Source organism: Papaver somniferum, chromosome 3 (assembly GCF_003573695.1).
Source record: "Papaver somniferum cultivar HN1 chromosome 3, ASM357369v1, whole genome shotgun sequence".
Classification (NCBI taxonomy): Eukaryota; Viridiplantae; Streptophyta; class Magnoliopsida; order Ranunculales; family Papaveraceae; genus Papaver; species Papaver somniferum.
Window position 1 is genome coordinate 42,012,671 of NC_039360.1, and position 72,089 is coordinate 42,084,759.

Consider the following 72,089-nt stretch of genomic DNA (forward strand, 5'->3'; position numbering starts at 1 on the left):
CATGTACGTTCTTAAGAATTTCTCTGCGAGTTGGTCGTATGAGTGGATGGAGTTTGGTGGCAGATTATCGAACCATGATAATGCCGATCCCTTCAGGCTTGACGGGAAGTATCTGCAGAGTACGGCGTCGTTCTGACCCCATATAGCTAATACACGGTTGTAGTACCGAATATGTGCAGCAGGGTCACTGGATCCATCATAGCATTCGAACGTTGGGACAGGGCACTTCAGTGGAATAGGGGTGTTGGCCAAGCGATGAGTTAAGGGCGTAGAGTTAGCTTCTCTCATGACCTCTTCTAACCTCCCCCCGCCTTGTCTATTTTTTAATTGCCTGATCTCGGCCATCATCTCATCTCGTAGCTCTTCCATCGCGCGGTGGTGCCCTAAATTCTTCTGTTCGTTACCGTCTGACTCTCCGTCGTCATAATCCGGGTCGGATAAGCTACTTCCCCTAGTCGCGTCTCCATTAGCCGCTATGACGACTCTACAGTCTCGGTTTGGCTCTGGTGCTTTGGAATTTGCTTCATCAAGTTGTTGGCTGGTCTTCGTGCTTAGAGCAATCCGCTCCTTTAAATCTTGATTTTCTCTGGCCAACAGGGCTACAGCATCTGCGTAAACCTGCTGGCTCTTCTTCAGTTCCTCAAGCTCAGCCATCAGTCGATGTGATTGGTTGGACCCCTGATTGAGAGTCCCAGCGCGTGCCACTACGGCCATGGTGCCGCCTTCCTCTACGGTCTGCACTAAAGGTGGCAGAGGTTCAGCTTCGGTTGCTGGCATTTCTAAATAGGGGTGAGTGCCCCTCTGCGGTGCTAGAGCCTTCGGGACTACCGCAGCCGCACCGTACTTTGTCGTCGCTGCTCTGAGAGCCGCTGCTGCAACTGAATTAGCGTTCATAAGTGAAGTGATTTCCGCAGTATCTTGCCTTTGACTGGTCATTTTAGCTTTGTCTCCTTTCTGCTTGCTTCGGGTGATGACCGGGGTTGTCCTGGGTGTTTCTTTTGACAAAGCTTTGGATTTTCCTGCTTCCTGCGTCTTTTCCATCACGGGTCCTTTTGTCGACAATGAAATCTCGTAGAAAATCGCCTTCTTTACTCACAATACGTTCTTTCTGCACAAGGAATTTCAAACAAAAAACGGGAATATCCGCGTGAATCGGGTTAGTTGGCGAAATATCTTCTTCCAGGAGAGGATTAATACACACGAGTTACAATACACGGGTTAAAGTTTTATTAAAGGAGATCCTTTTAAAAATGCAAGTATAAAAACTACGAAAACCCCCCAGAGAGACGGTTTCGCACGAGATCTAAAGAAAATCGTAAATCCACGGATTAAAACAATAAATTTTATCGAAGATAATAGGTGGGTTTTTGAATACAATACAGTTAACAAATGATCTATACGGTCCGAGCTGATAAATCAGAGCAATCATATGCCAATTTAAAATGAAATCACAGGACAAGATAAATCTTTTACCGGGACGAAGTCCCTGTTTCTAGCGCCAAATTGTGAACACACAAATCACGAAGGCATCCGAATGCTCACAACCAATCATCGTAATCTAGAGAGATATGTGATGATGATATCCTAGTGTTGATTCCTTGGCTCAAAACCTTCGGGTTTATCATAGCCTCATCTAACAACTCCATGCGAGGCGTTTGCGCACGGGATATAGGTAAAAACAAAGAAAGAACAACGTATAAGTAAAGATCCATGGGGTTAGACAAATATAAAGTGCTGAAATGTAAACAAGACCGAGGTTTACGTGGTTCAGCACTAAGGCCTACGTCCACGGGGTTTGTTGTTTTACTATATTCTTCACGGTTACACGAGTAGTCGAATGACTTTTGGGTTTACATGTTTCTCTCTTCTAAAGGATTAACTTACACTTGCAATCTCTCTCTCTCCTTCCCTTCCTGATTTTTCCGATCCCCCTTTCCTCTTGGTGGAGAAGGGGTATTTATAAGGTTAGAATGTGGGACCCATCTCTGAAGGCCGTTGAAACCTTATCTTCTTGTGTTCTTGCGTCTATCACGCAGAGGTCTGCGTTTGCCCCTTGATCCCGTAGATATATCCTCGCTCGTTCCACAGGTTGATCGACACGTACACTGCTCAGAGTGTTTAATGCGGGTAGTTTAGAGGTCTGCTCGTGTTAGACAAGTGTCTTCTGCCCCTGTCACGTCCGTGTCAGCTAACTTTCTCTCCACCGTTGATCTTAGCTTCTTTTGGGGATGAGATAAAGTAACTCCTCGGGGTTTATTCGGTGTTTCGCAGCGCATCATGTTTTGATGTCTTGGCCTGCATGCTTTCCACGTATCTTTTTATATACACGTGTCTGATAGTGAGATATATGTGTGCACAGTACTTTTGGAGACATAAGACAAGACCCTTTAAAATAGGCGATTGACCCACAATTTAGCAAAAGAGATGCGTTTGCGATTTTAATATTCGGATGCACATTCCAAAAGCCGGGTAGGTTCGGTAGCTTCATATCATAGTATACAGGAAATGTTCCGATCTTTAAAGGTGTTGGAATTTTTGAATAGAAATATGAGTAGGTGTGTCAACTCACTTGAGTTTTTTTTCAAGGGATGTGACCGTCCACTAAGGGTTGTGACTTTTCATGAAAGGACCTCTCCAAGAGTTACCACTAACCTATATAAACTCCATTCATTCTCCATTACAAGCATGTTTTTAGAATCATAAAACTAGTACTAGAAATTTAAGAGTTTGCATGTGTCTTCAAGAGTTAAAGAAGAGTTTGTACTACATCCATTCGCGTTCGTTGTTCGGTGTTATCGAAGTGCTGCGAAAAACATCGAGGTATTGTTGAATATTGGAGACATATGCCGCTGAATCTGTAACAACATTATATACAGGGCATCAAATGTGTTAAGCAAAGAGATTACTCGCCTCAATACACCCAAGTAAGTCTATTTAAGTTTGTGATTGATCATTTGTTCTATCCTTTCTTTCTTGTTTCGTTGTTGGTACTACGAAACGTGATACATAGATGAAAACCGTGTTACAAAGAGTTGTTACGAGCCGGTGAATAATACACGAGTTGTATTATTGGAGAATCGGTAATGAAGATAAATACCCAACAATCTTAAGACATTTGACTTGATTTGTCATCGTTACTGATTTATTAGTAGAACGGTTTGTACAAGACATGCACGTCTGATCGGCGAATTTTCTCTAACTATGAGGATTGAGAACGACCATCATTGATGATGGAAAACACCACATGCAATGGATACTGGAAGCGTCGTTTCATGGTGATCGTGAGTGATCATTGCACAGATGATAAGTTTGGATCCCACTCGCTCATTTTGTAGTCATCAGACTTATAAACGGATGGAATAACATTTTTTGGTTGTTAATCCACTAATGTTAATTAGCATGTTGCTAGTTAAATAAAATGAAAAGGATTCAATCTTATTAGTGCAAGTTTTGTGCACATGCAGAGTTTTTTCACTTACCTATGGCTTAACGATGAGTTTCTCATGAATGAGAAATGTCAGCAAGAAACATCTTTGGCGGTTATAACCGTTGTGTTATATCTTGTTAATGGAAAGGACACTAATTTCAAATGAAATTAATTTCCAACGCATATGTCTCTCTCTGAAAAGATATGTCTTACGAACGATTTGTGGTCTGGACACAAATTTAGATTTTGAAATTTTTAAGAGGCTGCGTGGTTGATGTCTGAATACGACAACTCATGGAGAAAACTTAAGCATGCAATTCAGATGAATGATGTCTTATAGAGATAGGCTTCATCAAGATTACTCTCTGCATTGAAGGATTATGCATCGACCAAATTAGGGTGCAATTTTTGTTTGACAAAATTTGAAACCAGCGGTCAATTTGGGTAATCTCACTTGAACCTTTTTGAAGCTAAAATCAGATTAAGAAGTCCGATATACACTATGACAGTTCAACATTCTCGTTAATTTTGAACCGTGCATAGGCACCCATTGTTGGTACTAGTTGTTGATTTCTAGTTTCTACGGTACTATTAGTATGATTAAAGTAACCATGTTGGTGATGATACTTGTAATCATATCATGAGTACTACGTGAGAAGTCCTGATTAGATTCATATTTGATGCTCTATCACTGTACCTTGGATAGCATCTAATGAATCAATTGAATATGAAATCATCAACGGTGAACCACACATTACTACTTGGCTCTGTCGTACCATGAAGATGAATTTGTACAGACTGTACAGAAGTTGGTTTCACATAACCATTTCTGTCTAATTATGATATTCAAAACGGTAGCCATGAAGTATCACGGAAACATTTAATATCATTATCTGGGAGATTTCCTGTGTCAAGTGTGTGGCTTTTTCATGATACAAACTGGCAGATTTGGTTATTTATGAAATTCAAATTAATTGGGTTTTTACGACGCGGCATGGCCGTACATGAACATTGAGCGATTCTAGTATGAACTTGTTGTTGTGCCAAAGCCTTCGGAAGCGTTTAGGTTTGCACTACTACGAGGTATCTCAATATCGCCAAGAACACAATCACACACAAGAAAAACAAGTATTTAACGAGATTGAATCCTCGAGAAGGAATAGCAATTTTATATATCACCGTATAGGTTGGAATATACAAAGCTCAAGCAGAGAAGAAGAGAACTCTTTCTAGTTCTGGTGTGTTTTTTCTAGTTCTCTCTATGGCTATTTATACACATCAATAGGAGTGGACACATTCTTTAACAAGGATTACTTTCCTACAAGTATATGGTTTCCTAAATTAGCTCTAAGAGACGAACCTCTTAAGCTTCTATACTTAGGACACAAGTACTTGGTTTCCTCAACCAACTAGATTTCCTAATCTAGTCCTTGACCGACCTACCAACAATTCTCCACCTCGGATCATGCATTCATGCATGAGACGATCAATAGATAAAATCATCCCATCTTCCAACGTCGATTGAACCATCACTGGATGCCTACGTATCCTCAATAGGAATCAAACCCGACCGTAGTTCTCTCAAATGGCCTTGCTAGAAGACCTCCACCAGGTTCCTAAGAACCTCTACCCAAAAAGGGCCTTTCACCAAACCGAAAGGATGTGGATAAATTTTGAACAATGTCGAAATTTGATCCCAGATACTACTTTAGTCAACATATCAGCTGGATTGTCTTTGGTATCGATCTTCACAAGTGCAATGTCTTCTTCTTCAAGAATTTCTCTCACAAAGTGAAACCGTACGTCTATATGTTTGGTTATAGCATGATGCACTTGATTCTTATCCAAATAAATTGCACTTAGACTATCACAATGCACAGGCAGTTGGTCTTGTACAAATTCTAAGTCATTTAGTAAAATTTGTAACCATATAGCCTCCTTAAATGCCTCGGTCACTGCCATATAATCCGCCTCCGTAGTTGAAAGCGCCACAGTAGACTGCAAGATTGATCTCCAACTTACTGGTGCCCTGCTACGTTAAATACGTACCCTGTAGTTGAACGTCTCTTGTCCAAATCACCAGCATAGTCAGAATCCACATACAACACACAACTGATTGTTACTTTTATCCTTCACAAACTCCAATCTAACATCAACCGTACCATAAAGATACCTCAAAATCCATTTCACAGCTTGCCAATATCCCTTACCAGGACAATGCATATAACGGCTGATCATACTAACTGCATGTGAAATGTCCGGCCTTGTACATACCATCGTATACATCAAGATACCAACAGCCTCAGCATATGGGACTTGGGCCATATACTTTCGCTCTTCTTCAGTAGTGGGAGACATACGAACATTCAACTTAAAATGAGCAGCAAGGGGAGTACTTACAGATTTAGTTCCTTCGTAGACACCAAACTTCTGTAACACTTTCTTCAAATATGCGTTATGAGACAAACAAACCTTACCCTTCTCTCTGTCACGTTGAATCTCCATACTAAGAATCTTCTTAGCCTCTTCCAGATCTTTCATCTCAAACTCAGATGACAACTTGCACTTCAAATTATCGATCTCTTTCTTGTTATTCGATGCAATCAGCATATCATCGACATACAAGAGAAAATATATGAAAGATCCATCACGTAGCTTCTTGAAGTATACACAATGGTCATAGTGACTTATTTTGTATGTTTGGCCAATCATAAACTGATCAAATCGCTTGTACCACGGTCTTGGAGACTGCTTCAGCCCACACAACGATTTTTTCAGCTTGCATACACAATCTTCTTTTCCAGTAACCTTGAACCCACTTGGCTGAGTCGTATAGATCTCCTCTTCTAGATCACCATGTAAGAACACCGTCTTAACATATAGCTGAACTAGGTATAAATCATATTGTGCTACCAGGGCCAACAAAATACGGATTGATGAGTGTTTTACCACCGGAGAGAACACCTCATTGTAGTCAACCCCTTCTCTTTGGGCATAACCTTTTGCAACTAACCTTTCCTTGTAGCGTACTTGATTCACCGAAGATCCTTCTTTCTTAGCATATACCCACTTGCACCCTATGGCCTTCTTACCGTTCGGAGGCTTCATAAGAATCCATGTGCCATTCTTGTAAAGAGACCCCATCTCATCCTGCGTTGCACCTATCCATTCTTTACACTTTGCACTACGTACAACTTCTAAATAGGAAGTAGGAGTACCATCTTCAACAACTGGTAATGCATAAGTAATGTAATCATTCATCCAACCAGGCTTCCTGGTTGATCTTCTCGGCTTGCTGGTTGATATGGTCTCCGTGACCGTAGCTTCTGTATCTTCTACTGACTCTTGTTCCTCTTCCTCAACAGTGTCACTATCATTTGGAACTTCAGTAGCTACTTCTCTTGCAGACCCACTGTCTTTAGATGTATTCTGAACATATACATACTTAACTTGAAGTGGTGGAGGTGCATCAATCTCCACCTGATGCAAAGGCTCATTAGTACTGGTGCTTCTGTTCTCCACCTACCGAGAACCCCAAGACTTTACCATAGACATCTCATCAAATGTGACATCTCTACTCATGACTATCTTCTTCTCAACTGGATTCCAAATCTTGAACCCTTTTACTCCACTCTTCATACCCACAAAGATTCCTTTTACGGCACGGCTATCAAGCTTGTTTTCACTAACATGATACCATGCAGGACAACCAAAGATATGAATTTAGTCATAATCATAAACTGGTTTACCAAACCACTTCTCCATAGGAGTTTTACCTTCTAATGCAGCTGATGGAAACCTATTAATGAGGAAGCACGCATACGTAACTTCCTCAGCCCAAAAAGCCTTACCTAATCCAGCATTAGATAACATACATCGTACCTTCTCCAGCAAAGTACGATTCATGCGTTCAGCTACCCCATTCTGTTGCGGTGTCTTCTTAACTGTGAAGTGCCTCTTTATCCCCTCATCCTGACATACTTGTAAGAAAGGATCACTCTTGTACTCTCCACCATTGTCCGAACGTAGTACTTTGATCTTTCTGCCAGTTTGAGTCTCAGTTGCCTTTTTCCACCTCACAAAGACTTCTAGGACTTCATCCTTATGCCTCATGGTGTACACCCATACGCGCCTAGAATAGTAATCAATGAACGACACAAACCAATGTTTCCCTCCCAATGATGCATTCTTGGAAAGACCCCAAGCATCTGAGTGAACATAGTCAAGAACTCCACTAGTATTGTGGATAGCTGTGCCAAAGCTTGTTCTTGTTTTCTTTCCCTTAACACAATGTTCACAAAATGCTAACTTGCAGGCAATAGCACCTTTCAACAAGTATTGTTGAATCAACCTATGCAATGACTTCTCACCTGGATGTGCAAGTCTCATGTGCCATAGCTTCGTCTTCTCGGTAGCTGCTCTCTCGATGTGTTCATAAATAGACACATCTCCTGTTGTTGTACTCCCAATCAAGTAATACAAGTTATGATGACGTGTGCCCTTCATGATTACCATAGATCCAGATATTACCTTTAGAACACCATTTTCAGCGACTATCTTATAGCCTTTAGCTTCCAAAATTCCGAGTGAAATCAGATTATTCTTTATGGCAGGTACAAATCTTACCTCCTTCATCTCTCTACCATACCATCATGCATCTTGATACGAACACTACCAATCCCAATCACCCTGTAGGTATGATTGTTTCCCATACATACTTCTCCATCAAGATCTTCAAAACTTGAGAACCAGTCTCGATACGGACATATATGATATGTTGCTCCAGTATCTAATACCCATGTACCATCTGTAATAGAACAAGTTGATGGTGTTATAGTTAGCGAGAAATCAAAAGCATCATCTGATTCTTCATTACCTTTAGCAATGTTCACCTCGGTATTACCGTTATCTCCTTCTCCCGCCTTACTCTTGGTACAATCCTTAGCCTAATGACCAAAGTCATGGCACCAAGCACACTCATCTTTCCGCAGTTGCGTTCTACTCTTAGAATGTCCTCTACCTTTACCATAACCACCAGTCTTCCTTACCATGTCTGTTGAACTACCTCTTGCAAGAAGCGCATCATTATTAGCTTCACTGGCAAGGTCTTCACGGTCCATCTTCCTGAACTCCTCACCATGCAATGTTGTAGTGACCTCAGCGTAATTGTCTTATCCTATCAGCATTAATGCTTTAATCACGGGTTCATACTTTTCAGGAAGAGAGTTTATCAGACACAAAGCTTGTTCCTCGTCGTCGATTATCTCATCGTAGTTAACCAACTCAGCAAGAAGTTTATTATATGAATCTAGGTGCTCGGTTAGGGTTGCACCTCTCTTCATGTTATAGTGATACAAATTCCTTTTAAGATGTAACCTATTGGCCACGTTCTTCACAAGGTATTCCTTCTCTAGCTTTTCCCAGAGATCCTTAGCTGAAGTCTCGTGCTGATAATTAACTCTTACTGTAGTTGCTAAACACCCTCGTATCGAAGCAAGACATAATTTATTCATCTTGTTCCACTGCTTTTCAGACATCTCTACTGGTTGACCTTCTAGAGCTTCTTCTAGGTCAAGATGAACAAGAGTATCCATTACGTCTGTTCTCCATAAACCAAAGTTATTGGTTCCTGTAAACTTTTCTACCTTGAGTTGTGATCTATGTGAATGAAGTATTTCTTCTTTTGTTTCTTTATTTTAATTTGTGGACTCTGAATGTTCTCCTAAAGGATTTTTCGGATCTTTGTCCCCGTCAACCATTGTTCACAAACAACCAAATATAGATAAAAAACAGAACCTTTGAGATTTTTATTACCTCAAGCAATCTTCAGGAAAGAAAATACCTTCACTTCAACTGCAATTCGAGTACCCGTATCCAAGAGCGTCTCCTTGCTCTAATACCAGTTGTTGCGCCAAAGCCTGCGGAAGCGTTTAGGTTTGCACTACTACGAGGTACCTCAATATCGCGAAGAACACAATCACACACACAAGAAGAACAAGTATTTAACGAGGTTGAATCCTCGGGAAGGAATAGCAATTTTATATATCATCGTATAGGTTGGAATATACAAAGATCAAGCAGAGAAGAAGAGAACTCTTTCTAGTTTTGGTGTGTTTTCTCTAGTTCTCTCTATGGCTATTTATACACATCAATAGGAGTGGACACATTCCTTAACAGGGATTACTTTCCTACAAGTATATGGTTTCCTAACTTAGCTCTAAGAGACAAAACTTCTTAAGCTTCTATACTTAGGACACAAGTACTTGGTTTCCTCAACCAACTAGATTTCCTAATCTAGTCCTTGACCAACCTACCAACACTTTTCTCTCACGGGACGGTGAAGGTTTGGTACGGCCAAATCCTAGAAGTTCATATTTTCAGTTTCCTTAACGTTCAAGGATGACAGAAAATGTGGGGGGAGATGTTTTAAATTTTCTCCATATATTTGTTCCGGCAAAGGAAATGCTTGGTAAAGGACAAATGGTGCAACATGTTGGACATACAGAAACAGAGTACGTATGGCTGTAACCATATATCAGTATCCAGCCGAAGAATCCATAAATCTCACAGCGGAGAATTGTCTTTGGTATTTTGGATTTCATGGTTGTACTTGTCGCTGGGTTTGTTTTTGGCTTGGCTTATGTCTCGTTTAAATTAAGTAATTTAATTTTGTTTTGAAAAATTTTGGTTTTCCAAAACTTGAAATGACATGAATTTCTACTGGCAGCCGTTGGTAAGATTACCATCATACTGTGATGAGGTTTAATGAAATCTCAAAATGCTTCCTGACTCTAGTATGGGAAGAAATTTGTTAACGAACAACAAGTGAACGTTTTCAAAATATGGGGGGTGCTAGTATGGAAATTGAATTTACCAGACCGGACATGGTTGGTTGTTATAAAAAGATATTTTTATGATGAATTCGTAAAAATCTCGGGGGTAACTCATGAAATAGATAGCACGGTAAACGCTATTGATGTCAAACAGACTTTAAGAAAAGTAGTCTTGAAACATAGCAACCGTGGGGTTCTATGTGTGACAAATGATGATACCAAGTCATCAGTGAGGAAACTATGTGTTTGTGTTTGGAGAAACACTCTATCATGGAAATCATCCGAATGATTGTTGATGACAAGATCACATACGGAACTGGAGCATTGGACGCAAAGTCGGATGAGAATTTTGAGTAAATTTCGGATTTTCCTTGAATATATACTTATGGCCGAAGTATACGCATATGGAATAGCACATAGTTTGGGTAATATGGTACGTCTCGATTAACATGTCGGCGACATAGAACCATAAAGCAATTGCTCTCAATTGCGCGCATTTAAAAAAAATAGTGTATGTAAATTTTATCAAGCCGGCAAATGATACGAATTCTAGAGAGCATATAATTGCGTCATCGAGGGAAATGGGATAGTCTATATAAAGTAGTATTTATAGCGGAAACCCAACCTAGCGATTGGAGATCCCATGATTATCTAGGTTCAAAAGGGACAACCAAATTATAAATTTATACTCACCGGAAACACTGTGAGAGTTTACTCTCATTCCCATTTCTACGATGAAACAGTGTTATCAATCAAGTGAGAGGTTGAGAATTTCTCTTAATGATTCATATGGATTAGTTTCACTAAGAAAGTATGGCATGATACTTTTAAAATAGGAGATCACCTGTATGAGTGTGAAGTGGGGCCGCTTCTATGATAACTATAAGGCTAAGTTAATCTAGAGAACTCATGAAAACCAACATCGTTCAGGGCCGAAATAAACACAACCGAGAACCGGATATGTAAGGAAATAAACTGTGTGATATCTATTGCATCGGTTTACATCATAAAGTTGGGCAGCTCAAGACATCGCGTTCAATGAACAACTAGTAAACCCGGTAGGTATTCACTACGGAAGATTCAAAGCCAAAAGCTATCTATCCCGATGCAGCGATGTTCCGCGCACAAACTCTTTCTAGTGTCTGCATTAAACTTGCATGAATTTATATTCAATGTGGGGGATTGTTGGACTCACTTGAGTCTTTTCAACATTAGTATCTTTTCCCAAGGGATGTGACTGTCCACTAAGGGTTGTGACTCTTCATGAAAGGACCTCTCCAAGAGTCACCTCTAACCTATATAAACCCCATTCATTCTCCATTGCAAGCATGTTTTTAGAATCATAAAACTAGTACTAGAAATTTAAGAGTTTGCATGTGTCTTCAAGAGTTAAAGAAGAGTTTGTGCTACATCCATTCGCGTTCGCTATTCGGTGATCGAAGTGCTGCGAAAAACATCGAGGTATTGTTGAATGTTGGAGACATATGCCGCTAAATCTGTAACAACATTATATAAATGGCATCAAATTTCTTAAGCAAAGAGATTACTCGCCTCAATACACCCAAGTAAGTCTGTTTAAGTTTGTGATTGATCATCTTTTCTATCCTTCCTTTCTTGTTTCGTTGTTGGTATTACGAAACGTGATACATAGATGAAAAATGTGTTACAAAGAGTTGTAACGAATCGGTGGATAATACACGAGTTGTATTATTGGAGAATCTGTAACGACGATAAATACCCAACAAAAAGTCACAGGCACAGTAAGTGAGTACGTAGGACAGCAATGGGAAATTCTGTAAAAAAGAACCGGTCCAGTTGAAACAGTTAAACTCCTCGAGACAACCCCATATCCATATATTTTGGTTTGGGGATATTCGAGGCAAACCAAAGGGGCATTTTGGTCCTTTTTCTACCCAAACGTAAAGTCCTCTTTCTTCGTTGTTTGTTTAAAATTCAAACATACTCCTCCTTTCCCGATTCTACTGCCATTGTTTCAAAAACCATAAATTCATCTCGAGCAGACAAGAAATTTCTGGTTTTAATATGAAAATTTGAGCACAACCCACCGTCCAAATTCGACTGAAAGTTTATCTTCTGAAGGGATTGGTACCTAGCCTCGCCTAGCGCCTAACTTAACAAGGCATTCAAGCACACCACATCTTCAAATCTAACTAGATAACTTTTAAAGCAACTAGTTAGATGCTGCAGAAACTAACTCCATAATTGATACATCGGTTTCCAAGCTTAAAGAAAAATGTATTACTGATTTTAGTTTCATCTGGAATACAACGGAGAAATGGAGAACACTTAAAGGTAAAGTTGATCCAATCCTCAGAAAATAATTTGAGACAATTTTATTTCAAATGATTACTATTTTTCCAAGGCTTGGTATGAACTTTAAGGGTGCAAAAGAAGACATGAACGATGATATGATTGATGCTATCCAAATTCATCTTTTAAACTTTGATATGGAAAATATGGAGACCTCCTAAGTGAGTAAGAGATGTATGTGTTCTTTTAGAGTTATAAGTTTTAATGTGTTCAAAAATCGTTTGTTGGAATATCATAGGTCTTAACGATCTTAATAGAAGAGATGTAGTTAAACATAAAATTAGATATTGGAAGCCGTGCATTGGTCTTCTTCAAGAAACCAAAATTCAGCAGTGTACTGATCTTCTGGTGTGGCAATGTTGGGGAAAGAAATCAGTGAAATGGTTGGATTCTCCTTCTCAAGGTACTTCAGGTGGAATATTATGTCTTTGGGATTCAGATCAAATTCAAGTTTTGGATTCTCTTATTGGGTCTTATTCAATCACAATTCATTTCAAATATACTTCTAATTCTTTGGAATGGATGTTTACTGGTGTGTATGCACCCAGTGCTTCCAATACATATGAAGTCAAACTGTTTTGGAGAGAGATATAGGAGGTTAGATGCTTTTGGAATTACCCATGGGTAATTGGTGGTGACTTTAATGAAATTAGATATTCCCATGAAAGATATTCTGGGAGTGAACTTACTGAAGGCATGAGGAAATTCAATAACTTCATTTCTTGGCATAAACTTATTGATCTCCCCCTTCTTGGTGCTTCCTTAACTTGGACAAACAATCAAGTTCAATCTATCAGAAGCAGAATTGACAGATTACTCATTTCAGTGTCTTGGGAGTGTATGTTTCCTAATGTTATTCAGCAATCCCTTGCTAGACCTTGCTCAGATCATAATCCAATTGCTCTGTGTTGTGAAGGTGTCAAGCATGGTCCTCCACCTTTCCACTGTGAGTATTACTGGATTTCTCATCCCAATTTTGTTTCAATTGTTAGAGATTTGTGGTCTTCTTTCACTGTTTCTGGAAGTGTAGGTTTTGTTTTCTGCAAGAAATTACAAATTCTTAAGATTAAGCTTAAAGAATGGATCAAAACTGAATTTGGTGATATTGATAGAAGATTGGAGGAGCTGGAAGCTGTTTTTATGGATTTGGATGTTGAAGAAAATGAAAATAATGGTCTCTCTGAGGAGCAATGGGAAGAAAGGTTTAAAGCAAGACAAGAATATTGTAAGCTTACTATCAATAAAGCTGAAAAGTTGAGAAGCAGATCAAGAGTGACTCACATAAAAGATTTTGTGAACAACACCAAATACTTTCACATGATATCTAATGATAAAAGGAGGAGAAGCTATATTGGTTCCATCAAGGTAAATGGCACTCTTACTTCTGATGAGTCTGAGATTAAGAATGGCATTGTCTTTTTTTTTCAAAATATTTTTCAATCTCAAAATTCTAGAAATGTTACTATGGAGGGTATGAATTTTTCTTCTATTTTTGAAGAAAAAAGAGATTGGTTAGAAAGAGATATTAAGGAGTAGGAATGTGTTGCTGCTACGAAGATGCTTGGCCAAAATAATGCACCTGGCCTAGATGGATTTCCTATAACTTTTTATTGTCTTTGTTGGGATTTGCTCAGGGATGATTTCATGAATGTTATTAAAGAACTCCAGCACATAAATTTCTTGGATTGGATGCTAAAAAATGTAAAAATACTTTCATAGATCTAAATCTTAAGAAAGATACTTTGGAGGAAATTAAAGATCTAAGACCAATAAGCTTAGTTCATGGTGCATACAAGATCGTCTCCAAAATTCTGGCTGAGAGATTTAAAAAATGTCTACCTGATATTATCTCTTCAAACCAAACAACTTTCGTTAGTAGACAAATTCTAGATGATGTTTTAATTGCCAATGAGTTGATTAATTCTAGAATTAGAAGTGGGAAACCTGGAATTCTGTGTAAGATTGACTTTGAGAAAGCCTTTGATCATGTAAATTGGGACTTTCTTGATGAAATTTTCAGTTTAATGGGTTTTGGTGCTAAATGGAGGGGTTGGATTAGGATATGTATATAATTTGCAAGATTTTCTGTTCTAGTCAATGGAAGTGTTGGTGGTTACTTCAAAAGTAAGAAACTTATAAGGCAAGGAGATCCAATTTCTCCATTTCTGTTTCTTCTTGTTGGGGAGGCTTTGAATTTCATGATTAAAAAGGCGCAAGATCAAGGAATTATTTCTGGTTTTTAGGTTGAGTCAGATGGTGTGTTAGTGAGTCACTTATAGTTTGATGATGGTACATTGATCTTTCTAGATGCAGATGTGGAGCAAGTTAAAAATCTTAGACTAGTTTTGCTTTCCTTTGAATTACTCACATGCTTGAAGATTAATTTTGCTAAAATCCAACTTTATGGTGTTTCTTTTGATGGAGATTTATCTGTTTTTTCTTCAATTATTGGTTGTTACAATGGTGTTCTTCCTACAACCTATCTGGGTCTTCCTTTGGGAGATAGAAGTGGTGGTATTGAAAGATTTATTTCAAAGCTAGCTAGATGGAAAAAAGTTTTACTTTCTAAAGCAGGGAAAATCACTCTTGTTAACAGTGTTCTTTCTCGTCTGCCTGTGTACTTCATGTCATTATTTGAGATGCCTTCTTCTGTTGTTAAGAAGCTTGATAAGATTATGAGGAACTTTCTTTGGCATGATAATAAAGATAAAAGGAAGATTCATCCAGTAAAGTGGGTTGTTTTAAGCAGGAGAAAAAAATGTGGTGGTCTGGGAATTAAAAATTTGCAGAAATTTAATCAGGCTCTTCTTTCTAAATGGTCTTGGAGGTATGCAGTGGAAGAAAATGCTCTTTGGAAATCCATTACTACCGAGAAATATGGTGTTGGGGAAGTTTTTTGGGTCACAAAGATGCCTAAATGCTCATATGGTACTTCTGTCTGGAAATCTATCATGAAATGCAACTCAATTTTTACCAGGTATGTGAAGTTCAAAGTTAATAATGGTTCTAGAACCAGATTTTGGATTGACAATTGGCTGTATGACCATCCTATTAAAACTTGCTATCCAAACTTGTTTGCTATAACAAGAGGCAAAGGTTTAACTGTTGCAGAAATGAGTGTTGTCTCTGGTAATATTATCTCTTGGAACTTTAAATTACCTAACATAATCAATGCTGCAGCAAGAGTGGAGTTAAACTTGTTTACTACTGATCTTGCTTCCTTCAACTTTGAGCAAAACATTGAGGATGAATTGTGATGGTTTTTTACTAAGGATAAGCAGTTTTTTGTCAAGTCTCTGTATGATGTTCTTTCTCTGAATAATGCAGATGGAAATATTAATCCCATTTTTAATCACATATGGAAACTGAGATGCCCTCCAAAAATCAGTTTTTTTTCCTGTGGTTAATTTCTCATGACAGGTTATCCACACGAGATTTTCTTATTAAAAGGAAAGTTGATGTGCCAACTACTTGTCTATTTTGTGATGAGAATGAATCCATTGCTCGTTTATTCCTGCACTGCTCTTTTGTTAAAACAGTTTGGTCAGAAATTTCAAATAAGTTGCACTGGTTTTTCTCCATGCCTGCTGATACTTCTGCTGTTTTACAAGCCTAGAACCTTCTGCAGCACAATAAGGCCAGTAATGTTGTTTGGAATATGATTCCTGCAGCCATCCTTTGGAACATTTGGAAGGAGCACAATGGTAGAGTGTTCCCCGATACAAGCCATAATGCTAGAGCAGTGGCCAAAAAAGTTGTTTACTGCCTTTTCACTTGGGCTTTAACTTTTAAGAAATTCGAATCTGTCAATGCCTCATATGTCATGAAAGATTGGTGCAACATTTATTTTCACTCTAACTTAGTGTGGTAGCATGTTATCCACTTAGTCTTGTTTCTTTTTCTTTTCTTGCTTTGTATTTTGTTTAGGACGGTATAACTTTTATACCCTCTTTTTTTTTTTGATCAATCTATGTTTTCTTTATCGATCAAAAAAAAAAATGTATAAACCAGTGCCCTTTGGTATCACCATGGTTAATTAAGATAATATTTAATTTTTAATTACATTATGATTACCAATAATTAGTTCAATAAGCCTCAAATTCTGAATCATGTGTCATGGCCCACATGTTAAATTAACCATAGCTGGTAGTATCGGTTCATCAAGTGAGAGGTAAAGGTCCTCGCCGAGGACACCCAGATCCTCGACTATAACCGTAACTGGATTAGTTTTGAAGCAACTAGGCATCTGGAAGTCTTTGATTAGCTCTTCTGCTATATCGAAAGAAACTATAACCTTTGTGCTTTCTTTGGATCCATCATATTCACACCCTTCTTGCTACCCAATGAAGAGCTCCATTTGAAGGCTTTGTAGAAACCGTAGCAGCAAATACATTGTAAGGAATGTTTTCATTTTTTTTCCAAGAATTTGTGCCTAATGTGTAAACTAGAACTTCGGAATCAGTATCGAATCGACTATAAGAAACGACTCGTATTAACTTGTAGTCATCAATCTTCTGATCGTAACCAAACCCATAAACAAATTCGTCCAAACGCCCATCTCGAACCGGTGGTTTAGGTATCTTCTTATATTCTCGAGTAGACGGGTTCCAGAAAATAATTCCATCCCCATATATAGATGTGTGGTCAAGATCAACACATAGTAAGCCATTACAAGAACCAATGAATAGGCTATTACGGTTTTTATCCTCCCATGCAATATCAATTTCTATGGCCGTAATATAATTGCACAACGACAATGGATCAAGATCTAAGCGATAGTGTGGTGCTGGTCGTCTCTCACCATGTGATTTGAGAAGGAGATTAAACTTGTTCTTCTCAACAGCGTGGTTAAGATGGTAAAATCAGAGTTTCTAAATAGTTCCAACCAGGTTTGCATACGCACCTGAACCGTGAGATCCATTTGACTGGTAACATCGAGAGTATAACCATGATTATATCTTCAGAAAGGCTCGGCATTGTTTTTGTTTTCTTCATCATCATAGTTTACTTTTCGTAACGAGAGATGGATTTTTTTTTATTTTTTTTTCACTCCTTCCGACTAATGAGAGCACGATCAATGTGACTATTGCGTGATTTTGCTTTTATAGGCACCCAAGGTCCAAATACAGAAATTTGCAAATATATGCCAGGCCGGGTAGCGCCAAATGAAAGGTCGTAGCTTTATTTACCGCCCATAAGCCTGTAGACTTGACTGATGATAGATGTTTTTTTTTTTTTTTGCAAATATATGCCAGGCCGGGTAAGCTGCTCCCTACTTCACTGAAACAGGCAAATTCTTTTGATTTAATTTTTTGTACAAACGAGTATGGTCATGTCTGGTTTGTTTTTGCATCCATCTGTTGGATGCATGCTACTCTTGCACTTAAGCATCCGGAGTACGTAAGAAATGTATAATTGTGGTTGAGGTTAATACGATCTTATGTTCACTTTTAGTCGTCCACACACACACACACGAAAATCTTGATGATATTACAAAAGTCTTTACAAAATTAAATTTAGACTACCCCAATGTGTATCTGCGTCATTTGTTGGAAAATTAAGGCATGAGCATGACCGTTCAAAAATTCTCAATCACTGAATTGTTGGATTACTGATTTACTGGCTTATCAAATTTATCATCCGAAAAAAAAAAAAGAAGATTCTCATCATCGCTGTTGCTGTCTTCCATTCCAACTAAGCTTAAGCTAATAAGAAAATGCATGAACCTCATCGCTGCTAGCTGGGAAATAGTCCCACTCTGACAAACCTTATTAAGATGCTAATATCAACTACTCGCCTAATTGATTCTCTCTTTCACTACTCAAGTAGAATATTTTCTCTATAAATACCCGAGCTTATAATCCAATCTTCTCTTCACTCCAATATAATTTTCTCCATTCCGGTAAATTTCTGAAGTGCAAAATTAATATCTCAGTTGATCCTGAAACATATTAGTTCTTGATGGCCGGGAATGATTCATCCGGCAATAAATCAGCAGGTACGTTCTTTTTTATTACTGTCATAATATTTTTCATTCCTTGTTTGTTGTTCTGGGTACCAGCTTAACATTTCGCAAGCATACTAGTTTGTGCTTCATTACTATTTGACTAATTTAACTTAAGTGTTTTTTCTTGTATCTCCTCTCATGTAAATATGTAATTACTGTACCGATTCTCACTACTCACTTGGTATTTCTCTATTGGTGGAAAAACGGTGGAAACCATCTTGGTGTTAAAACTATCCCTGGTCCTCTCTGGTCTTCCAATCTTTGCAGTTTGTCTTTCAAACCATTCGGCTTAAAATATAAATTATATTTTCGACTTTTTCAAGCTTCACCTTTTCTATAATGCATGCATTGGGTTTTACTTTCAGCGATATTGCGAAAAATGATCTTTAGAGGAACTGATACCACCAGCTATGGTTAACATGTGGGCAATGACTCATAATTTTCCTATTTTTTACTATACAAATATCAAGTGAACATCCGAACTTGGATGCCAGTGAGGTAATCGTTATTTTTTGATTATATCCAAGTTTGTATTGAAAATCTTTCTACGTCTATATGAAAACTTTGTTATTCTGCACTCGTGTTCCACGTAGAGGACTAGTCAAACCTACTTAAAGCAGATTTTCATGTGTCATTGTAATATTCTGTTCATTCCATGTATTGGCTCAGGTTAAGCTACAAGTTTTTTGACTTTCTAAGGGTACTATCTACTTAACAATGAGTGAAATGCTGGTATGATCACAATGTTGAGAAATGCTCAATTTTTGTTTATCAAGTCCTTCAAAATTTACAACAATTACGGTATGAGTTCTGGTAACTGGAAATTCATTATGAGCTGCAAGAATGTGGGGTTGAATCTGATTCTACTTCAACTCTTTTAGCTACTAATCAGAAGGTATGCGACAGCTATCAAGGAAAGATTTGCTCTAAGTTATGATAGTAGTAGTATTCGAGCTAATTCTGGCACTTACCAGAACTTTTCTATCCTTTTCAAGTTGAAACTTCTAGTTGTATCCCAATGTGGCACTGTGAAGAATATTAACTCTTGGATAATGGTGAAACTCCCATGAGAGCTTTCCCCTTTTCGTCATTCGTTATTATATGTCAAAAGAATGTTAATGAGTATCTCACAGTAATTGAGAATACTTCACGATAATTGAGAATAATGCTAAGAAAGGAAATAAGATAATATCTAATCTATTACACCCCCTTAATCGGAGCGGGAGAAGAGCAGACGCTCAGAGTAGCACGAAAACGAGTAAATAGTTGTCGTGGAAGGCCCTTGGTAAAAATATCAGCATATTGATTTTCCGAGGGGATGTGTAGTACATGAATATCACCAATACGAACGCGATCACGAACAAAATGTATATCAATCTCCACATGTTTGGTGTGTTGATGTTGCACAGGATCACCAGAAATATAGACGGCACTGACATTGTCACAGTATACAATGGTGGCACGTCGTAGAGGTAGATGAAGCTCAAGAAGTAAGTTGCGAAGCCAAGTAGTCTCTGCAATAGCATTGGCCACTCCCCGATATTCAGCTTCAGCACTTGAGCGAGAGACAGTTTCCTGACGCTTAGAAGACCAGGAAACTAGGTTGTCACCTAGAAAGATGCAGTATCCGGAAGTGGATCGACGGGAATCCGGACACCCAGCCCAAACAGCGTCAGAATAAGCAGTTAATCCAGTGAGTGTAGTAGCAGACAGGAACAAGCCATGATCAAGTGTACCCTGAAGATAAAGAAGGATCCGCTTAAGGGCCTGCATGTGAGGCTCCCGAGGGTCATGCATAAACAAAAATACCTGCTGAACTGCATAAGAAATGTCCGGTCTAGTGAAGGTGAGGTACTGAAGAGCCCCATCCAGGCTTCGATATAAAGTAGGATCCTCGATCACAGGACCGGATGTTGCACTTAGTTTCGAATTGGTATCAACTGGTGTGACCACAGGATTACAGTTTGTCATAGATGCACGAGCAATGATGTCCTTCGCGTAAACTGACTGAGACAAGTAGAGGCCTGAAGATGAGCGGTTAACAGAAATACCCAAAAAATGATGCGGCGGGCCAAGATCAGACATGGAAAACTCTCGTTTCATCAATGTAATAAATTTTCCAAGAAGATAATCAGTATTTGCTGTCAAAATGATGTCATCAACATATAAAAGTAAGTATGCCATCTCGGATCCGGATTGGTAGACGAAGAGAGAGGGATCACATACACTACCCCGAAAACCACAATTGGTAATGAACTTGGCAAATCGCTGAAACCATGCACGAGGAGCCTGCTTTAGACCATAAAGTGAACGACGAAGTCGACATACATAATCAGGGTGTTCAGGATCAACAAACCCTGGAGGCTGATGCATATAAACTGTCTCAGTCAAATCCCCATGGAGAAACGCATTCTTGACATCCAGTTGATGTATAGGCCAAGAACGTGATTTGGCAATAGTAAGCACTGTACGAATAGTCGCTGGTTTGACAACCGGACTAAATGTTTAAAAACAATCAACTCCAATTTGTTGGGACTTACCATTGGCCACTAGGCGTGCCTTGTGACGCTGCAAGGAACCGTCGGCATGAAATTTGTGGCGAAAAAGCCACATAGAACGAATAACATGTGCATCTCGTGGCCGAGGAACAAGTTCCCAAGTATTAGTTTTCAACATGGCAATGTATTCATCTAGCATGGCTGCATTCCAGTTAGGGTCCCTAAGAGCATAAAGGTGGTAACGAGGCAACAGAGAAATCTTATATTTTGACTGAACATGAAGATTGAGTTTGTGATTGGGGCAAAAAATGCCTCGGGAGGCCCGAGTGACCGGACGAGAGGGAGGAGGGATGGGTGGAGCCGTAACAGTGGGAGGATGTACAAGAGTGGGAACTGGGGAAACTGAACTAGGGGAGGCAGATGGAATGGAGATTGTAGGTTGTTCAGTTGAAGTAGTAGGAGCTGGACTAGTAGATGTGGTAGCGGAAGAAGTGGGAGGCACTGTAGGTCTTCGCCTGTGAGGAGGAATATATGGAACAGGGGAACTGAGGACATCAGACGAAGGGGATGAGGGAGGTGCTGACGGATAGGCAAGGGTGTCAGCAAAAGAGTGGTGGATAGGTGAGGCAGAGGGTTATGAGTCTGTATGACCGGTGGGAGTAGGTGTTGCGAAAGGGAAGAGAGTTTCGTCAAAGGTTACATGACGAGAGATAATGATTTTATGTGTGGTAAGATCGAGACAACGATAACCACGATGATTGACAGGAAAACCAAGAAAGACACATTTGGTCGAGCGAGGAGCAAGTTTGTGAGGTGTGGTGGAGGAAAGGTTAGGATAGCAAAGACATCCAAAAATACGAAGATGATCATATGTAGGTTGTCGACCATAGAGAGCAAAGACAGGAGATCGAAAATGGAGAATTTTGGTAGGAAGAATGTTATGAAGATAGACGGCCATGTTAAGAGAGTCGGCCCAATATTTGGAGGGAATTGAGGCGTGAGACATAAGAGTACGAGTAATGTCGTTAACTCGACGAATCATACGCTCAGCCTTGCCATTCTGGGAGGAGGTTTGAGGACAAGAGAAACGGAAGACAAATCCATTTGTATGAGCAAAATTATGAAAAGAAGAGTTATCAAACTCACGACCTAAATCACATTGAAAACTTTTGATGTCACGCTCAAATTGAGTTTTAACGAAAGAGTGAAATTCCAAGAATTTGGTATAAACTTGAGGTTTGAATTTTAAAGGATAAACCCATAGATAATTAGTGAAATCATCCAATAAAATAAGATAATATCGAATACCTGTTTCAACATGTGATGGACAAGTCCATAAGTCACTATGAATAATATCAAAGGGAGCAAAAGTATTGGAATTGGACTCAAAAATGGCAATCTAACATGTTTGCTAACTTGACAAGAATGACACAGTTGAGAACACGAATTTTTATTACACGAAATAAAACTTTTGGTGCGTAAGACATCTAATATAGCTTTTCCAGGATGACCAAGCCGGTTATGCCAAACATCTGACGAACAAACGGCAAGAGAGATAGGTTGAGGCAAGAGCGGAGTAGGAGGAGATACGATGGACTTGGTGATAGGATAGAGCTCTCCAGAACTGTCACATCGTAGAATAGTCTTCTTCGAAATCAGATCCTTCACAGAGAAACCAGATGGGTCAAAATCAACAGACACATAATTATCAGTAGTAAACTTGCGGACAGACACTAAGTTTTTGATAATGTCAGGGACAACAAGGGTATCTTTTAGATGAAGAAGACGAGAAATAAGATGTATGAACTTGGTACCACTATCCGTAACTGGTATACTACTGCCATTTCCAACTAGAATAGAGCGAACATTGCTAGAGTTGAAAACGTTATGCAGCGTACCTGGATTTGAAGTAAGATGTGAGGTAGCGCCGGTGTCCATATAGAAATCTTCATCAGGAGGTTGAAGACTCATGGAGCTATATGCCTCTGCAATATCATCCGGTTGGAGAACTTCAGTGGTTGGAGTGAAGTAAGCTTGGCCACGACCTAATCCAGGTGACCGTGCGCGTTGGGAGCGTTGTTGGTGTTGTTGTGGAGGGCGTGGTTGCCAAGAAGGGGCTGTAGGATACGGGCAGGGAGGCACAGACCAGTAGGGAGACCAGTGAGGCTGGTAGTTGGGTGACGGGAGTAGCCTGGAGTCTGTTGGGCCGTGTGATGTATGCTGGGAGTTGGCAGGAGAGGTGGTTGGGCCGCTGGGCTTTGGGTCCAGTTAACATTACCGTTGAAGGATGGTCGTGGACCACGTTTGTTGTTGCTGGGACGATGTTGTCGCTGATTTTGGCGCTGCACAGGGGAGGCAGCAGCAGCCAGTGCCGTCGGTGTAGGATTTAGGGTTTGTTGAGAACGCCTTATCTCTTCCGTTCTCAGTTGAGATCTGGCAGAATCAAAACTAGGCATGGACTGTTGAATGAAAGATGCAACAGTGTTGTATTCCTCCGGAAGGCCATTGACAAGTTGAATAACCAAACGCTTGTCATTCATCGGGAAGTCGAGATCACTTAATCGGTCGGAGAACGATTTAAGTTTATCACAGTAATCATCAACACCATTATAGTCAGTAAATTTAAGGTTAACAAACTTACTTTCAAGGGTTGCTGCGCGGCTGCCTTTGTTGTCTTGAAAGAGCTTCTTGAGGTGATCCCAGATTTCTTTAGCAGTTTTGCCTGATTTGAGAACAGTGAGCATCAAATCTTTGGCCATGGTAGAGAACATCCACTGGCGACAAAGTGCATCTAGCTGTTTTACGGTAGCGGCATCAAGATCTGTTGGAGTTGCTGAGCCGTCAATGAGAAAAACTAGATTATGAGCTTGGAGATGGAGTTCGAAAAGGAAACCCCATGAAGAATATTCATCCTGTTTGATATCCAGGAGAATGGGTATAAGAGTTTTGATGTTGGTGACAGCAAAGGCTGGATGTAACTTTTTCGTTTCAGCGGCCATTCGATTTATTTATTTATTTATTTATTTATGTAAGAGAAGAAGAGGGATTGATGAATCGGTTTTAGGATGATACCATCTTGGATAATGCTAAAACTCCCATGAGAGCTTTCCCCTTTTCCTCATTCGTTATTATATGTCAAAAGAATGTCAATGAGTATCTCACAGTAATTTAGAATACTTCACAGTAATTGAGAATAATGCTAAGAAAGGAAATAAGATAATATCTAATCTATTATTAACATCTGACTTATGTTTACAAAACTACAATCAGACCTCAAAACTGACATCCTCCAGGCATTTCAGTAAAGCAACACCTTTTCCTAGCCCTGACAGTGCTTTGGAGGACCAAGATGGCCAAGTAAATCTAATGTTGCCAATATACCGCAACAGAAACGAAAAATCATCTGCAGAAAAGTTTTGCACCAATTGCAGTCATGAATGGGGGGTTCTTTTTCGGTATCTTTTAGGTATACACAACCTCTTGAGGTCCTCTTCATTAGCATACCAAGATGGTACCAGTTACGACGCATTCTTATATATATCCTTATAAGAATTACTAATAGTGCCTTGTGCAACTCTAGTTGCATCAACAACATCTCTAACCAGTTTTCTCTCATCAGACAATTAAGATATCATGTAAATAACCGTCGTTGCAGGATTCCTCCTAATATCACATTCTTCAGTCTTCTCAACCGCTTCTTGAGCAGCTTTCACGTCTTTATTACTCATACCAAGAATAGAACAAAAAAGCCTCACGAAATAACCAGCATCCTTTGTATGAGTTGAACCTTCAGTGTCCCCATTTCCAATTTCCTCCAAATGTTTTCTGGCACGTCCAATTTCCTTCCTGGTCACACCAGTCGCGACGGAATGGATCTCTTTCATTGTTCTCGGTTTCCCTAGTCTCTTGCAAGCAGTATACAAACAAGCAGCAAGAATTGCGTTCTTGTTGATCCGTTTACTACTTTTCACATCCGCCATCTTCTTATAAATCTCATTAGCCAAATCCTTTATTGTGGAAACAAGACCTAATCCGTCAGACATCGCCTCAATCACCTCGATAAGACCCTTGTCAGGATTAAAACGCCTAAGAGAAGAATTAGAAGAGGGAGGAATGGTGTTTAACCCATTATTAAACAGAAGAAGATTTGAATCATCCCCATTATCATTTGATTCATCACGGAATGTTCTCCATTCAGATGTTTCACCAATTGAGTAGGCTTCTGATACAAGTCGACAGTGGGAACAAATTGTGTCTCCGGTCGAATGATCTTTTATCACGGCTGTAACACTTTTGCAATTTGAACAGTAACTTTCCTCCATGAATTAGAACAGATGCTATTTCGATTTTTCACAGTCAATAGCTCAATTCTTGAATTTGTGAGTTTCTTGAATTTTCGTGCTTCGCCTAGAGCATTGGTGGTGGTTGCAGAGGAATGTGAAAGAAAAAACGAGGATGTATGAGACCCTATTGCAGAATTTATAGACAAACAAAGGTCGTATTTCGGCTTGCCGCCTTTGGCTGAGGCCCCTGACTTTCTATCCCTAATTTGTGCACCATATCCTAACAAAACATTTCAAAGGGTGTTTGGTAGATAATTTGGTGTGGACGATTTTACCATTGTTCTACATTGATATAATATAGTAAAATTTTGTTTGAGGATATAATTTCATTATAATTTCTTATAATGTATAATGTGTTTGATTTAATTTAGTTTTTTTTTTTTTACCATTGTACTACATGACATATAGCAAAATTTTGTTTGAGAATATAATTTCATAATGATTTCTTATAATGTATTTGATTTAGTGTAGTTCTTTTTTTTTTAATTAATGTACTGTCTCAAATTTCTAGAAACAAAAAGAAAATTCTGGATTTTTGTGAATTTTGTTTTGTTGTTTCCGACTTCTGATATGGACTGCAATTTCTATCAAGGATATCAGAAACCCATATACCAGTTCTACTAAGGGCTGATATCAGTCCATATAGGACAAACAGATCCTGACAATTGGAACGGTGGACTGGTATAAGACCCTAGTAGAACCGGTATCAGCCTAGTAAATGGGCCTATATACCCGGTTTTGATTCCTAACAAACAGTAAATGGGCAGCAAAATTCACTGAATGAGCAAAGAAATGGAGAAGTGAACTCTATCAGAAGGTGTAGAATCAACTGTCGTGGAGTTGCCAATCTACTTCAAACATTTAATGGCGAAAGAGCGAAATTAATGCTTCACATTATCAAACGAAGGGTTTGTGCATCACAGTAAAATTTGACGCACATCAAGAGAAAGATTTGTACAACTAAACCCTGATCATAAGATTTTCAACACAAATTGCAACGTCTACTTTTCTTCTTTCCTTTTCCTTCTTGAAGCTATCTCTGCAGCCCACGATTTGCCCAAGTCAGTCTGGAATTTCCCTGTAAGATTTACCAATAAAACGGAAAATATTAGCAATATGTCTTTACTTCAATACATTCCTATATAACAAGGTGAACGTATCACTGCTTAACTACGCCTATAGATTTTACCTGCAGTTTTTTATTTCTTTTTTTTTTTTTTTTTTTTTTTGATGCAAAAGAAATTTATTGATTAACGAAGAGAATTACAAACTATAATGTCACCCTGCACCCACTCAGCAATGTCAGGTGGAATAAACGGCATTACTTCTAGCTTTTTTAGCTATTGAGTCTGCCACACCATTACCTAACCTATGAATCCACTTACATGAAAAAGAAACATGACTCTGAAGTAAAAACTTAATATCTAAGATGATGTTTTGGTTTAACCAGTCAACATTAGAAATATCCTCATTTAGTGACTTGATGAGGATTTCACTGTCAGATTTTACCTGCAGTTGACACAAAGAATTCTTCCAGATCCCTTCCTTGCTCTACACAAACGAAAAACAAATCATATTAATGAAATGACTTTATACACCAGGATAAACTATTAGATCATACAAGCCATCAATTTCAAATCTTAAGTATGACGTTATGAGATTTAAAGTTTTAAGACAAGAAGAAAAGAAGTAAAGGACTAATACCATTTTCATATTCCAAGGCTTGAAGAATCATTTCCACCTGAAAAACGAACATGAAGACCAATCAGCATCAGGTTATTTAATGGGTTTAATATCCCTTTGTGAACTAAATGTTATTACGAGCAGTCACACACAAGTATCATTATACAAAGAATGATACCAATCTAAGTGTACTTGATGAATCTTGGGGTATCTTCTACCCTCATGTAATAGTCCGTTAGTAGTTTAATACATTTCATGCTTCAAAAAAAAAAATCATTATACAAGGAAAGAATGCAAATTTAAAAGTTCTGGTAATAACACGAGAAATGACTAGATTCCATGATGCTGCCAATATCCAATTTCATGACATAAGCCACTGCTCAACTCTTAGCTTGACCTACTACTCAAGAAACATGCATACACTCTTCTGGTACAACTAATGCAGGCAAAACCTAATGCCTCTGGTTTTTCTAGAACCTTTTTTACTATCCAACTTCTGTCAAGTCTCAACTCATTCAGTCACTCTACAGTTATCAAGCGAATATCCCAGCTTACATGGTGAAGAACTTGAATCATTGAATGCCAGTGTGTACCTTGTACTAATGTCACTGGCGTCCAGTACTTGTTCGGCAATCATGTTTCTTAAAGTTTATGCATTAAAACATTGAGGAATATAGCATAGCCATCATCCTACTTTTCAAAGCTCGTATTATTTATTTGTTATAGGCTTATAAAAATTATGGTTCAGTGTTTTTCAGGCTCCAAGAACAGCTTTCAAGTTTACCATTGTAAACATGAGGGACTGGTTTGATAACTTTAGACTAGCTGAAAGGGTCGTGATACTGATGGAACAGCTTGACGGAATCTTTAACAGTAACGTTGTTATCTTGGCACTAGCTAAGTACTATTACTGCCCACAACTTTGGTTTTTAACCATTAAAACTAAAGAGTGATGTTTTACAACAAAATATGAGTAATAAGAAGAAATAAAATAAGATATGATTCGAATCATGGAAACTAGGGTCAGCTGTGAAGAGAGCACAATAAGTAGGAAGGCTCTAGATTTACATAAAAAGGCTTCATGAAAGTTATAATTGTTCATGAGTTATGCATAAATGGATGAAATACCTTGTCGAGGTCTTTCACAACCTTGGCTTCTGGAGTAGAATTATTTTCGTACTCCATCCACAAATCATTTATCTCCTTTGCTGCAAAATAACATAGAATGAGAATGAGAAAGAAAGTAACAAAAATCCTTGGCTATAAAAATTTCACCATCCTGTACGAAATGCACAAGCACAGTTACTTATGCTATCCGTCATTATCAAACTTTCAATCTTCAAATGCACAGCAGCACAAGCACATTATCGCATTTGGATAAGGAAACGTATTACTAAGCCAACAGGAATAAAAACCATGAGATTCATTTCAAAAGATTTTATCTAAGATTATGTGAATCCAGCAAACAAATGGTAACCAACTGCGTGCTTCATAACAAGATTAATTTATATTCATATAAGTAAAAACTGAGCAGACACTAGAAAATGGAGCACGAACTAACTCATTCCAAATCGATGTGTTTGTCATGTTAATCTCCGCAGACGAATAACCAATGCCTAGAATGTAAGATCTATATCTGTTCAATATATGGATCCTACATTTGACGCAAGATTCCAGCCTTTATTGAACCCCCGTAACGGTATGCTTAAAAAATGCTTCAGAATCAATAAGGAAGAGAACACGGGAAAGAGCTGTAAACAAGTTCAAGCTAACAACACTGCGAAATCCCTCCTCATATCACTGAATGCAAGAATAAGTCTTACACACTCAGTCCAACAATAAAATGCAAATTTTCCGGCACACCCAATTCTAATTTAAGTCTCACTCATCATTACCTCTAATATACATGCAGTAATACATAACTAAAAAATAAACATATTATTACCTCTGTCTCCACCACCAAGTAGCGTACACATTTTTTCTATTGCTTCTCTCTCCCTTCGACTCTTCTCCTCCTTTGGTACCCCATCACAAGGAGCAATATCCCCAACAATTGCTGAAAAGATTATCATTTTTCAGCGACTCATATATTAATCCGACGCAGAGGGCACATAGCCACATACATTGAAACTCAAGAATCTCAATTTTTAACACAAAGGAGGCACATATAGAAATCCTAATTCAATGTACATTTCTAGGAAACAAACATCTATTCGAAAATTTACTTTTTGAGCAATCAAATTAACTCACCTTCAGCTATATCATGGACAATTGCCATTTTAACACACCTACAATTATAAGATGAAAAAAAACATCAATACCCAAAATCAAATAAAAAAAAATCAAAAAAGAAGCAGGAAAAACCCTAACTTGTCACGGTTGACACCAGGAATATCAGCAGTAATAAGAGCCATAACCCCCATTCTGTACATATGATCAGCTATAGATTCTGGGCCTTTTATATCTCTTTTTATCCATCCAGTTCTCTTTGTCGCCTAAACATAAAAAAGAAAAGGTGTGATTTTTATTATATTATTATTACAGTAAAATCAGATTTGAGTTCTTGAGATTGTATAAATACCTTAAGTCGATGGCAAAGAGTAAGAAAATCAATGGCAGAAGAAGCAGGTGGTGAAGAAGAAGATGATGATTCTTCTTCAGGAACACCATTGTTAGAAGCTGAAGGTTCAGTGGCCATTGTTCTAGGTTTGTTAGAAGAAGTGGAAAAGGTGAGTTTAGAGGTAAGGTAATTTGAATTGTTAGTAAATGTTCTGAGGATTTTGTTGTGAGAAGCGGAAAGAAGAGAAGGAGAGGAAGAAGGAAACACAGAGAATGGAGAAGACGAAGAGGATTTGCATAAGACTCGGATTCCACTCATTATTTCGAGGTGCAAGTCGGAGGCTTTTAAAAATGTAATCTCTTCCTCCCGAAACACCATTCCGTATTTTTCGTATTATTTCTCTTTTACGGGCCTCCCTGAGCATATCGGACCTGTTCCTCAGCAGGCCCTTCAAATGCTACCTAGCCTACCTATCATTCATGCCGTGCCGTGCTTGTTAATAGACAATGGCGACTTCCATAGTGCGGATGCGGTCGAGTTGCGTCGAATACACAATTTTCGCTTCTGACTTCTGGGATAATTTCTGCTTATAAGTCAAAAGACCTACCTCTAAGTACTTCTGCTTTCATGAGAAATAGAAATATTTCTAACGTATTTGGATACTAAAAACAGTAGTGATTCTATTTTTCTAGAAGCAGAAGTTTTGCTTCACAAAAAGTCGATTTTTTACTTTTATAAGTAATTATGAAATTTACACCCAACCAATTTCTTGTTTTTTGACTTCTATAAATTTTAAAAATTGTTTATAAATATGTATTGAGACACACTGTACTTCTACCTCCACTCGCTATGAGAATCCCCGGAGACCCATTTAGTTAATGGTTCGGGAGTATGAAATTACTTCGTTAAATAATCATTTCCATTTATTATCCAGGCAGCGCAGGCCACCAATAGAAATAGAGGAGATAATTAGGAGGATCAGAATACCACCACATGCAGATGGAAGCACTAACAGTTAGCACCGGCTCTTGAACCAAATGCTTACTCACCGCTACATCTGTATATATATGGGATATCCGTTGTGCATCTGATCTGCGTATATACTTACCTTTTTAACTCTTTCTTGAACTTTCCCAGTACAAACCATTTTTGTTTTATAGCAGTATAACAGCCTATAGCCAACTCGAAAAGAATATAGAAAAACCAATATTCACCTGCCCAACCTCATCATACACATAGACATTACGTGTAGCCGATTCGCATGCACCCACATGCAGTGACACCACACACAATTCCTTTTTAGTTTGGAATTACATGATTGCTGACCAAGGCAATATAGACTGTATATAAAGCACATCAAAATTGAATCTACTTTTAAACACTTATAGTCATCTCATCTTCTCTGCAAAAAAAAAATTATGGGAAGGTGGGAAGATTATAAGCCTGTAATGGCTATGATCGGATTGCAGTTTACTTATGCAGCTGTAGCACTTTCCAGTAGAAGTGTTCTTTTACAAGGAATGAGTCCTAGAGTTTTTGTTGTTTACAGACAAGCCATAGCTACTCTTGTTCTTGCTCCTATTGCTTATTTTTCTCAAAGGTAAGCCTTATTAAGTTAAAATATTTTCTGTCTGTCACAGTCTCACTCTCAAATGTTCATTACATATGTAAATGATTCTACACAGGAATAAACCAGGAACTACCTTAGGAATAAGGAGCTTTAGTTTGATATTTACTGCTTCTCTCATTGGGTAAGCTACTTGGAAAATTGAATAATCAAGTCGGTCAACGCTGGTCAACTACTCCCAAGCTGGTCATGGAAATGTGATAAAAAAAGTGACTATAGATTTTGTAACTTTGCAGGGTAACAATGAATCAAAATATTTACTTTGAAGGATTGTATTTGACATCATCATCCATAGCCAGTGCAATGGGGAACTTACTCCCTGCCATCACCTTTCTGCTAGCAGCCTTAATTGGGTAAGTTGATTTCACTTTATATATCTACAAATATTGTCAAAATTTTGCTTGCTTAAGGTGTTAACCTGACTCCGAAAACAGATTAGAGAAAGTTGATATAAGAAGCCTGAGTACATTGGCAAAGATAGTCGGAACAGTAATATGTGTCAGTGGAGCATTTTGCATAGCATTCATGAAGGGTCCAAAGCTTCTCAATACAGAATTTACTCCTCAACAACAAGATCAGAACTCCATCATTTTTCACTACTTCAACTCCTCTATGACTGTTGGAAGTCCCAATAATTGGATGCTCGGCTGTTTTCTTCTTTTAGGAAGTTGTGTTTGCTGGTCATTTTGGCTCATTTTGCAGGTATTTAATTTTCTTAGTTGCAGTCTTTCTTCAGAAAATGTCTCTCATTAGTAGATACTAACTTGATCTTGTTTTACTAATTATTGCAGGTTCCCATGTCTGCAAGTTATCCTAATCACCTTTGTTTATCCGCGTGGATGTGTTTCTTTGCAACCTTGCAATCAGCTGTTGTCACATATTTCTTGGAACCAAATCCTAATTCGTGGCGTTTACACTCGAGTTTTGAACTCATATGTGCTCTCTATTCCGTATGTATCTCAAGAAAACTACTTATGCTTCATATAAAGAAATGTGAAAAAACTTAGGTCTCCAAAGTTGCAATTATATATGGCTCACCTCACCATATGCATGCTTATGTGTGCAGGGTGTTATAGGTTCTGCATTTTCATTCTTCGTTCAAGCATGGTGCATTTCATTAAGGGGGCCACTTTTTTCTGCAATGTTCAACCCTTTATGTACTGTTATCGTCACAATCCTGGCATGCTTATTCCTTCATGAAGAGCTGTATACAGGAAGGTAAATTGATTGATAAAAATACTTTCTCAAAATCCTGTGTTCCATTTGCGCTCATTCAACTCTAATTGCAGTATAACAACACAAGTCAGAAAATCTAATGCACATACTGGTGTTTTGGTTCGACAGCTTGGCAGGTGCTATTGCAGTGGTAGCAGGATTGTACATTGTATTATGGGGTAAAGCAAAAGACTTCAAAAAGATGCAAACAACAACCTATTCAAGCAATAATGATGATGATTCAAAGAAAGTAGTCAAAATTGTGATCCCAGAATCATTTGATGAAGAGATTGTTTGTAAAATTGATTTGCAACAACCCCTTCTCCAATCGGAACATGATTAAGGCCGAAAATGTGCAAAATTTTGTTGCCAAAGGATATCGAAAGCCTTAATGGGCTATATAAAACAATTGTGCGAAGCTAGTACTTACCAATCAATTACTACTGTAAACAATTTAGTACGAAAGTTTTGTCATTCATCCATTTGCAAACAGATAATCGGCAGACAGATGTGCAAGAGATTACTTAATGATTGTAAACTAATTATTTTATTCTTTTTATTTGTGTTTGCTTTTATGCCAATATTGTAGGTTCTGCATTTTTCTAACGTATAGTTATTTGTTGTCCAAGGGTGATGCAAAAAAAACAAAAACAAAAAAGAGAGAAACTACCCAGGACCTCAGGTGGTCTCAAAACACTGTTCAATCACATAGGTCAAAGCCCACTAACATTTAACATTGGAGCATTGCAGTTGCAACACTAATTACTGCAATTTAACATTCTGCAGTGTTTTTATCCATGGTAACAAAAACAGGTAACCAAACAAAAAGGTAAAAGATGAAGAAAGAAGAGTCTGCAACATAATGTAACTCAAATTCTTAGGAGGACACAAGACCCACAAATTCCACAGCAAAGAAGGAAAAAGGAAAAGTGAAACCAGAAGAAAACCCACCAGTCCATCATTTTACACGCTTTGTGTTAGCTAACAATATTGAAATTCAATTGATTAGGCATGTCTCTTTAACTACGCACGCTTGGCGTTCCTAATCCTCTCTCTAATCGGTTTCTCCAGATAAGTACCAGAGTTGAGTGAGACTATGGTCTCCACATAACTCTCTCGATTCATGACCATCATTGCAATATCACGGACCGTCATTGATCTAACTCTTTCAGTTGTTGGATCAAATAAAAGTAAATGTTTGCCATCAGTATCTGTTAAAATTACCCCATTGTCAAAACATACAAGCAGTTTCCAAAATGGACATGGTTGGAAGGGCCATGGTAGTTTGGTTGTGGTAAAAAAGTTAATCCAAGATTCCTTTACTCCATATTCCTGTATCACCCATATATTCATTTTGACTGGATCCCAAATAAAAGCTACATAAATGCAGTTTTCCCACACTCCCACATTCTTATGAGCTTCTAACGGAAAATCTTGAGGTGGCATAATATTTTCAGGTAATGGCATATCTGCCATAACCTCATTGTTAATATCAAAACAACAAATAACTTCAGAGGAGGCTTCTTGAGTGGTTTTAATTCCCAACCAATAAAGAGCTCCATTGAAAAACACACCACGAAATCGTCTACTATTGTAGCGAATTAAGTAACTGATGGTTCCCTGAATACTACTCCATGAATTTGACTTCATTGTATAAACATCAACATTGGAGCAACCAGGAACATCATCACTTTTCGATATTGCTACGAGTTTGTAATCATCAATGTTGCTATCATAACCAAATCCACAAGCAAACCAGTAATCATTTCGAGGTGTTCCGAATTCCCTAAATTCTCTAGTGAGTGGGTTAAAAATATGTTACGGTTCTAGACCAAACACAAGGTTGTATGTAACTTAAATAGGAAAAGAACCCGGATAAAACCCTTTGAATGGGTTAACCACAAGAATTAAGAGAACGAACTCAGTTATAGTGTTTGGTTGTAGGATATTGTTACCATTAGTGAATCAAGATTGTAATATGTTTTGAGTAGCAGTTTCTGCACTTTAGATGAAAACCGGAGAGAATTAGGATTCGTCATATGTTTCGTTACCTTTTAATAGGATTCTAGTTCTTGATAGAATTCAGATAATTCTTTAGTAAATTCATAGATCATATAATACATTTCAACATACCAGAATTTAACATACCATTGTTCCTTTCATTAGAAATCACAAAGAGAAACCGAAAAAAGAAACAATTGCAATTTCATTAACCACGTTTATAAACACCATCACCATTACAGATCAGACCGCTAATTACTAAGTAGTACCATTACAACCTTTTCTACGTCCAGCACCAAAGGAATAATGAAATACCAGTTCAACAATCATACCCATAAGCAAAAAAACTAGACATACTACCGATTCCATTTCGACTTACACCTAAACAACCAACTCTGATACCGTCCGGCAAACAAAATTCCCTGATTATGCATGTTGCACTGACATAACCTCCATAACAAGTACAAGCAAAATACTTACCACTATTACTACTACCTTGATCTTTGTTAACACCAAAACAACACTTTTAAAAGATCAAAGCTTGTGTTGAAATAAAAATTAAAAAAAAAAAAAAACCAAAAAGAACACTTACCATGCATTAGAAGATGTATAGCAGAAGACTAGACCTCTCCTTCAGTTCCAACAGCACCAGCAACTACAAGTATTAGGAAAATCTTTGTGAATTTTCACGAAGATGATCTAAAGACTTCAGAGAATGCAATCCTCCAAAGTCTTCCTCAAAAGATTTTCCCAATGCTCTTCAGATGATCACCACTGATCATCGTCATAGTCACTGCCAAATCCCTCTTATTCATAGGAGAAGTCTCTGCCGCTATCACTGCTGGAAAAATCTGCAGGACCATATTTTCCATCTTCATCTTCATCATCCTCATCTTCTGCCTCAACATTTGCTCCACTAGGATTGCATCTACATCCATCCCTGGTATCTCCTCATCGTCTGAATCGACGTTCAGGGGTTCATACATGGTACGAGCAAATATCCTGGGTTGAGATTTAAATAGAGTAGATACATCTCTGAATCATCTCTCTCTTGTCTTTCTCTCTCTCGAGCCTCTTTTTCTGGAACAGATACCTCACTGCTTCTTCCATCCTCATCAAGTTGTACTGCTTCTTCATCTTCCTCATCACTTTCAGTTTTTGTGGCACTTCTTTTCTTAGTACAATGAAGTTCATGTCTATCTAGCCTTTCTTCCCTTTCTCTCCTCTTCCTTGCACATCTTGCCTCATATTTTCTGATCCATAACTGGCACTCTTCTTCATTCTCAATCATTTTCCTATCAAATTCTTCCTGTCTTCTATCAATTTCTTCCTGCATCCTCTTTCTTGGAATTTCTCGTTCTAAATAAGAAATCAGTCTCTCATTCTCTTCACTTGTTAATGCATGAGTTGCTTGTTTTGCATTTTCAAATGCTGGTGATTGATTTTCAACAACATCTTGAACTGCAGGTTGGTTTGATTCAGCCATCTCTTAATCTTCTTCTCTCTGCAAAATTTATTTCTTCTTTTGGTTTGATTAAGAGTAATTGCAGTTTCTCTTCTTTTTGTAGAGTGGTTAGATTAACCATAAATGTCCATTTATGGCGCATGGTTAAACTTCTAGTCCCTTGGCAGACCACGCCTCTTCAATCTCAGACGCAATTTTTCAAAGACATCACCATTACCTTTCCAGAACCGTCTCATGAGGAAAACGAAGTGGTTAACTAATTTGAAGGCCATAATTGTAGCATTATGGTTCACCATGGTTCACACATTTGGCTCATGTATCATGCCATATCTCAAGTCCTGACCAACAACTCGTGTCAAACAAACATGGTCAAGCTAAATAAAATCAGCATTGTGCCACATAATTCCTAAATTTGAAAGAAAAATAAAAAGTTTTAGGGGATTTCGAACCTCCGACCTCAATCTTACTTAAACTAAAGTGAACCACTGTCCCAGACTATTGTTTTTGACATTAACTGGACTTGTATCTAATTTATACAATTATTATGTTCCTAAATATTAAATGAAGTTGTGTATAGATGGGTCATATCTTGAACTCCAACATGGTTCGACTCAGGCATCATGCCATATCTTAATACCCTGGTCCCTGAGTCCTGACCAAAAACTAATTAATCAAGTAATGTCAAACAAATTATGTCAAACAAATTAGGTCAAACAAAATAGGTCAAGCAAAACAAAATCAGCACACTTGTGTATAAATGGCCCATATCTTGAACTGCAGCATGGTTTTGCTCAGGCATCATGCCATATCTCAATACCCTGTTCCCTGACCAACAACTCAAATGAGACACAAAAATCTACCAACACTATGTCCGGAACAGTGCCTGAGACATAACTCATTATCAGTTCATCTAATTCCATTGATTTGAGATGCAGAAAACTTCAGCAATAACAATGAATGAATCAATCAATTCTTCTGTGAAACTTCGATGTAACCCTAGATTTAAGTTTAATCGATCTTTCATATAAGTATTGACACTGATTCATAATCCAAGGTATTTCTCATTCATTCATTTGGGGGTTTCTTGGAGATTCAGCTGCATAAAATTTCATCAACAACAAAGAATCAATCGATTCTTCTATGAAACATCGATTCAAGCCTAGATTTTAGTTTAATAGATATCTCATAGAAGTATTGATAGTGATTCATAATTTTGGAAATGCAAATCTTGGTCATCTTCATCTAAGGTATTTTTCATTCATTCATTTGGGGGTTTAATGATTTTACAAATTGGAGGTTACACACTCTTGATTTTGAATGGTACAATTTCTGATGGTGAATTGTATACTGTTTTGAGAATCTTTTGGTGATTATGGATATCTTAATTGCATGCTTTATGCCTCCACCAAGTGTTTTATATGTCAGTTGATAGATGATCTTAGACTCGGACATAGTATTTGGTTGTAGGATGTCAACATTGGATGAATAAATCTTGTATTCTGTTTTGAGAATCAACATCTCAGGAATCTTTTTGATGTGTATTCATTGTCAGATTGTAGAATTAGTTGTGTGGGTTGTATATGGTAAGTAGGGTTTGTGTCAATTATGTGCAAGTCGAATATGACGCAACCAACACAAGATAATTTTTGTTAGTCATGTATTGACATAAGATATAAAGATATAAATATCAAACATATATAGATGTTGGTAATTTGTCCCTTCGCCAGATTGTAGATTAAGACTAGGTGTGTATATGCCTCTTCATCAAGTGAATTAGACTGGATATATAGAGAACCAAAGATGAAATTTCAAACATGCTGCAATTTCAAAGATGCAGGGAAACTATTAAGAAACACTAAAGTGAATTGTTTTCAGTATTCATTTGTTTTCATTACATTTTAGTCTTGTACATGTTCCAGTTCTTTGCATTGTAGTTTAGTTTCTAGATTACAACCTGCGTCTTTAACATTATTGACATACAATCATTGGACAATATAATTAATCTGACTTCATCATATTGTATTTCATAAAGTTACAACCTTTATGTCCATTCAATGTTGTGCAACATTTAGCAGCAACACTGTCATGTTCATATCCAGTTATACACAAAAAATCCAAGTACCAAAAACAAAAAGAAAAAAGCAAAATAAACACAACTGTCTCCATTGCCACAACCAAAAAAAAAAACATGATTCATTGACTTACCATTTTCCCTTCGATGAGGCTTACTCGTTATACCCGATCACTCGGAATCGGAATCATCAGATTCTGATTTCTCAGAACACTCTTCCTCCTCATCAGACTCTTCCTCCTCATCAGACTCTTCCTCCTCATCAGACTCTTCCTCTTCATCAGACCCATTTTCCTCTTCATCTTCAACTGACTCCGCTTCAGAATTGGTCTTTTGAGACAAAATTTCATCATTAATCCCCAAGAATCTCATCGTCGCGAAAATCCTCAAATGACGCTTTCTAGGTCAGATGCAGCTTCTCTGAATCTGTAGTGGAGATATCACTGACATTATGAACAACAAAAACTGGCTCTTCATCTCGGTAGCACTTGCATCACTATCGGGTTTTCCATATTCTTTTGCCTCTGCCGCCTTGATCTCCGCAATTTGCGCCAACCTTCGTCTTTTGTCCTGCACTGCATAGTACTTTTCCTTCTCTTCTTCATCTATGAAGGGATCACAGAGACGCTTCTTTGGTAAAATCTCTACCGGTTTCTTTGGAAAAATCTCTATCGGTTTCTCTTGTACTTTATTTTCCATAGCATGCATTTCTTTCCAGGGAGGATCGAGTTCGATATCATTCAACAAGTCACTTACTCTCTTTTGTACTTTCTGGAGATCATCCTCGGTCATCTTCCCAATCATCTGCATAGTGGCGGATAAACTTTCTTGTCTTTGCCTCTCTTCCCACTCTTTCAATTGTTGCTCTTCAATCATGGGGGCTTTATCCTTTCGTCTGCGTCGATCATCATCACCAACCATTTTGATTGATTGATCGACCCTTCTACAAATTTTCTCTCTGACCCATTGGTTTTCCCCTTATAAACTAGTATAACCGAAAAGACACAACAGTTGGTAACAGAAATAAACTCTAAATTCTTGCAAGGTCACGCCTATTCCCAAGAGAAATCTTTAATCGATAATATCACCTGACAATAATAACTGCCAATTTAGGTCTAACTTCAGACGGTTTTGTGGTTGAAAACTTGAATGGGCAATTTGTAACAGTACCCCTGCTATGAAGAGTAAAAAACGCCTATAAAAGGTAATTTGGTCATATTCACAGTCGCCTAAAATTTGCAGCCGGCGAGGGTAATTTGGTCAATTTCACCGTCGCCGGGAAGTATGCTTTCGCTTTGGTAATTTTCGCCGTTGCCGGAAAATGTGCTTTAACCGTTGCCGAAAAATATGAATCAATGTCACCGGAAAAATTTGAAACACCGTCGCCGGAAAATATGCCATAGAAAGAAAATTGCTTTCGTCGGAAAAATTTGAATCATCATCGCCGGAAAAGTTGTCATCGACGGAAAATTTGTTTTCGCCGGAAAAATTTGAATCACCATCGCCGAAAAATTTGTTTTCGTCGTACACTGACATCTGCTTTCACCTTCGCCTAGACGAGTTCATCGGGTCTGTATATAGTAATTGCAACCTGAGTTCAGTAATAGGTTGCATTTTCATCTAATCTGATATATTTGACACCTCAAACCTCGCCTGGATGAGAACATCGGGTCTGTATATGGTAATCTTGCAATCTGAGTTTAGTAATAGGTTGCAGTTTCATCCAATATGATATATTTGACACCTCTAACCTCGACGGGACGAGAATATCGGGTCTGTATATGGTAATCTTGCAACATGAGTTCAGTAATAGGTTGCAGTTTCATCCAATCTGATATATTTGACACCTCTAACCTCGCCGGGACGAGAATATCAAGTCTGTATATGGAAATCTTGCAACCTGAGTTCAGTAATAGGTTGCAGCTTCATCCAATCTGATATATTTGACACCTCAAACCTCGCCTGGAAGAGAACATCGGATCTGTATATGGTAATCTTGCAACTGAGTTCAGTAATAGGTTGCAGTTTCATCCAATCTGATAGATTTGACACCTCAAACCTCGCCAGGACGAGAATATCGGGTTTGTATATGGTAATCTTGCAACTTGAGTTCATTAATAGGTTGCAGTTTCATCCAATCTGATATATTTGACATCTCTAACCTCGCCTGGACGAGAACATCGGGTCTGTATATGCTAATCTTGCAACCTGAGTTCAGTAAAAGGTTGCAGTTTCATCCAATCTGATATATTTGACACCTCTAACCTCGCCTGGACGAGAACATCGGGTCTTTATATGGTAATCTTGCAACCTGAGTTTAGTAATAGGTAGCAGTTTATTCCAATCTGATATATTTGACACCTCAAACCTCTCTTGGACGAGAACATCGGGTCTGTATATGGTAATCCTGCAACCTGAGTTCAGTAATAGGTTGAAGTTTCATCCAATCTGATATATTTAACACCTCTAACCTCGGAGGGACGAGAACATCGGGTCTGTATATGATAATTTTGCAACATGAGTTCAGTGTTAGGTTGTTGTTTCATCCAATCTGATATATTTGACACCTCTAACCTCGACGGGACGAGAACATCGGGTTTGTATATCGTAATCTTGCAACCTGAGTTCAGTAATAGGTTGAAGTTTCATCCAATCTGACATATTTGACACATCTAACCTCGACGGGACGAGAATATCGGGTCTGTATATGGTAATCTTGCAACCTGAGTTCAGTAATAGGTTGCAGTTTCATCCAATCTGATATATTTGACACCTCTAACCTCGCCGGGACGAGAATATCGGGTCTGTATATGGAAATCTTGCAACCTGAGTTCAGTAATAGGTTGCAGTTTTATCCAATATGATATATTTGACACCTCAAACCTCGCCTGGACAAGAACATCGGATCTGTATATGGTAATCTTGCAACAGAGTTCAGTAATAGGTCGCAGTTTCATCCAATATGATATATTTGACACCTCAAACCTCGCCAGGACGAGAATATCAGGTTTGTATATGGTAATCTTGCAACTTGAGTTCAGTAATAGGTTGCAGTTTCATCCAATCTGATATATTTGACACCTCTAACCTCGCCTGGACGAGAACATCGGGTCTGTATATGCTAATCTTGCAACCTAAATTTAGTAATAGGTTGCAGTTTATTCCAATCTGATATATTTGACACCTCAAACCTCGCCTGGACGAGAACATCGGGTCTGTATATGGTAATCCTGCAACCTGAGTTCAGTAATAGGTTGAAGTTTCATCCAATCTGATATATTTAACACCTCTAACCTCGGAGGGACGAGAACATCGGGTCTGTATATGGTAATTTTGCAACATGAGTTCAGTGCAGTTTCATCAAATCTGATATATTTGACACCTCCAACCTCGACGGGACGAGAACATCGGGTCTGTATATGGTAATCTTGCAACCTAAGTTCAATAATAGGTTGAAGTTTCATCCAATCTGATATATTTGACACTTCTAACCTCGAAGGGACGAGAACATCGGGTATGAGTATGGTAATTTTGCAACATGAGTTCAGTATTAGGTGGTAGTTTCATCCAATCTGATATATTTGATACCTCTAATCTCGACGGGACGAGAACATCGTATCTGTATATGGTAATCTTGCAACCTGAGTTCAGTAATAGGTGCAATTTCATCCAATATGATATATTTGACACCTCTAACCTCGCTGGGATGAGAACATCGGGTCTGTATATGACCATCTTGCAACCTGAGTTCAGTAATAAGTTGCACTTTCATCCAATCTGATATATTTGACACATCTAATTAACCTCGCATGGATGAGAACATCGGGTCTGTATATGGTAATCTTGTCACCTGAGTTCAGTAATAGGTTGCAGTTTCATCCAATCTTATATATTTGACACATCTAACCTCGCGGGGACGAGAACATCAGGTCTGTATATGGTAATCCTGCAACCTGAGTTCGGTAATAGGTTGCAGTTTCATTCAATCTGATATATTTGACACCTCTAACCTCGCTGGGACGAGAACATCGGGTCTGTATATGGTAATCTTGCAACCTGAGTTTAGTAATAGGTTGCAGTTTCATCCAATCCGATATATTTGACACCTCAAACCTCGTCGGGATAAGAACATCGGGTATGTATATGGTAATCTTGCAACCTGAGTTCAATAATAGGTTGCAGTTTCATCCAATCTGATATATGTTACACCTTTAACCTCGTCGGGACGAGAACATCGGATCTGTATATGGTAATCTTGCAACCTGAGTTCAGTAATAGGTTGTAGTTTCATCCAATCTGATATATTTGACACCTCTAACCTCGGCGGGACGAGAGCATCGGGTATGTATATGGTAATCTAGCAACCTGAGTTCAGTAATAGGTTAGAGTTTCATCCAATCTGATATATTTGACATCTCTAACCTCGCCTGGACGAGAACATCGGGTCTGTATATGCTAATCTTGCAACCTGAGTTCAGTAAAAGGTTGCAGTTTCATCCAATCTGATATATTTGACACCTCTAACCTCGCCTGGACGAGAACATCGGGTCTTTATATGGTAATCTTGCAACCTGAGTTTAGTAATAGGTAGCAGTTTATTCCAATCTGATATATTTGACACCTCAAACCTCGACTGGACGAGAACATCGTGTCTGTATATGGTAATCTTTCAACCTCAGTTCAGTAATAGGTTGCAGTTTCATCCAATCTGCTATATTTGACACCTCTAACCTCGCCGGAATGAGAACATTGGGTATGTATAAGGTAATCTTGCAACCTGAGTTTAATAATAGGTTGTAGTTTTATCCAATCTGATATATTTTACACCTCTAACCTCGCCGGGACGAGAACATCGGATCTGTATATGGTAATCTTGCAACCTGAGTTCAGTAATAGGTTACAGTTTCATCCAATCTGATATATTTGACACCTCTAACATCGCCGGGACGAGAGCATCGGGTCTGTATATGGTAACCTTGCAACCTGAGTTCAGTAATAGGTTGCAATTTCATCCAATTTAATATATTTGACACCTCAAACCTCGCCGTGACGAGAACATCGGGTCTGTATATGGTAATGTTGCAACCTGAGTTCAGTAATAGGTTGCAGTTTCATCCAATCTGATTTATTTGACACCTCTAAACTCGTCAGGACGAGAACATCGGGTCTGTATATGGTAATCTTGCAACCTGAGTTCGGTAATAGGTTGTAATTTCATCCAATATGATATATTTGACACCTTAAACCTCGCATGTACGAGAACATCGGGTCTGTATATGGTAATCTTTCAACCTGAGTTCAGTAATAGGTTGCAGTTTCATCCAATCTGATATATTTGACACCTCTAACCTCGCTGGGACGAGAACATCGGATCTGTATATGGTAATCTTGCAACCTGAGTTCAGTAATAGGTTGCAGTTTCATCCAATCTGATATATTTGACACCTCTAACCTCGCCGGGATGAGAACATCGTGTCTTTATATGGTAATCTTGCAACCTGAGTTCAGTAATAGATTGTTGTTTCATCCAATCTAATATATTTGACACCTCTAACCTCTTTGGGACGAGAACATCGGGTCTGTATATGGTAATCTTTCAATCTGAGTTCAGTAATTGGTTGCAGTTTCAACTAATCTGATGTATTTGACACCTCAAACCTCGCCGGGACGAGAACATCGGGTCTGTATATGGTAATCTTGCAATCTGAGTTCAGTAATAGGTTGCATTTTCATCCAATCCGATATATTTGACACCTCTAACCTCGCCTGGAAGAGAACATCGGGTCTGTATATGGTAATCTTGCAACTTCAGTTCAGTTATAGGTTACAGTTTCATCCAATCTGATATATTTGACACCTCAAACCTCGCCGAGACAAGAACATCGGGTCTGTATATGGTAAACTTGCAACCTGAGTATGCCTCGTTTTGTTTTCTATTATGTGGTTGACCATAAATTTGACCATCTTGACTACAAATTTGACCAACTTGACCACAAATTTGACCAACTTTATCTCGAACGGGACGCCTTGGACCTAGATATTTTGAGAGAAAAAGTAAATCTCACCTCAATTATTGTACTCTTCTCTCTTGTCTGAAACTTTTGGCTCATAAATTTCATTTCCCTCTCACTTTCCCAATCTAATAACTCTTTTTGATATTCATTCCCTCACAAATTTGATACCCTATCTGATTTCCCTCTCAAATTTCATTTCCCTCCTCGGACTCAATAATTTCAACTCTCCTCTATTTTTATTAAAAGGGTGAGACGAAGAACTCTGACCTTTTTCCCATCTTCATTCAACTCTAAAGAGTGACACGAAGAACTCTGATACCTCTTTTCTCGCATTTTTCACTGTATCTCATTCAATCTCAAGGTGTTTTCTTTGTGCCTTTTAAATATGAATAGATTTATCAAAAAAAATTATTTTTCTCCTTTAAGGTTTCAATTTTTTTTAATAGATTTGTATGAAGATCACTGTTATGTTTTAGATTTGTACTTTTCCCTTTAAAATTAGGTTTTTCATGGTTGTAATTTCAATATATTTTAACAAGATATATATTTTCGATTATTTTTTTTGTTGTTGTTTACTACTTAACATCCATATTGTTTACTACTGAGCATCCATGTTTAATGTCTTTCAATAGATTAATGCTTTACTGCTTAAGATTTAAAGATTTTTAGTGGTTTACATTATCTTTCAATAGTTTGTTCTAATCTATATTCTTTATATGCCGATGTTTACTGCTTTACATTCTTTTTTCTCTGGGATGTTGTAATCTCTTTCAATAGATTACAACCCAAATAAGGTTTATTCAACTGTAATCTCATTCATCAGATTGCTGCTCTAGATTTATGGTTGTTTGGTTGTAATCTATTTCCCTTTTGTTCTATATTCGGTTTGTTGTTACGGTTTGTTGTTATGATTCCTATACGGACAGTATTGGTCCTGTAAATATGTTTAAGCGTTTGAATAAATTCATCATTAGACAAAATCAACTTTGTCAAAATGAATTTATTCCAGCCCTTAGAGATCCTTGCAGGATTAGTATAGACCTACATCGATATGAGTTGTATCCTTCGAAGGTGCAGGTGTCCTTTTTTATCTCAGGTTTGTTTAGTTACCTATTATGATCTCTTCAAATATATGTTTTACATGACTCCTGCCAACATGTTCAACTTACCACCATAGATTTTTCAGAGTGGATACGTATTAGTCGTTAGGTTTGCTGTAAATAAAGGAGATCGATGCATCTAACCTGACAACTAATACATTTTCCTCTCTAATTCCATTGGTGACTAAAATCTTATGATAATTAGTTTCCCTTGTCATTATTTTATCCTGACTGAAATACTCACTTACTACCATTCTCTTTTTGTTTTCTGAGGATTCATTGACCGCGAGACTTGAAGTTGGAGATGTGTTAGTGTCGCAGTACCATCTGAAGTGAAGAACAAGATAAGAGACTGTTGTATGTTCCTGCAAGGCTATTCAAGAGCTGGAATAAATGAATTTGCTTCAAATGATTTTATTCCGAGCTCTTGAACAGGTCTTGTAGGATAGGTATACAAGAACGAAAGAACAATATATTCATTTTTATGCCAGAACAAACAACACACCACAGAGAGTTTTCGTAGAGAAAACATATTGTTGTATATTTTAATTTTCCGTAAACTCTGTGTAGGTGTGTTATTTATGTTGGCACAAATCAAGCTCACCTTATTGAGATTGATGCTGCAAACCTGACAAGTAACATCTTTAATTCTAGTTGGTGAGTAAACTCTTAACACATTACAGTTTCTTGCATTACTTATCATTATTATGGTCTCTTTCCCTTGATGAAAATTGGTTGATTCTTACTACCCTTCCCTTTGTTTTGCAAGGATTTATTGATGCGACCTGATACTGTGCAAGTGTGGCAGAAATTCATAGGTAACAAGTGCATATCTTGTAATGTATTTTTTCCACCACATACGTAGCTTGCAGGACCAGTGTACACCAAGAAAATAGATGTGGTAGTTTTGAGGTACCTAGAGATGTGATCGCATAGCCGTTATATGAGACAGTTTTGATGCGAAGGTGCAGGTTTCCTTTTCTATCTCAGGTTTGTTTACTTACATGTTATAATCTCTTCAAATATATGTTTTACATGACTCCTTCCTACAGGTGCAACTTACCACCATAGATTTTTCAGAGTGGATACGTATTAGTTGTTAGGTTTGCTGTAAATGAAGGAGATCGATGCAGCTAACCTGACAACTAATACGTTTTCCTCTCTAAATCCATTGGTGACTACACTCTTATGATAATTAGTTATCTCAAGAAAAATATGCAAAAGATCTTGTCTCAATATTCGGTCTTGATAATTCAACTCCAAAACTTACTCATATGCCTACCACGGGTTAACTACATAGAGATGAGAAAGGTGTAAATGTGGATCAAAAACTTTATCGATCTATCATTGGAAGTATTTTTTATCTCACTGCCACGAGACTTGATATTTCTTTTAGTGTTGGTTGTTGTTCTAGGTTTCAGGGAAATCCAAAGGAATCTCATCTTGCATCCGCAAAGAGGATCATACGTTACATTAATCACACAGCTGGGTATGGTATTTCTTATACTTTTGATACTAACACTGACCTTGCTGCCTATTCAGATGCTGATTGGGCAGGGTGTGTGGAAGACAGAAAGAGTACATCAGGGGGGGTTCTACTATGTAGGATTGAATCTTGTAGCTTGGCATACCAAGAAACAAAATTCACAATCTCTCTCAACATGTGAAGCAGGTTCATGTTGTACTAGACTTCTATGGATGAAACAAATGCTTGATTATTATGGAATTGACTCTGGAATAATGAAGATCTTCTGTGATAACTCAAGTGCGATTCGTATAACTGAGAATCTTATTGAGCACTCAAGAACTAAGCACATTGACATAAGGTATCATTTTATTCGAGATCTTTATGAAAGTGGTATCATTACTACGGAATTTGTGCCTTCCGAACAACAATTGGCTGATATTCTCACCAAACCATTAGATATTACTACATTTCAACACTTACGAAAGTCTATTGGTGTTGTTCTGGTTCATTAGACTTTCATAACTCTAGCCCCTATGCTTATCTCGATCTTTTGGGAAATTGAGTTTGATATTCCTAGAGTAGTGTTGATTTATTCCTGCATTTGTTTCTGGTATATATTTTTTTTTAAGTATCTTAGTGTTCCTTAAAAAATCTTTGTTTTTTTGTAAAAGCAAGGTCGCCTTTGTTGTTCTTTTGGGAATGACATTTTATGGGGGAGAGTTCTTTTTGAACTTGTGCTTTATTTCCAAATCTTTGTGGGGAGTGCGGTTGTGTAATATTATAGGGGTTATCTTGTATCTTTATAAACTCCTTGGTGAATGCATTTAGCTTAGGATTTATGATTGCATCTAAATAAGTTGGTATGTTATTCTCTTTCGGTCATGAAGTATCTCTATGAAAATTTCATGAGGATCCCATTAGTTTTCGTACCTTTGCCAATTTATATTGACAAAAAGGGGGTGAATTAGTGTGTAGTTTCATACTACAAATACATATGGTTTACGGATCATTATGTAAGAGGGAGTGGTTTTCATGTCGATATGAGGTATTGACTAAGGGGGAGTGATACATATCACCATAATATTGTTGTCAAAGTTGTGATATAGTTGAACTTTGATGTTGTGTCATAATACTATGACACTGTATAACAATGATTGAGAGCATTTTTATCGCTACGGATCTTCAAAAACTATGATGATGAGTTGAACATGTTTAGAATCATGGAGTACTTGGAAGTGACGAAGATTTCGAGTCTTGTTTAAGATGCCAAGGAGATCAAGCATTTGGGTGAGAAGCTACAAAGTTTTTATTTATTTTGTAATCCATATGTATTGATAGTTTTGTCACTAAAATTGACAAAGAGGGAGATTGTTAGAGCACTGCTCGGTCGAACTCGCATGCGTTGCTATCTCAAGCATGTTTGTTAATGTTAGTGTTCAAAACTATTACTCTTGATTTATAGCCTATTTATAGTTGTCTCGGACTAGGACATAGATTCTGTAGTTGAGCATTAGACTTCACGGCATTCATCATTGGAAGACGAAGAACTACTAAGGGAGCTTGTGGAACTTCATCAACAAAATTTATGTGGAGACTGAAACTCATCTATCACTTGGAAAGTCTATTTCTACTCTATCTCCTATATTGAGACATAAGTCGTATTACGATATAGTTTTCTATTATACACATTTGAGATTTCGAGCTGAGTTTAACTCGCTTACATATTTCTCGAAATATATATTAGCAAGCTTTCGCTTCGACCATGTTCATCTTATATTCTTGACGAAAGTCATAATATGATCATGTGAAAATTTCCGAGTAAACATCTTACATGGTTTGTGTGATACAATCATTTGGTGGAGACTTGGAATGTTTCGTAATGATTATTTAAAATCTTGAAAATTACTTTGATGTTAATATTGTGTGAAAACGGCTATTGTTATCCTCTAAGAAAGTTTCAATGATTGAAATAAAGAGTTTAGAACCAAGTAACCATGTTTGGATATAAACATAGTGTGTTCTCACATTTGTGTGTAAGTCCAAAACCGGGAACCTGAAGTATGCGTACTCGTACGCATACTGGCGGTTGTTGGATGTCCGGGAAAGTATGCGTACCCGTATGCATACTGGCGGAAGTCTCGCGTCCGTGAATTTCTGCTGGAGTTCGGAAGTGTGAATTGGTATGCGCACCCATACGCGTGTTGGCGTAACCAAACTCGGTCTGGCTACTTAAGTATGCATACCCGTTTTCGTACTTGAGTGAGTTACTTTCTAAAATCGGTTGTGTACATGAACTTAAACATTTATATAATAAGGAATGCAATCTTTGCAAATTGTGGCTATAATGTTCATGAATTAATTCGAGTGAATCAAACCTATTTTGCATCAATTGTGTTCTTGTATACTTTTTTAAGAATATAGCAATTGAACGGCTCTTTAACTAGTTTCATTTGAGTCATTTGAACTAGTTATGTTTAAGATGAATAAGGTTGATATGAGAGTGATCATATGTCTAACCTCGGTTAACTATTATTTAGTCAACATGGTGTATACGTTTGGGTACGGTTATATAAACCTAAATGAGGGTACATTTCATTTGTGTGTAACAAGATAAGTTCGATCTAACGGTTGAAAGATATTAGCTTGGTTGAATCATGTTTTTCATCTAACAGTGATTATTGAATGCTTTGTTACCAAGGTAACTTGGATTGCAAACCCTGATTTGAAAACTATATAAGGGAGAACTCTAGCAACTGGGAAATCGAACCCCCACACCTCCTGTATGTTACTAGTTGCATCAACTAGAGTCGATTCTCTTTTAACCTTAGGTTCTTATCGATACCTTGTAGGTTAACGACTTGAAAGACTTCATTGGGATTGTGAATCCAAACCCAACTATTTTCTTTGTAGTTGTGTGTTCTGATCTTGCCCGATTCTATCGTTTGAGTACTATCTTCTCTAAGATTTGATCGAGATTTAATCTTCGATAGGCAAGATAAAAAGTAATCACAAACACCTTTCTTCTCATCGTTTGTGATTCCACAATATCTAGTTTCACCATCATACGATTTAGATTATTGTGAGGTGATTGGTACTGGGCTGTTCTTCGGGAATATAAGTCCGGTTTTACAATTGGTTCTTGTTCACCTCGACTCAAAGTCGAAGACTTTGAGTCGTAGCAACTCTTAGTTGTGGGTGAGATCAGCTAAGGGAATCAAGTGCGTAGTATCCTGCAGGGATCAAAGACGTAAGGAGCGCAACTGTACCTTGAATCAGTGTGATATTGATTAGGGTTCAACTAAGCCCGGTCTGAAGTTATTTGGTAGTAGGCTAGTGTCTGTAGCGGCTTAATACAATGTGGTGTTCAAACTGGACTAGGTCCCGGGGTTTTTCTACATTTGCGGTTTTCCTCGTTAACAAAATTCTGGTGTCTGTGTTATTTCTTTTTCGCATTATATTTTGTTATATAATTGAAATATCACAGGTTGTGTGTTGAATCGATCAATTGTGAAATCCAACCTTTGGTTGTTGATTGAATTGATTGATCCTTGAACATTGGTCTTTGGTAATGTTCAAGTTACTTCTCTAATATTCAATCGGGCTCGCAGATTTATATTTGCTGATTGCAGATTGAATAGATAGATAGAGATATAAACTCTTTGATATACTTTTCTCTAGATTGAGTCTGACTGTCTAGTTGATTCTCTAGAAAGTGTATTGGAGTAAGTCCTCTCAGATTTCTAAACGAATCGTTGGGTGTGGTTGTTATACCCCCGCATTTTCACATTCTATAGGTTTTACCTATTGTGCAAAAGATGGAAGTATTGACTAAGGGAGAGTGATACATATCACCGTTGAAAAGACGAGGGTACCCAAGTACACCACAATCTTTTATTTATCAATCTATAAACCCTTTACCGAATGTGATCATCTATGGACAAAGTCGAGACAATTCTACAATTCGGTTCACACTTCGTGTGATTATATATGGATACGGTATCGATATAGTACAACAACAAGATAACTTGTGTGATTGACTATGCATACTGATGTAGTTTTACAAGTGGTAAGTAGAGGTTCGATTCTCGGACTCTTTTGAAGATTTGGTTTAAGATTAACTAAAGAAAATACTAAGACAAACTAATTACTTTTGATTTTTTTTATCAAGGAGAGAAGATTCTAGGGTTTTGGATTCCACTACTTCCAATATTTGTAAACTCAATAACAATTTTTTTGACAAAATGCTCCTATTTACTCAAAACATTTTCGAACCCAATCTCATGCTTTGGAAAATAAAACGTTACAAGCTCTTTTTATGACTCTTGTCACTATTCTAAGGCCTAATTTTCCTTCGCTTATAAAAGATCGGTTGCTCAAACTACCCAAAACAATTTTTACGAAGCATATAAAGAAGAGAAAATTTCTAGACAATTAAAAGCACAATTATGGAGTAAATATTCCAAACAAATTAATTATTAAATATTACGCATCAAAATAGCTTCTTCCAAAACCGTGAAAAAATATTTAGCTACTCATGAATCGAGAAATGTAGAAAACTTGATTAATCATTGTATTAAAAATAATGAAATTCTGCTTACAACGATTTTTCGTCGCTAAAGGTATACAGCAAGCAAAAATGCTCAGCCACTTCAGTGGCTGAAAGGTTTTCGCAACTGAGTGATGAAACCATATATGCAGCCTGCGATAGTAATACGATAGTTTCTGCGACTGTCTCTGCCAGGCTATGTTCTTCGTGTTCTTCTTGCAGCAGCAGCAGAACAATCCTGCAACCCTCAATTCTTCGATTCTGAGCCTCTATTCTTTCCCCAAGGCTCTCCCTATCTCTGTCTCGAACTCAAACAACCTTATATACACATAGCACCGAGAAAATCATCCCTCTTTCACCGGAAATCACCGCCTTTGTTCTTCGCTGCCAAGTTACGAAAATATCTTCTAAATATCTTTTTGTTGCGTCCCTGAACAGTCATTGCTTCTCTAAATATGTTAAGAAATCAATAGAATCGAATCTCAGGGAAAAATCTTCCCATATTCCTCACGTATATACCAAACTCCAAAATTCTCTTTCCTTCCCTGCCAAGCTCGATATGCATCTTCTTAATTGCTTAACACTTTCCTAGTTTATCTCAAACATTTCCTTGATTTGATAAGATGAAATCCGTCAATAATATCTCACGTAACTTCCAAGAATAAACCGAAACAGACCCACGTATTTATCCTCCCCTATTTATCGAAAATTCATCACAAACTCCTTTTTTCGCAAACAAATCCTTTGACAACTCTGACTTATCGTAACAGACCCAAAGAAATCCGAATCCATGAAAGAACCCGAGTGACTCTCTTCCAAAACCAACATAGCAAAGTTCCGTGATATGTTTCCTTTGTTTTAGCCAAACTTGATGAACTGGCCCTATTTAATTGATTATGTTGGACCTAATAACCCTGTTTAGTCTTAACAGGACCAACCCAAACAAAATCTATGATTGAGTCTCATTAAAACAACCTCAAATCTCGAATTCCAAATCTGCCAGTAACTGCACTTTTCTTCCCGCCAAATTTCAGATTCAAAAGGTTGAAGAAAGGTGCCCCTTGTCCAGTCCGGGAGTGCCTTTAGTATTTGGGGTGTATTTAGCAATCTTGGGGGTGCGAATAGCAATTTATGGGTTATAAGGAGTAATTTCGGGCTGTGAATAGCAAAAACTCCTCCGGATGCCTTCAACGCATTTCTGTGGTGCCTCCAATACTTTTCTAGGTGCTTTTAATAGTTTCTCGAGCGGCCATCTCTTATCTCTCAGATTCACTTCTTCTCTTCAATATTTGTTCATCACTAAAGATGCCATGCATTTCAGACATAACTTGCATCACTAAAACCGACATGCTTTTCAGAAAAAGATGAAGAAATAAAAGCAAATAATGAGAAATAATTCGCCTCCAATAGCAGTTGCACATGAAATGACACTTTAGCCCTTTTAAGCGACGTTTCTTCTTCTTTTGCTCAAAAGTACCTAAAACTCAAAATTAAACATAAAATACATAATTTACAAGAAAACTTAGCAAAGAAAGTATAAACAATAGATAAATATCAAGGTGTTTTAGACACCTATCAGATACAAGATCGAGACAATATAACAACAACGTATGTTGCTTGATAATAGGTTTGGTAATATCCAAACTCTATAGGATTACTATAAAGTATTGCGGAGTTAACATATATGTGTAATTTACCTTTAAATATAATAAAAACAATTGTAATTGCGGAATAAAAAAGTAAATGACACAGCAAGATTTTGTTAACGAGGAAACTGCAAATGCAGAAACCTCCAGGGACCTAGTCCAGTTTTGAATAGTCTCGAAATTAAGCCGATATATAAAATCTAATACCAACTTCGTATAGTTGAAACCAAGCAGACTACCCATAGCTACTTAGTTCCCTCAGTATCCATGCGCCTTCGACTTCTAAAGTCATGCACGTGAATAGCAAGTCCTTTGGATCGTATTCCAAGCAGCAAAGGAAGAATTTGTTTGGTAACCACTCTAATCAATCTTTCTACAAGATATGGATGAGCCGTTGACAAGTGATCTTCCGTTTAATCTAATAAACTCCTTTGTCTGGTTAGATCAATCTAATTTTAACTACCGTAATAGTCAAGTATAGATTCACACTCAATCAATATAATTCTCAAAGAGAAATATAGAGAATGCCGATCTCACGCAACTAATCAATCAGATCTTGGATTCCTGAACCCGTTTTGTCTTAAGGGTATATAAACCCGGTACACGTACCATGACAAAAATAGTCACGAACATGAATACAATACACGTACTTACCTTGTCGAATATATTCAGATGAATCAAAATTATTTATATGAGATAATCGGCATTTGAACAACTCTTTTAAAAACATTATCTAGACATTTTTTATTACATGCGTGTGACTCAAGATAAAAGTCTTAAAGTGTTATATGAAAATGGTTAAGATTATCGTTCGACTGGCTAGTTTCGGCCAACCTTTCATGAACAAGTAATTGTACACGGTTCGGGTTCCGTTCATCCTAACCAGAATGTATATTTTATCATGTTAATATCAAGTAAAGTCTTTCATCTAACGGTGATTATTGATTGCTTGATTCCAAAGCTTCCTTAGCTTAAATCCAAAGGAACCTTGACCTTGAAAGTCTATATAAGGAGAACCTCAAGCAACTGGGATCTTTGAATCCCTGATACTAATCTTGTGTTTCCTTGTTGTAAACTATAATCGTCCCCTCCTTTAAACCTTTTTAGGTTTAGTGACTAAAAAGACTTCACCTATCATGAAGCCAGGTCCAACTATCTTTATCTTGATATTTCGTGTATCCTGATCTTGCTTTGAATTTTGAGCTTGCTCCAACAAGCAAGATAGGTATAAATCACAAAGTTTCTTCGTCTCAGACTCTACGATTCCACAAGTATCTACTTGTAAGGTGAATATTAATCTAGGATGCTCTTCGGGAGTCATAAGACCAGATTTTGAGGTTTGCTAGACTTTGTCTATTGCAATCGATTTCCCATCTCACCTTGATTTTTGATCAGAATGGAAATCACATATAGGCTTATCTTTGGAAGGAATATTAGTTTAAAGTCTACAATTGAGTTGAAGAAACTCTTAGGCTATAAACAACGTCATCTAAGGGAATCAATTGCGCGGATTCCTGCTGGGATTCAAGCGGTGTAAGAAGCACGACTGTAACTGAATCGTTGTGACGGTATATTCGGTCTCAACTACATTCCATTCTGAAGTATTGATAGTAAGCTAGTGTTTGTAGCGGCTTAATACAGTTTGGTGTTCAAATGTGGACAAGGTCTCAGGGTTTTTCTGCATTTGCGGTTTCCTTGTTAACAAAATTTCTGGTATCTGTGTTATTTATTTTTCTGTATATTATTTATCTTTTTAATTAAAATATCACAGGTTGTATGTAAATCAATCAAAGTAGATATATCCATCCTTGGTTGTTGGATACGACCTGATTGATCTTGGACATTGATATTTGGAATCGTCCCAGTATTCTCATGGAATAATCGAGTTCACGGACTTGTCTTTATTTGCATTTTGATTGTGAAGAGATATAAGCTCTTCTTATAATTCCTAATTGAGATTCATTAAGTTGTAACTCTCAGAATTGTAATTAAGTTTAGTCCATACAAGTTCCCTACGAAAAAGTTGGTGGTGTATTTTGGTACTCCCACGTTTTCACAACACGTTGGTCCCTCGACCCTAATTGAAAATTTGTTACTTCATTGATCAGGATACCAGATCATGGAACTTGTTTCGTTCAAATACCCACTTTGATGATGATTTTATAGATAAGATTGTCACCAATACCTTAAGCCAGTTGTGCACTCTTGATAGAAGGGATTGAGAGCTTTTAAAGAACGACCAATTTAGTTCTAAATGTGCCTGCTTTGCACTTAGAGGTCTCATACCTTCCACAAATTGAAAATTCTTTGGAAGTGCAAATGTAAAGTTAGATTCCACTACCATATTCAGTTGTTTCTATGGAAATCAGTTAAAAATGCTTTGCTTGCTAAAACAGTTCTTCAGATCAGAATGCATATTCAGTTGTTAGAGATAAAAAGAAACTCCATGTGCTACTATGTCCAGATCCACAATAGTCAGTACAACACCCAACTTTATTCTTAGAACCCTTTGATTGTCATTATTCTGTGAAAGGGATTCCACACCTCCTCCCTTACCGGATGGATTAGATGTAACACCGATGAAACTTTATATTTGGTAACCTTGGTTAATAGTACACGCTATGTAATGAGAGACTCAACAACTAAAGTTTCCTTTTTGCTATCGCTTTCGATGTATACTCTCCAGAAGAAGATGAAACAAGAGGAATCTGGGTTGTACTAGAGAAGGCAGTGGAGTTGCAGCTCACCCATGTCGTTAGGGAAAGTGATGCAAGTAAGTTGGTGGATCAATTTTCAGCAGGTTCTTTTAAAGGCAATCAACGCACGTATGTTCTTTTTAAAGATATTTCTCATTTTAGCTCCAGCCTTGTGGCTTGTTTTTTGTCTTTTCAACCTAGAATAACAATTTGCACACAATTTGGAAAATTGGACCAAAATTAACTCTAATTGGATGATTTGGATTAGTCTCCTATCTAGCTCTTGCCAACTGTCGAAACACACTCCTACACTTTCTAAAGGGTTTTGACTATTAAAATAAAATAAAAATAAAATAAAACAATAATGATTGTTCAGAGAAAGTGGTCAAAATTACGATCCAAGAGTTATCTAACGAAGAGATTGTTTGCAAAATTGATATACAAGAGATTGCTTCCAAACATAAATAAGGCCGAAGATAACAAAATTTTGTTGTTAAAGGATATCGGAAGTCTTTACAAGCCACAAAACAATTTTGGGAAGCTACTACGTGCGAATCAATTACAACCGTAAACAATTCAGTAACAAAGTTTTGCCATTTACTCCCTCCGTTTTTTTTAATAGGCTGGTTTTGCTTTTAGCGAAATTTAAGAAAATTAAGAGAACTAATCATTGAAAGTGATCCTCATAACACTTGTCAATAAAAGAAGTGAAGTGAAATGGTCCCCGTGACACTTGTTAGCAAAAGAAGTAAAGTGAAGTGGTCCACACGACACTTGTCATCAAAAGAAGTTAAGAGAAAAGTGGTCCCAAAAAATTAAAGTAACATTTGATTTTCCCAATTAGGAAACTGACCTATTTTTTTGAAACTTTTATTTATAGAAACTGGCCTATTAAAAAAGAACGGAAGGAGTAATCAATTTGCAAATTGATAATCGGCAAAGATGGGTAAGATATTCCAGGGTGTTGTAGGTTCCGCTTTTGACATTTAAGGATGTTTACACTCAGTTAACTTATTTGGTATATTTCTCTACAGAAGAAGTAGAGACTCGTGATAAAGATTCTTCGTCGGTGACTTTGGAGAAGATACTTCACCAAATCATTGTTGCGAGTGACACATTATCAATCTTTGAGTAAATAAACTAGTACGATAGTTTCCATGGTGGGATGACCGACCGAAGAAGAATCTGAAGATAGGGTTTGTCTGCGATTATTTTTGTCCCGTTTAAGAAAAGGTGATACTTTCATCCCGTTTCAGGAAAAGTGATACTTTCGCCTCGTTTCAGAAAAAGTGACACTTTCTCCCCGTTTCGGAAAAAGTGATATTTTCGTCCCGTTTCGGAAAAAATGATATCTTTCTGAAACGAAGCGAAAGTATCATTTTTTTCGAAACGGAGTGAAAGTATCACTTTTCCTGGAACCGAGCGAAAGTATCATTTTTCCCGAAACGAAGTGAAAATATCATTTTTTTTGAAACGGGATGTGAAAGTATCACTTTTTCTGAAACAGAAAATTAGTCTATCCATAAATCAAAATATGGTTGCATGATGTGTTATGCATCCTTTGTGGTGGTTTGCATAATGACTATGCATCCTTTACGAAAAAATCGGAGATATTTATCATTTTAAGCATAATTTTAGAAAATTAAATATATATACATTATGCAAATCACCACAAAAAATACATAATATTTTAATATATCAAAAATTTAATTTGTGCATAACTAATTTTGCGTTGCAATTAATAAAATGATGTAGTCCGTACAAAAATTTGACAATGCTTTTCGATCAAATTGTCATATACACGAAACCAAAATAAAATATGAGGCAGCAACCCAATTCAGGGTTCACAACAGTAACACTAACAGGTCATTATCAAACTTCATGACACTCTGGTACTAGTAGGGCACACACAATAAGAAAGGGAGCTGTTTCTTCTGATCTCAAAACTCTTAACTAATCGATCTTAGCCATTAGATTAAACTATCACAAAAATCAACTTCCCATGTGATTCAGATCCTCAATTTTCTATTCGTAAATTTGTCCGAATACGAAAAAGAAAATCTGGGTCTGGGTGTATATAACTTTTTCAATTTTTCGTCTGAGAAAAAATCTCAACTTTAATCGGAGTATCGAGCGCTGAGATATATATTATTACCTAACAAGCAACTACTGAAAGGGGGAGACTAGACTTTCAGGCGTAAATTCATCTCAGTAGTATTTGAGCCTTTGAGGTGAATGATCATGATATCTCCCCTACTCCAAGCAGCCTAATTAGATTTCTAACTTCCCTGGTGAGTTAATTTCATACTTTCTTTCTTTTATCCGTTTGACAAAGAATCTAGCTTTCTTTTACTTTGTTTTCATAGCTAAATCTTTCATGCAATACTATTATCTTGAATTCAGCTTGGATAATTATCTGGAAATCACCCTTTTTTTGTTTAGGAATTGAGAATTTAAGGGAATGAATCATCATAGATAAAACCCATCACTTTTGTTTTTAATTCTGTTTTACTTTCAATGATTTTTTTTCTTTACTACCTGCTGCTTCAATCTCAGAGAAACCCAGTTCTCGTGGTTAATTAAATGTCACTTGCTTCTAATCCTAGTTTTTCCCAACTGAATGATGCTGCATGACTGTTTTTTGTATGTTATCCCTAGAAATTTACTAGTTTTACGAATTAGGTTGAATGAAGCTTTGAATTCTTTACTGTAGAAATTTAGGAACACAGGAGGTAAAGAAGTTGCAGTTCAAATGGGGGAGTTCGATAATGTGCAATATACTGGAGTTGATATGGGAGGGGTTCCAGTGTTGGATAATATCAAGAAAGTTTCTATGGTGCCCCTCATCTTTCTCATCTTCTATGAGGTATCTGGAGGACCATTTGGTATTGAAGATAGTGTTAAAGCAGCTGGTCCTCTCCTTGCGCTATTAGGTTTCTTGGTTTTTCCGTTCATATGGAGTGTGCCGGAGGCATTGATCACTGCAGAAATGGGTACCATGTTTCCGGAAAATGGAGGTTATGTTACGTGGGTTGCATCAGCTTTGGGTCCTTATTGGGGTTTTATGCAAGGTTGGATGAAATGGCTTAGTGGGGTTATTGATAATGCTTTGTACCCTGTCTTGTTTCTAGATTATTTGAAATCAGCTATCCCTGCTTTAGGTGGAGGCTGGCCAAGGGTATTAGCAGTTGTGGTTTTAACAATAGCTTTTACTTACATGAACTATAGAGGTTTAACTATTGTTGGGTGGTTCGCTGTCTTCTTAGGAGTCTTCTCGATTATTCCTTTCGTGGTTATGGGACTTATTTCGATCCCCAAATTGGAACCTTCCAGTTGGCTTGTGGTGGATATTCATAACGTCAGTTGGGGTTTATATTTGAACACTCTCTTTTGGAATTTGAACTATTGGGATTCAATAAGTACTCTGGCGGGAGAAGTTGATAACCCCAAAAAGACTCTTCCAAAGGCTTTGTTTTACGCCTTAATCTTGGTTGTCTGTGCGTACTTCTTCCCTCTTCTTATTGGTACGGGTGCTGTACCAGTTGAACGTGATACGTGGACTGACGGATATTTTTCAGACATTGCAAAAATCATAGGAGGGGTCTGGTTGAGATATTGGGTACAAGCTGCTGCAGCATTATCAAACATGGGGTGTTTTGTAACCGAGATGAGTAGTGATTCTTTCCAACTTCTCGGGATGGCAGAGCGTGGAATTATTCCAGAGTTCTTTGGGAAGAGATCACGTTATGGTACCCCTTCAGTTGGTATTTTGTTCTCTGCTTCAGGAGTGCTTTTGTTGTCCTCAATGAGCTTTCAAGAGATTGTAGCTGCAGAAAACTTTCTTTACTGTTTTGGGATGATACTGGAGTTTATAGCATTTATTCGCTTAAGGATAAAGTACCCTGCGGTGGCAAGACCTTATAAAATACCTGTTGGAACGGTTGGTTCTATATTAATGTGTGTTCCTCCAACTATATTGATTTGCGTGGTTTTAGCTCTTGCTTCTTTTAAGGTAATGCTTGTAAGTTTCGCAGCAATTGTTATTGGGTCCCTTTTGCCACCTTTGTTTGGATACACTGAGAAAATGGGGTGGTTAAGGTTCTCTACTAGCGCTGCTCTTCCTGATCTCTTCGCTTTAAATCGAGACAGTGCCCAATCTTTAGTCCATTAAAATGATGAAGAGGTTTTCCTTCTTGGGTTTATGATGGACAAACATGAGGTGGATTATGGCGAATTCTATGACATGAAAGTGAGCCAGTTCTGTGGAAATTCCTATCAGAAGCCTCTTCTCGGGTAATACAATGCACAAATGCACACTTCAATGATTTATGTTGATGCTTCTTTTTATGACTGTGAAAAGAATTCATGTCTGGATACTTGTCGACACTTTCACTTCTTGCCTCCGTTGTCATAGGTTTACTTATGTTAACAGTTAAGAGAAAACTTTGATGTTATCTTGTTTACAGTTAAATTCTTCCTTCCAGATGTATATTAGTAATAGTTCCAAGTTTCGACCCATCTTTCTTTACTCATGTCTGCTTTTGGTTCTTGCTTTCTTGTATACCTGGTTGTTCGTCAGCTGTTTTTACATGGCAAAGTGTGGATCTGATGACTTTACAGAAGTAGTTAAAACTATCCAAGACAATGTAAGTCATGGTGTTGTAGGGGTTTTTATTGTAATCTGCTGTTCTAATGATAAATTGAAATACTCAACTTTTTAGTTTATGAATTAGCAGGAATCGCTTTTTTTTCAATCAGTATTTACAATTTTTAACGAGTTACAAGCCCAATTTGGTTCTTGGGCTCTACCCATTCGTTACAATGAAAATAACCAATAAAAATCAAATTAACCAAAAATATCAGGAGGATGATCCATCCAAATTTTCTTAGATAGCGAAGCATTGGTTCCAGTCCCTAGGAGGGGATTGCAGTTGCATACACCTTGGAATTCAAAACTTAACTTACTTTTCGAATTAATCAAGTCAAAAAATGAGAAGTTAGTTGGAAATAGAATTTTCCGAAAAAGATATACTTTTTGTGAAGCAAAGTTTATTGTTTCTGATTTATGGGACTAATATCTGCTTCTGACATCCAAATACCCTATACATCCGTTCCTTACATTTGATGCTTGGTTTCATTCTCTGAATGTGTGATTGTGGGATTTGCTGCAGCATAACATGTACCTCCAGGGGCAAGTTTTATTTGTTGTTGGATTTAATAACCCCAACCATTGTCCCAGAGCGCTCCATTTCTAGAGCAAATGAGTCGAATTAAACTTTGTAACTTTTATTATCAAATTATTCCTGATATGCCCCACATTATCATCCATGTTAGGCTGGGGCGGAGGTAGCCCAGGGTAAGTGGGTGGAACTGCCCCTTGCCCATTGAAGAAAAATCGTAATTCTCCAAGCCTATTTTAGAATTTTTATTTATACAAGTTGCATCCACTTAGTGAGCCCAAATTTTGTCTAATCTAGAAATTCAAAGGTCAAATTCAATTTTGTAGCTTATTCATGATAAAATTAAAGCTCAAATTCAAGATTTTTAATTATTATTCTTTTTAACGAATTTTAGTATTTTTTTTTCGACTAAAAAGTCTTATTTTTTTCATAAATATTCCAAAAATAGTTGTTGTAATTTTTTCTATATGCTCCAAAAGAAAAACAAACCTATATGCATATTGTTAGAGCATTGCTCGGTCGAACTCGCAAGCATTGTTATCTCAAGCTTGTTTGTCAAGTTTAGTTGATCAAAACTACAGTCTTGATTTCTAGTCTATCTATTAGAGTTTCGGACTAGGATATATTGTATAGTTGAGCTTTAAACTTCACGACGCTTACAAGTGAAGACGAAGATCTACTGAAGAACTCGGAGGAACTTCATCAACAAAGGGTATGTGGAGACTAAAACTTATCTATCCTCAGAAGTCTATTCTATTCTTACTTATCTCCTATTGAGACAAAAGTCGTATATGATATAGTCTTTCATATCATACACATTTGATATTTCGAGCTGAGTATAACTCACTTATATATTTCTCGAAATACGTGTTGGTAGCTTTCTGTCTTAGCTACATTCATCATTATTCTTGACTTTATGTCAAAAGATGATCATGTGGAAATTGCCTTGAATCATCTTACATGATTTGTGTGAGACAGTCATTTGATGTCGACTTGGAAAGTTTCGTATTGATCATTCAATCACTTGAAAATTTCTTATTAGCTAATGGTGTGTGCGAGACATCCATTGTCGTTTACTAAGAATGTTTTAATGATTGAAATGGGAGTTATGAACTAAAACTTATGTCTGGATACATTACGGTTTGTGTACTTAGTGTACGAACTGTTTTGACGGAATTCATGACCGGAAGTTTGCATACCCGTTCGCAAACTTATTCAACTGTTTAAGTAAGGGTACTTAAGTTTCCATACCCGTTCGCAAACTGATTTAGCAGTTGAAGTCCGGGAACCAAGTTTGCGTACCCGTTCGCAAACGGTTTCAACTGAGTTCAGTCCGGAGCTAAAGTTTGCGTACCCATTTGCAAACTGTTGGCTTGTGACCAATGTCCGGAACTTAAGTTTGCATACCCGTTTGTAAACTTAAGTGGTTCGGGTTCTTAAATGGGTAAAGTATGATTTCATACTCATCAAAAAATACATCTATATAATAAGGAATGCAATCTTTGCAAACCGTGGCTTAAATGTTCATGAATTGATTCTTTCGAATCAATCCGATTTTGCTTCTATTCGTTCATGTAATTTACTATAAGATAATAAACAAGTGAACAACTATATGGAGAACACAATTAGATCCTTTGATTATCTTTGAGTATCATACTTGATCTAGATGTGTTAGATGAATGTGGATTAGACAAAAGTATTCATATGGCTAACCTTGGTTGACTATTATTGAACCAACCTCATGTACACGTTTAGGTACGGTTACCCATATCTAAATGAAGTATATTCCATTTGTGTGTGACAAGATAAGTCTATCTAACGATGGAGAGATATTGCCATGGTTTCAAGTAAAACTTATATTGCATCTTAAATCAGGATTTCATCTAATGGTGAATAATAAATGCTTTGTTCCCAAGGTAACTAAGCAAATCCTGATTTGAAAGCTATATAAAGGATAACTCTAGCAACTGGGAAACCTAATCCCCATGCCTCTTGTGTGATACTAGTTGCGTACTAGAGTCGATTCTCCTTTAGCCTAGGTTTTTCCATAACCATGTAGGTTAACGACTTGAAGACTTCATTGGGATTCTGAAGCCAGATCCAACTATTTTCTCTGTAGTTTCATATTCTGATCTTACTTGTCCAATCGTATTGAGTACTATCTTCTCTAAGATTGCTCGAGATTTATCTCCGACAGGTAAGATATAAAAAGTAATCACAAATCTCTTTGTCTTATTCTTTGTGATTCCAAAATAACTTGTTATACTACCATATAGTTAAGTTATTGTGAGGTGATTGATATTTCTAGACTGTTCATCGGGAATATAAGAACGGACTATAAATTGGTTTCTGTGCACCTTGATTCATCATAAGACGGAACAAAACTTCATAGGTATTTCTGTGGGAGGTAGATTTATCTATCAGAATAGAAATTTATGTGGGAGACAGATTTGTTTATAAGTCTTCGACTTTGGTTCGTAGCAACTCTTGGTTGTGGGTAAGATCATCTAAGGGAATCAAGTGCCTAGAGTCCTGCTAGGATTCAGAGGCATAAGGAACGCGACTGTACCTTGATCAATGTGAGATTGGTTAGGGATCAAATATATTTCAGTCCGAAGTTAATCTTGTAGTAGGCTAGTGTCTGTAGCTAGCGGCTTAATACAATATGGTGTTCAATCTGGACTAGGTCCCGAGGTTTTTCTGCATTTGTGGTTTCCTCGTTAACAACAATTTTGGTGTCTGTGTTATTTCTTTTTCTGCATTATATTTTTTTATATAATTGAAATATCACAGGTTTTGCGTAGTTCAATCAATTGGTAAATCCAACCTTATTTGTTGGATATGAATTGATTGACGCTTGGATATTGGTCTTTGGTACCATCCAAGTTATTTCTCATATCGATCCGGCTCACATATTTCCTTCAGTTTGATTGCAGATTGATTTGAGAAATTGAGATATAACTTTTGGATACTTTTCCGTGATTCAGTTTGACTGTCTTGTTGATTCTATTGGAATTGTATTGGAGTTTTACATACAGATTGATGAACGAAATATTTGGTGTGGTTGTAGACCCCCGCTTTTTCACATATTTTCCTCATCTCTTCTGAAATCTTGTTTCTTCCCCTGGTGCTGAGGTTGAGCTAAAAATCTTAAGTTATGGTAGAATAATAGGTAGGCACCATATTTCTTCAGTATTTCGTTCCTCAAGTGTAATTATTCAGATTAAAAGTTCAATTCCTGATCGGTCAAAGCCACAAATATTAATGAAACATGTAAAGTAGTTTTGGAAAAATTATTAGAAAATATAAATCATATGACATCGATCTTTTATTTGTACAATGAAATTTTTGTCTACCATTATACCATGATTAATGTTCCAAATGACCCCTATTATATAAATGAATTGACATACAACTCTGTAGAGAACTGCTCGGTTGAACTCACAAGTTATGCTATCTCAAGCTTGTTGAAAATATTCGTTGAAAAAAATTGAATCTTGGTTTTAGTATACTAAAGTCAAGTCTCGGACTAGGATTAGAAGTCAATAATTGAGTGGTATGTATGATCTCTATACCTTGGTAACTATTATTATGGAGACGGAATTCAAAATAATAATAGACAGAAACTTAGAAAACAGGACACAAAGTAGTAATTCGAAGAAATATATCTTCTCTAGATTATGAACAAGAAAACGATTTACAATTTTCTCTTTGATACGCTCACAACCTCTCTAAACAGTAGTTAACCCTAAACTGTTTGCTCAAGCTTGCCTTTGACAATAACACAGGTATTTGTCTACAAGCTTTCTCTAGGTCTGTGTTAAACCACCTTTTCTAGGTGTCAAACCACACTCTCTAGATATGTCTTAGCAATGAGCTAAACATCTCTATTTATAGCTTTTGGTTTGGTTTCTCAAACCTTCTAGGAATAATTCCTTATCTAGGAATCTATTTCCTTTTCTAAGAATACTTCCTTCTCTAGGAATAATTCCTTTTCTAGGTATATTTCTCTTTCTAGGAATATTTCCTTGTCTAGAAAGTATCTTCTTATCTAGGTATACGTCCTTACTTTGGGTTGGTTTCCCAAACCTCCTAGGAGTCTATTTTCCTTTTATAGGAATACTTCCTTAAATCAGTAATCCCTCCTATTACAATTCTATCCTCAATCCGTCTCGAGGATTACTAGTTCTCGAGGAGAGGAAGATACACATGTATCATTGAGTATCATACATCATTGAATAACCCTCGAATATTGAAGACTCAAGATCAAAAGAACACATTAATGAGGATTTCATAAAAAAAGGTATGTGGTCACTGATTTCATTTGAAACTCTTGTTCAATTCTACCTTTCCAATGTACAGAAACAAGTGCTCACTAAATGGAACAATACCTATGACGGTAAACATGCATATGTATGGACTCGAGGATATTTGAACCATGACTTTAGTGATAATTACCTTTGTCCCTAGAGAGGTTGTCATGTTGTAGTGAATGAGTATACGAATTCAACAAGCCAAGAATCATTCAATTCCGAGTTACAACGAAGAAGTTATGAGTAATTTATTAAAGCAACACTTATTAGGTGTTGCACTTCGTGAGTAGGAAATACTCCATGAACTGTTTGTAATGGTTCACGGACTTGAGCGTGAAAACATGACTAGGTATATTTTTTGGTCAAGTTTTTGATGTTTCCTTATCTAGGCAAGATGGATATTATTCCATACACAATTGATTCCCTTATTCAAGTGTGTGTGATGTTTTAAACTCCTTCCTAAGTTAAATTATAATATATTTTACAAAAAATATACAATTTATGCTAAAAGAATTATTTATACAAGAGTTGTAACTTAGGAAAGACTCTCAAAATAAGGTGAGTCTTTGTAAAAGGAAATAGCTAACGAACTTGCTTAGATTTCAAGCAACCGTTCGCTATAAATAAAGGGTTCACGTAAACTACACACAATTCATCCATTGGAAAATTGGTGTGAACTTCATAAGGTCGTTTTTTACTGCTTCTGTTCTTCGTGAACAAGAGTGAAACAAAAAGGTCTTTGCCTTGGGGATTGCAAATCCGAGTTGGTAATACTATATTTGATAGTTATGCAACTTATAATTCAGGTTAATCAATAACTCTTGTCTATTTTGAGGTCTTTATCTTCTGATATAAGGCCATTCAAGGATTTTTGATCATAAACCCGAAGTTTGATAGATATCAGCTCACGATCGTATAACGACACTAGTTGGCCGAGATCTAGACTAGAAGAAAACTTTAATGAAGGTGTCTCATAAATTCCTTAAGAAGTTTTAATAAGATATCTCTAGATTTAGTCTAGTTGTTCTTGTTGTAGAATAATTAGGTTTCTCTTCGAGTTTTGAAGAGTATAATAAACCTGGCTAATTATATTGGGGCCTATGCCCATTAATTTGGGCTTATGACTACGTGACAAAAAAATGTCATTGAAAAGTAAAAAAAAACCACCCCTTATCCAATTATTTTGAAAAATGGATAATTTACCCCTTGATTAATCGGGTGATTAATTGATGTTTAATCAAATTAAACTAAAAATTAACTAATATTGATTCTTCATCAAAACGTGATTTTTTTTTTTTTTGAAAAAATTCAAGCCAGAATCGGTATATGTTCGCGCTCTCATAAACCGATTCTAGGTTGATTTTTTCAATTCATAAAAAAAAACTGAACCGTTTTTTACAAATGTACACAAAAACCGATTATGGGAAAGAAAAAAAATCAAACATAATTTAAATCATAATCGTTTGATTTAAATACATATACTCATTTTGAGATTGAGTATGAAATCATACTCGTTTTGAAATCGTGTAAAATCATACTACTCATTTTTAATTCGGGTATAACTAGAATTGGTATGCACGATGCACATATAAAAACCGATCATTGACATTGCATAATAGGAATCGGTTTATAAAAGTGCTCATGTAATCCAATTCTAACAAAAAAGAGATACATAAAAATTGAGATTTTTTTCTTACAACAATCGGTTTACTCGATACACATATAAAATCCGATTCTAGCATTATACATCAACAATCGGTTTTTATAAGTGCTAATGTAATCTGATTCTGGTTCAAATTTCTCGAACCAGAAAACATATGAAGGAAAATCGGTCTTTTTGGGCATGAACATAAACCGTTTCTATTTGCAATCGGATCACATGTACATTAACGTTAACCGATTCTGATAAACAAGAAAAAATTTGATTTTAAAATTTTCAGTTTTTGAGCGATTTTATGTTACTAAAACCTAGTTTATAGAATTGGGTTGAGAAGAAAAGAAGAAGAAACAGTTGAAGTTGAGATGGAAATAAATTCGATTTTTGATTTTGATTATAGTTTTTAGTTATTAATTTTATGATTTTGATTTTAGTTTTTAATTTTATGATTAGAATTTAATGGGGACAAACTAGTTGTATTAATATTTGATAGAGGGTAAACTAGTAGTTTTGATTTTTTTGTCATGTAGTCACAGGCCCAAATTAATGGGCATAGGCCCCAATTTAGCCACGATAATAAATCCTAATCTACAAGTGTATTTTGATATTACTTTTATCTAGTAATTGTCCAAAATAAACACAAGATTTCCAAAACCTTGATTCGCATCTAAACGGAAATCAAACCGGTATTTTGTGAAAGCAAAATATAAAAAAGTATTAACAGTGTTAGTGCATCTTCTAAAGAGACCTAACGTTCTGCTAAAGGATTTTTGATAGTAGATTCTAAAGAGGATTGGTGTTATACTAGAAGATTTTTGAGATTTTCTTTTTTAAAAAATTGGTGTTATGCTAAAAGATTTATAGGAGAAATTCCTAAAAAGAATTGGTGTTCTGCTAGGAGTTTGGTGGAATAGTCAAATCCGGACGAGGTCCCGGGCGTTTTCTGCTATTATGGTTTCCTTGTTAACAAAATTTCTTTGTGACTTGCTTTACTTTTTACTTCCACATTATATTTGTGTTGATATAATTAAAGTAAAAGCAGGTGATTTGATATTCAACCTAAACAGTTTTTGTATAGAACCTACAAGACTTGTTCTTGTGAATTCGTATCTTTAAATATAAATTACAAGACTTGTTCTTGTTGGAATTTAGTTTGTGTATTGTTCCGGTACATATTAAGTTGTTCTTCGATATTGGTTTTTGAGATTGTCCAAGAGTTCTTGTGCACAATCGGGTTCACAAATCTTTGATCTAAACTACTAATTGTACAAGAAAGATAAACCGTATATACATATTTTTTTCAAGGATCATTAAGTTGGTCTACTTTTTATTGTATTAGGTTTTGTCTTATAGGTCCAAACGAAATAATTGGTGGTGTACTTGGTACCCCCTGCATTTTCAGACTCGTGAAGTTCTTTCATTCAAATGATAAGTAAGCTTGTATATATGATTTCACACTATTCAATGGAAAAATAGGAATCTAATTTATGAAATAAAGTACCTAATTTATATTTTTAGATAATGTAGGTTTTCCTTTTTAAGCAAGGATGATAACAAAGTATCAGGTGGTATCTCCAAACTAGTTAGTGATAAGGAGAGGATACTAAGTTCACCTCAACTTTTCCGTTCGGAAATTTGTATAAAAACCTAATACATTCACAAGTAGGTCAAAGCAAAGACCCTTGAGGAAGATTGTATATAGAGTTTTTATCTTTCTCTTCCACAATCAATATGTATAGATCAAAGGTCCATGTACTTAATTGTGTAGAAGAGTTCTTGGACGATCTCAAAAATCAATATCCAAGATAAATCTAATCGTATCTGAATTAAGAGGATCTGAATTCTAACAAGTATGAAACTTGCAATCTATCTTTCAAGATATAAGTTCAAAAACAACGAGTCTTGTTTTTTATCTCAAATAATAAGGACTTAAACTATGTAGATTGACTATGTGCTACTTGTAATTTTCTTATTATAAAAGATAAACAATATAATGCGGAAAAAGGAAAACACAAGGCACCAGAAGTTTTGTTAGCAAGGAAAAATGCACCTGCAACGAAACCCAGGGACTTCGTCAAGCTTTGCACACCACGCAGTATTAAACCACTACATAAACTAGCTTATTATCGGACTTCGGACTGGAATGTAGTTGAGACCGAATTTATCCTCCAAGCAATTCAGCTGCAATTGTGTTCTTTACGTCCCTTGAACCTTACAAGGTTCTACGCTTGTGATTCCCTTAGCTAACATCCTTTATATCCTAAGAGTTGCTTCAACCTCAGTAAAGACTTTTGATATCAGTTTGCCTCTAACAAAAAAGGCTATTTTATTTCCCTTTATTCTAGGTTGAAAAATATGTTTATAGTAGACAAATTCCAGCAAACCTCACGAATCCGGAACACTAACACTCAGTTAACTGAAAATCCTGGATTACTAACCACATCTCAAGACAGTCCAAACAAATCAAATTAAAGGTCAGATATCTATCTTGAGGAATCACAAAGTCTAAGACGAAAATAAACTTGTGATTTCTATTTATCTCGTTATTTATCCAAGATTACGAAAACCTAAAATATCAATAATAACAAGATCTGGATTCAAAAACTATCAGGTAAAATATAATCTAACCAGGCTTCACAAATCCATAAATGAAGTCTTCAAAGTCATAACCTAATTATGTTTCTCAGGAGAAACCTAGGTTTTAGAGGAAGACTCTTGCTTAGAAACTAAGACACAAGAATGGCAAATATTGAGAAATCATGTTACAAGAATCTCTGTATTTATAGATTTTCAAAGCTCTAGGTAGCCTTAAGTTCAATCTAAAATACCTTGAGATCCAACCAAACACTTTCTTAGTTTAGATGAAATTCTTATAAGAGTTCATGTAAGCATGTGAAGAGTCCGCCTTGATATTACACAAAAAGAATATGCATTATGGTTTAGGGTTCTGGAACTGTACACATTGATGGTTCGTAGAGACTAGGTAGCCTTTGAACTTACAAGCACATATCGGTATTCAATAAAATTCAAGACTAACTAATGATCCACAAACACAAAATCATTTTGTGAATAAATTTGTTTTAGAAGTTTCTATAGGAGTTGTAGAAAAAGTGAATATAGTTATAAGAATAGTTGTTGTACTTCTGTTAATACTGGAACTGGACAGGTTTGCAAACCCTCTAAAAGTTCGCCAAGTCAGGGAACAAGTGTTTGCAAACGTTAGTGGTCCGCGAAAGTCAATCTACAAGAGTTTGAAAACCTTGGAAATTCATAAAAATCAGACGGTAGGGGTTTGCGCACCTACCTCATTCCCGAACTCTGTTGTAAAGGGTTCGCAAGCCGCGCTAGCGAACCTATACAATTCATGGAATTTAGACTGACTTGGGTAAAACATACAAGTATATATACCTACTTCCAAGATGTTCTTTTTATTACATAATTAGTTCGAAACATTCACACTAGCCATTGATAGTTTACATTGTTGATTGGGGAACTCCTAATTGATCAATTTGAAACAAAAATAGTTTGTGAATAGTAAATTGTTCTAACTAAGAGTGTTAAGGATCTACAAAAATCCATCGTTTCAATCAAATTTCGAGAGTTTAACCAATACAAGCTTGAAATCGAAAAATATTCTTTGCAAAATCTACTAAAATCATATGACATAGTCTCATAAGATAGAATGGCAATGTCGTGAGTAAATAGGATACTTCAGTCTTCACATACCTCTTTGTTGATGAATTTCTCTCAAATGTCTTTGTTTGTTCTTCAAGGGTTATTCAGTGATATCTGATACTCAACTATTGATAGACACATTTTTGTGTCAGATTTGTATTGATTCTATATATTGTTAGGGCTCATTTTTGTACTTATTATGGTATTTTATTTATTTGTAGGTATTTTTGGCTAATAGACATTTTTGGAAAAAATTGGCTCGAAAAGTTGACGGAAAGCACCCGGAGGACACTTGCTATTCGGACCCCCGGATTGGATAAGGGGCAACCCCAGGACACCCCTTAAGGCAGCTGCTAAAGGAACCCCTACTCTGGATAGGGGGCGCCCTTTCTTCTTCACGGTTTCAAATCCATAAAATTGGCGGGAAATATTTGGTAGTTTTGGCAATCGTGATTTGGAGGAGTTTGAGGTCGATTAAACCTCTGATTTTCATAGGATAGACTCCTTATGGGTCTAGGAATCTGATATGGGTGTTTAAATCGATTAGACTGGGCTCAATTGACGGATTTTTATCACAACAGAAAATGTGGAAAGTCACGTGTGTGACTTGTTTTAGGGAATTTTAGAGAGATTAAAGTGTTGTAAACCTTCCCAAAGATTTGTATCTATCTAAGGAAGAGTTTAGAATAAAAAGGAAAGCTCAGAAACGCGTAGAAATTCTAAAAGAAGAAATTGTCGCAACTTTGCCGTGAGAGAAGGAAAGAGAATTTGGAAGATTTGGGAGAGATTTAATCGGTATTTTTAATATAAATAGATGGCTTGGGTCATATAGAAGGGGTGTCGAGAGTTTGGGAACCTAAGGAGAGCCAAATAAGAAGAAATCAGAGCTTTACCAAACTCTGTTTCTGCTGCTGCTGCTGCTGAAGAGGAAGAACGCGAAGAACATTGACGCACGGGAAACAGTCGCAGAACAGTGTCGTTGTTTAACAGCTGAAGAACATTAAGCTGTGCAGGACAGTCGTATTCTAGGGTCTTAAAATCAGCGACAAAGCAACAATATTTACAACAGTTTTCTGTAACAGTTCCATTGTAACAGCTGTTTTGCAACACCAATACACTGTTGCAAACAGTCTGTGTTATTACTTTTCACTCTTTTAGTCATCTTTTGAGCAAGAAACACATATTTTGAGATCATGATTAATATGAGGAGCTAAACCCCATTGCTGAGGCGATAGAGGAAGCTATTTTTCCAACAAAAAATGGTATATTCTATTTTATCTTTTTATTTGCAATAATTATATGATTATTTGCCTTGAACTATTATTGAATATGATTTTGATTTGAGTGATTGTGATTTATTTTGATGGAGTATGCTTAGTTTTAAGACTTTTGATGCTTCATACTTGGTATTTACAATTATTACTTTTGAAAATCTACTTGTTGCAATATTTTAGAATCAAATTAAACGAGAAAATTGCATAAATATAAGTATTGGTTTAATCACTTTGAACTTGGAAAATAGTGGAATCTTAGCCTCAGTGTTTCTTATAATATTGATATCATCTTTGATTGAGTTTGCTAAAAAAATTAGTGAGTTTTTTATTTTAATATTAGAATTTAAGTCTAATTAATATCCTTCACAAGTCTGAGAATCGAACCACTTTTACCACTATTTACAAATCACACCAATTTTGGCGCCGCCGACGCGGATTTGTTTTTAGGGTTTTAGATTT

The 72,089-nt window shown here is 36.9% G+C and overlaps 4 protein-coding genes, 1 long non-coding RNA gene and 1 pseudogene across 5 annotated transcripts; 4 read left to right on the forward strand and 2 right to left on the reverse strand.

Annotated features, from left to right (window-relative positions):
* Positions 1–13,287: 13,287 nt before the first annotated feature.
* Positions 13,288–15,848, forward strand: LOC113359352. The gene is made up of 3 exons (XM_026603003.1): positions 13,288–14,062; positions 14,311–14,655; positions 14,899–15,848. The coding sequence occupies exons 1-3, from the start codon at positions 13,288–13,290 to the stop codon at positions 15,846–15,848; spliced, it is 2,070 nt and encodes a 689-aa protein (XP_026458788.1).
* A 2,499-nt stretch (positions 15,849–18,347) lies between these two features.
* LOC113361188 lies at positions 18,348–19,674 on the forward strand. Its single transcript, XR_003365000.1, has 2 exons — positions 18,348–18,589; positions 18,964–19,674. It is a non-coding gene; the product is annotated as an uncharacterized LOC113361188 (long non-coding RNA).
* A 4,853-nt stretch (positions 19,675–24,527) lies between these two features.
* On the reverse strand, positions 24,528–25,418 carry LOC113359353 (annotated as a pseudogene).
* Positions 25,419–26,247: 829 nt separating this feature from the next.
* On the reverse strand, positions 26,248–30,031 carry LOC113355977 (HD domain-containing protein 2-like). The gene is made up of 8 exons (XM_026598968.1): positions 29,704–30,031; positions 29,493–29,617; positions 29,373–29,410; positions 29,068–29,178; positions 28,251–28,330; positions 27,144–27,180; positions 26,949–26,990; positions 26,248–26,517 (listed from the first exon to the last, which is right to left on the reverse strand). The coding sequence occupies exons 1-8, from the start codon at positions 29,998–30,000 to the stop codon at positions 26,441–26,443; spliced, it is 807 nt and encodes a 268-aa protein (XP_026454753.1). The 5' UTR covers positions 30,001–30,031; the 3' UTR covers positions 26,248–26,440.
* Positions 30,032–31,091: 1,060 nt separating this feature from the next.
* Positions 31,092–33,035, forward strand: LOC113361189 (WAT1-related protein At4g30420-like). Its single transcript, XM_026604516.1, has 7 exons — positions 31,092–31,282; positions 31,368–31,433; positions 31,546–31,662; positions 31,744–32,011; positions 32,101–32,259; positions 32,376–32,527; positions 32,654–33,035. Exons 1-7 carry the CDS (start codon positions 31,101–31,103, stop codon positions 32,865–32,867), a joined length of 1,158 nt encoding a protein of 385 aa, XP_026460301.1. The 5' UTR covers positions 31,092–31,100; the 3' UTR covers positions 32,868–33,035.
* Positions 33,036–57,540: 24,505 nt separating this feature from the next.
* LOC113355978 (probable polyamine transporter At1g31830) lies at positions 57,541–60,260 on the forward strand. The gene is made up of 2 exons (XM_026598969.1): positions 57,541–57,822; positions 58,245–60,260. The coding sequence occupies exon 2, from the start codon at positions 58,284–58,286 to the stop codon at positions 59,700–59,702; it is 1,419 nt and encodes a 472-aa protein (XP_026454754.1). The 5' UTR covers positions 57,541–57,822; positions 58,245–58,283; the 3' UTR covers positions 59,703–60,260.
* Positions 60,261–72,089: the final 11,829 nt, after the last annotated feature.

Bases quoted from the DNA above. Each gene is read 5' to 3' on its own strand.
- LOC113361189 (XM_026604516.1), top strand. From the start codon at position 31,101: ATGGGAAGGTGGGAAGATTATAAGCCTGTAATGGCTATGATCGGATTG. The intron at 31,283-31,367 runs GTAAGCCTTATT...GATTCTACACAG, and splicing joins ATTGCTTATTTTTCTCAAAG to GAATAAACCAGGAACTACCT. The intron at 32,260-32,375 runs GTATGTATCTCA...TTATGTGTGCAG, and splicing joins TCATATGTGCTCTCTATTCC to GGTGTTATAGGTTCTGCATT.
- LOC113355977 (XM_026598968.1), bottom strand. From the start codon at position 30,000: ATGAGTGGAATCCGAGTCTTATGCAAATCCTCTTCGTCTTCTCCATTC. The intron at 27,181-28,250 runs GTATTTCATCCA...TTCGTTTTTCAG, and splicing joins TTGTGAAAGACCTCGACAAG to GTGGAAATGATTCTTCAAGC. The intron at 26,518-26,948 runs GTAAAATCTGAC...TAAATCTTACAG, and splicing joins ATTCTTTGTGTCAACTGCAG to GGAAATTCCAGACTGACTTG.
- LOC113359352 (XM_026603003.1), top strand. From the start codon at position 13,288: ATGAGGAAATTCAATAACTTCATTTCTTGGCATAAACTTATTGATCTC. The intron at 14,063-14,310 runs GTATGAATTTTT...ATACTTTCATAG, and splicing joins TAGAAATGTTACTATGGAGG to ATCTAAATCTTAAGAAAGAT. The intron at 14,656-14,898 runs GTATATAATTTG...TGATCTTTCTAG, and splicing joins GAGGGGTTGGATTAGGATAT to ATGCAGATGTGGAGCAAGTT.
- LOC113355978 (XM_026598969.1), top strand. From the start codon at position 58,284: ATGGGGGAGTTCGATAATGTGCAATATACTGGAGTTGATATGGGAGGG.